Genomic DNA, 67,678 nt, shown 5'->3' with positions numbered 1-67,678 from the left:
TTTCATCAGTTTATTTCAGATTACTACATGTAGGCTATTGATTGTACAAAATGAGAGTTTGTTTATTTTTTTACAGTTTGGCTAAAACGTAAAGACTAAAATGTAAGGACTTTTTATCTACTAAAACCAGACTAAAATGTTTTCAGCGTTTTCATCAGCTAAAACTAAAACTGTTTTTTGTCTAAAGACTAAAACTAGGACTAACTCTAAAACAGCTGCCATTATTAACACTGGTTTTAACACAGGTATCTGCTGTCATTAGAGGGTCCAGGTGTTAACATTAATATGATAATGCCTATCCCAGTGATAGCTGGGATAGGCACACAGTGGTGACCCAGCTATCACTGGGATATAACAGAGATGTGAGCCAGAAAACTGACTTTGTCTCTTCTCTGACACAGAGCCAGGCCGCTGCACTGATACAGGTCACCATGAGGTCAAGGGAAAGGCTAATGGCATGAGTGCTCTCCTCTATTAAGGTTGTAAGTATTTTTCAAAATTTGAGAGGATCCTAAACTAACAGCCTCATTTTTCATGATTTTGAAGTTTAATTTTATAACTTGGAGATGTTTTATCTGACTGAAATTTGACCTGGAGGTTCATAACACAGCAGCCTGTCACACAACAAACCTAAACACAGATTCATATTAACTTTAATGGAACTGGTACCTAACCCTTATACCCTCCTTGGCCATTTTTGGCAATTTATTTATTTTTTTCAATTTGTGATCATATTGTCTTTTTTTTACAGCTTGTGGCATGAATTTTTACAGGAACATTTCTTTCTAGTTAAATTTTTGAAATCCAACATGTTTAACTCTTACATGTCATTCATACTCTCTCAATGAATTTTGTACTCTCTTTAAACCTTCGAGGCAAAAATGTACACATACAGAAAAACTGCTATTAAATCAGCATACATCAATTTTTTATTTCAATTATTTTTTTCTACTTTTTTTCATATGGGTGGGTCATAAATTAGCAACAAAGTTGATTTGATTTTATTTGTATTTTTAATGTAGTGCCAGCTTTAACATGAGGGCACCCTCTGGACAACTTTGAGGCAAAAATGTACATGTTAAAAAAATACTGCCATTAAATCAGCATATATCATTTTTTTCTTTCTTTTTTTTTTCATAAATCTCTTTAACAATTTCAGACCTGCTCAAAACTACCAAATATTCAATCACTTTCAAGATTTTAACCCCTTAACTGCCAGTTTGATTATTTGAAATGTTTCAGTTTTACTGCAAAAAACAAAAAGAGTGGATTATTTTCCATAAAATAAAAGGTAGAAAGATGGGGCTTTGGGGGTGATAAGAGTCTCGGATGGGTCAAAGATTAGCAACAAAATTGATTTGATGGCATAAGTATTTTTACGTAGTGTCAGATATACTCTCAGGACATCTTCAAGGCAAAAATGCCCCCACTGACTTCCATTAAAACCACGTTTTTTAATCTCACTGTCATTGCAGTAAAAATCATGCATTCTCTAATGTATTTTAATGTGAAGAAATCTAGTGAAATTTCACACTTTTACTGTAACCCTAATTTTATGGAAAATAATTCATTTTCTGTGTTTTTGGTAGTTAAAATGAAACATTTCAAATGATGAAACTGGAATTTAAAGGGTTAAAACTCTGAGAATTATTGAATGTTTGCTAGTTTTGAGCAGGTCTGAAGTTGTTAAAGAGATTTATGAAAAAAAAGGTAGAAAAAAATATTGATGTATGCTGATTTAATAGCAGTTTTTCTGTAGGTGTACATTTTTGCCTCGAAGATGTCCGGGGGGAGGAAATTTGAGGAGGGCACAAGGGCTAATTAACCCCTAAAATTTAGTTTATTTTGAGTTCAAAGTTCCAGAACAGAAACAGCTCTTCAGCATACATTTAAAGGATAGTGTAAAATAATCTAAGAGAAAATAGGACTACATTTTGTCTCTAGTGCTTTAACTGACGTGTTTAACATCAAAGCAATCAAACCATCAAGGCAATGCCAGCTACAGATCAGAAATCAATTCTATTTCATGAATTCAACATAAAAGAAAATGAATTTCACAGCAACAAACAGAAAAAGAGCCACTAGATGGTAGCAGGCACCCAGGCTTGAGTTCAACCTGGAATTCACCTGGTGGCTTTCCCAGGTGAGCAAAACTCACCTGTGGGACTTTTGACATGAACCCTACTGCCACCTTGTGGTCATTCTTTATATCACAAATGTGAACACTTCATCCACTGAACAGCAGAAAAGGAGACTGTGAATGGAGAGGGAATTATTTATGTTATTTTTTTATTTTCTGTTCTTTTTGAACAGCCAAGAGATCATCCGTACTAAAACCTAAGAAAACACAAAAGGTCTTTTTGTCTCCATGTCAACACAAGCATTGATGAAGAAACAAGGTGATTGTGAGTCATAGCTGTTTTATTTTCATATAATTTTGCACGAGGACAGGCTTATTTATCTTGTTGAAACATCATTATTTCAATGTTACTTTGAATTTCTTTGTAGTTTTTTCATACAACTGAGATAAAAGACAACATCCATGTTATGTTCACACTGGAAAATGCACAGTTTTAGAATTTTCCTCTCATAGCAGAACGACAGTAAGAATTCAAACATTTGTGACATTATCTCTGAAAAACAGTAAAATAATATAACAGGCTCTTCATTCAAACAAAAGGTCAGTAGAGAATAAATCATCTGGACATTTATCAGCTCAAATTTTAAATAACTCACCAGTTTTCTTAATTAATGTGAATGCCTGTTGAATTAAAGGACATCACATTCTTAATTTATGGAATATTTGCAACATTTTTGATCCATTTCATGTAGTCAGAATTGCAGACATTAATGGATGCAGCTCCGGAAGTGCAGGCTATATTAAAACCAAAGGCAATGACCCCGTAAATCTTGCCATCGTGCACCACTCCTCCACCAGAGTCACCCTGTGAAAAAGATATCATTTATTCAAATTTAAAACTCAAATTCAAATGGCAAAACATTTAGGAAACATAAAATTAGAGGCCATTCAAACTCACTGGAGATGTATCTTTTGTACTGGATTTGTAACAGAGCCAGTCTTGATAGTGGTATTTATTATGCATCGTCTGATCTTGATTCTTTTTCAGACAGGTCCGCAAAGATTTACAGAAAACGACTGGGATGTCTGCACACTGGAGTCTATCTGGTTCATCATTTTCTAGACAAGGACGAAAACATAATTTCAGACAGTTTTTTAATGTTGTCATGGATAATACCTTGATTCCAAAACAAACAACCTGCTCAAAAGTTTTTAATTCTTCTCATTCATCATTAGAACAATCCTAACAGAATCATTTATTTTTTCATTATAAAGAGTCTCACTGCCTCTTTTAACTGAGGTTTAAATTTGGTCTGACTTTATAGTAGAGTTGCACATTAGCTCTATGTTTATGTTTTAACTTCTAATGTTAACATCAAAATGTATTTTTTAATGCTGTAACTGTATTTAACACACAATATTTGAAGAACATGATAACCACAGGTAATTATTACTGTAAAAAAAAGATTCTGCTCACTTCTTGTTTTATCATGATCCATCTGCGTGGCTCCATATCCTGCGACCTGCACCTTTAGTCTGAAATGTAATAAAAAAAGAACCATTAAAAGAAGCAGATTTGACCTGTTTGTTTGATTTTGTTTCAAGTTTCTGAAGAGTTGATCTTTGAAATAAAGAAGAGGAGAGATCAAAACTCACAGTACTGTAAGACATTTAGCCCTGCTAGGAAGTTTTACAGGTTGAATGTCAGTAGGTTCAGGCAACTTCAGCAGCATGAGGTCATGGTTCCCCTTACTGTTGCTGTAGATCTTGTATTCTGTGATTTGTTTTCTTTTACTGTCATCCAGATCTAGTTTACCTGGATGCACACCTAGATATACATATATCTCACTACAAATAAAAGGATGACATAATTACTGTTCTGTATTTTATCACTGAATGTTAATATTAGAAAAAAACTAAACACACCAGAAATTCAACAACCTCATCTGGAATTTTTAAAATTATTATTTCTTTTATGTATATTACAAAAAAAACCTCTCTGGCTTACGGTTTCTCACAGTGAGCTGCAGTCAGAATCCATTGATTACTGATCAGAGAGCCTCCACACATGTATTTATCAGTCCCATCAACTCCTTCTACATACACATGGTAGCGACGCTCAGTATCCTTACATGGCTGACCTCCAATGATTCTCTTCTGCAGATCCACAGCTGAGCTCACTGAGACACCTGAAAGACAAAGTCCCACTGTGAGCTGGAGCAAAGTTTGTTGTAGAAAACATCCTAAAACCTGAGACTTTCTCCACCTGTCTGCTCTTTTAGAAAAGGTCATCAATCAGTTTGTTTACTGCTGCCCTCCAGCAGATTCAGTCATTTATTTTCTGATTTCACTTTTTTAATTTAGTCATTTATCTATCCATTTATGTTTAATTTGGTTTATTGGAAACACTTTTGTTTCTATGTAAGAAAACGTTATGAATTGTTCTCAATGACATTTTAAAAAATCAATTTCAATTATTCATTTCCGTGACATTGAAGCACTTCCATTTTTATTGGTAAAGTGTTGAGGTGTAAAGACTCTCTAGGGAATCTGTTTTAATGAAGGAAAACCAGCAGGTGAATCTGTGTCTGTGAGGAAGCTAAGACTCTGTAGTCATGGCCTTCAGGGCACTATAACACTGGAATGAGCAGAAAAATGATGACCGATCCTCAGAAGGTCAAGCTTGACATCTCTTTTGTCGAGACCTTTTCACCCCTGGTCATACGCCTGAAGACTGCTTGGCCTTGGGACATCCACAGCAGGACCAGGGGTCCGTGGAAACCCAACCACCCACCTGGACCTACAGTGTTTAACAAATGTATGAGACCACCTGTCATATTTGTCTCAGAGACCCTCCAGCATCATGAAGTGCTTTAATGTGGACTCTTTCATTTTCAGTGAGCTCTCCATGTTTTACCATTTTGAACAGGAATGAGGGATTTCAAACTGAATTCATCTTTTTATACCCAAATTTGAGCTGGGCTTCTCTGAGAAGTCAGAAATGAATCAAGCAAAACATTCACCCACTAAAACTAATTTTTCTGTTCAGGAATGCAAGTAAATAACTATGATTTGACACATTAATCAAGAAATAATAATGTGCTTTACTATTTTTTCAGTTTTTTTGTAAATCAGTAAATTTGAAAATTAATGGATAACAATAATAATTATATTTTAGCATTAAAAGTATTCGGTCTTCAGACACCGGCCTACTTTTTATACCCAAAACCAAACTCCAAACCTATGGAGACAGAGCCTTCAGTGCTGCAGCCCCCACCCTCTGGAACACTCTTCCTGCAGACATCTGAAGCGCTCCATCTGTGGACATTTTCAAAAAACGTCTCAAGCACCACCTGTTCACCACAGCATACAGTCTTCACTAAACCACCCCTTACACTCATCCTACCGCTCACATAGTTTGTCCATGTCTGTGTTCCTGTAAAGCGTCCTTGGGTGTCTTGAAAGGCGCTATATAAATTCAAGATATTATTATTATTATTATTATTATTATTATTATTATTATTATTATTATTACTATTATTATTATTATTATTATTATCATCATCATTTCGGTTAAAGAGCTTCTACAAATTGGTGTATTAACCATTGCAGAAACATAAAAAATGATTTTTGTAATTACCAATGCTGTTGATTTAGGGCAGCTGTGGCAGAAACCTTACTTTGGGTGGTGGTCTAATACATTGGTTAAGCACTGTATATATCATATATATTATAAACTGTGCTACATAACTGTGTGACAAATAACTGGACCAGAAGTAAAACCATAACTTCATCTTGATGTTTAAAATCAGTCTTTATAAGAACACGTATGAAAGTTGTTGAGGAAAAATCTGTTTTTGGTTATTTTTGTTTGCAAACTTGTTTATTTCTCTGCTTCTCCTCCACAAAGGCATACCAGGCTACATAGCACTGATGATAGATCAGCCTTCAGTTTGTACTCTGCATGCTCCCTGACATCTCACTGTTCAAGTCTCATTAAAATTCCTAGAAATATCAAAAACTTTCTCTGGATCCATCCTCTGACCTATCCCACTTCTACTGTCCCATCAGTGTTCATGTAATTACAGTTGCCATTAGAAAAGCTTTCAAATTTTAAAGATGATGAAAGAAACTTAAGTTATAAAGCTAAAACAACATCTTTCTAAAACAGTTCTTACCAACATTCAGTCAAATACTACCTCAAAGCATGGAGAACAATAAAGTAATCAGCAGAGGTGTTGAAGATGATTGACTACTCATCGGCCCACAGCAGAAGGAGAAGACGTGTCATGTCACCCATCTTTCTGTGACTGCCCTCCTGCTGCCACAGTGGTGCTTTTTAAATGTTTTCACTCTGTCTTGTTGGACCTCCACTCACCAATGGTGTCATGGTAGCTTATCGCTGCAGTCCCATTGGCTACAAGGTCTGCACTTGTGCAAATTTTCTGGTGTCCCTGCATTTTTCCAGCTCTACATGATTCTTCTGCTCAGAAACATCCAACATCTTTGGCTAATGTGTGTTTTAGAAGACTCACAAATAAATATGGTAGTGCGAAAAAGCTCCTTTTTGTCCTGTGACTGCTTGATTCTATTTTATTAACATGCCATTCACACAAAGGGCCCATCCACATGGGTTTGTAGGACATCAGACATGCAGAGGTCAAACGTTTAATAACAAGTCATTACAGAGTTCCCTCTTTGAATTACATCTATATAAATGCATGCACCTGCATAATATTATTATAGTATAGTTACTAGCTGTATTTTCTTTTCTGTAAAGCCCAAAACATTTCCACTACCTTTGACCACAGATTAAACTCAAGAGTTTGATAAGTTTCAGCTGTTTGCTTAGTAAAATATGGCCACTCACTGTTGGACTTTCAGTCGGCTTATCAACACTGAAACACTCAAACGGGGCAGTGAAAGCCTGTAAATTCAAACAGCTAACATTTTTATCAGTCTCTTGGTGTTAGACTACAATAAAAATTTAAATATCAAACTTCATCACGCAACAGCTGCCATTGTCCCTGCTTTTATCGTATCCAAAGTTGTATTTAAATGTCATTATCTCAAAATTACACACAAGGATCCTTTCATTCACTGGGTTTATGGATATTTAACTTACATTAGCCTGAGGATGTGTTTTATTTTAAGTGCAAGGTCCACATACATAGTTCCATTTATTAAGACTGAATATTCCTATTTGATCACACATTACACACATTAAACTGTTGTTTAAAGGGAATTTAAGTTGTTTCACAAACATCTGCAAAACCCAGGTGACGCTTTTAGAATAAATGGCCTCTGAGACATGAAGCTGCCAGGGCAATGCAGAGATGCAGAGGTCAGGGTTCATGGCCTGTTTGAGATGCAAGAGAACAACCTGGGCACAAGTAAGGCATGCCCAGTTTACAGGACCACACAGAGCCTCAACGAGGCTGCATCCTCTCAGCGCTGCTCTGCAGTAAAGGTGCCTGATGGCACGATCCTGACAGAGGAGTCAAGATATTAAGGAATGAGGTTACTGGCTACTTTGAAGAGTTGTATCGAGTCAGCTGTCTAGAAGATTCAACAGACCATGAACTAACTGAAGGCCAGAAAGCACTGAGTGTATGTGGGATTCAGGCTGAGATGCTGAAGGCAGGTGGTGAGACCTCCTCCTGTGGTTGCATGCTCTCATCTGATCAGTATAGAGAACAGGCATCATCCCTACCAACCGTAAGAGGAGCATTGTTTCTATGAGCAAGGGAAAGGTGATGAGCAAGAGTCTAACAACTACAGGGAAATTACACTTTTCATAGCCGAGCAAGGTTTTAGCACTGAACAGGATCCCTGATCCACTGCTCCAACAGGGAACTCAATAGAGGGTTGTTTGCAGCCATGTTGACTTCCAGAAGGTGTTCAACTCTGAGCAGAGATCCCCTTTGGAGGACTATGGAGCTTTGCAGGATCTCACGTTCACTAGTGGGACGTCTGCCTTACAGTATATTCTGGTACAGAGTGCTGTGAAGTGTGGTGGCTCCACCTCTGACTTCTTCCCAGGGGTGCATCTGAGCCCCTATATTCTTCAGTACCTGTATGGACAGGACAATGGGGTGGGTAACAGGGGCAGCGAACTATGGATTGTAATTTAGTGTTTAGATCACTGATCTGGACTTTGCTGATGATGCTGTGATCCTTGCGGAGACTGTAGATTTTCTTGTGGGGGCTCTCCACTTGCTGAGTGAGGAGACTGAAACATTGGCATGTCTTCAAGGTCAAAACAAAGATCCAGGAATTCAGGGAAGCTGTAGAGCAGTTACCTCCCTTGGCAGTGTAACCAATTGATCTGCTGACTGTGAGGCTGAGGTCACCCACAGAAGTGGATTCAAGCATTGGGTGATGGGTTCGCTGAACAAGACAGTGTGGCGTTCCCCATATCTAAAGTCAGAGTCTTTCAGTCCTTGGTCCTCCATGTCTTATTATACTCTAGTGAGGCCTGGATGTTGACTGATGGCCAGAGACGCTGACTGGACTCCTTTGTGACGTCTCTTTGTCACGTTTTTGGGTGTGATTGGCAAGACTGCATTTCTAATGCTCTTGTACTCAGGAGAATGGGGTTGGAAGTGTCAGCTGCTGGATACTGGAGTGGTAGCTGTGCTTCCTGGACATGATCTAGATCACTGCATACTGGGTGCTCAGGACCCAGTGGGTTGGACCAGATGTTGGGGAACACCATGTGCATTACGGAGGACTCAGCTGGGAGGATACCTGGAGAGATGGGACATGGGCCTGGACTATGGTCACCAGAAGGCCAGAGCAGTACAGGGCCAAGGTTGATGCAGAGAAGTATCAAACTGAAATATGCACCCATACCTGACCTGACGTGATGCTTAAATGATTAACTTTTAAATAGCCCTGTGTGACAAGAGTGTTAAATAAAAAAGATTCTTACAGGTATGTGGAAAAAAATTACAATGAGGTGAGTTTAATCAGTGACGTTCTTCTGGGTGCTGATGAGCAAGTCCTGTTGGGGTTTGACTTAACTGTGTTACAGATTTGGGTAAGTCTTGTTGGTCTCTGGCTTTTTACCAGAAAGGAGATGATTTAGGATTTCAATTTCAAATTTTAAAGGTATCCATGTACACGTCTAGTAATGACAATTAGACATGGAGTTAATGGAGCCTGTGACTAATTAATCCCTTAAATTGCCCTGAACCATGATGATAGTAGAGAGTTTATTTTGGGTTCAAAAAGTCCAGAACAGGAACAGCTCTTCAGCATACATTTAAAGGATAATGTCAAATGATCTAAGAGAAATTGGATTACTTTTGTCTCTAGTGCTTTAACTGACATGTATAACGTCAAAGCAGGTGAGCAAAACTCACCTGTGGGACTTTTGACATGTACCCTACTGCCACCTTGTGGTCATTGTTTGAATCACAATGTGAACACTTCATCCACTGAACAGCATGTGACTCTTAGGATGATTTTAACTTTTAACCAGCCAATATGTCAGGCAAAAAAAAAAAAAAAAACAAGGTGACTTGAGTCGGTTTATTATTTCCATTCTAAAAACTTCATAGAAAGAGTCTTGTTGAGTTGCAATCCTTGCAGTGTGGTTTTATACTGATAGAGCTCTTGATTGCGAAGGTTTCTCAAACTTTACTACTGAGGAGTAAACTCCATATAAAACTGCATAACGTGAATCATGGCATGCAGACATGTCAGTACACGACTTTTGTCGTTTTTGAAAAGAAAACTCACTCCTGTTCTTTGTTTTTCTTTTAACAAAGAAATGCCGTCAACTTCTGATACAACTGACACTTTAGCAGCATCCACACTAATCTCTTCCACCATAATTGCACCGGCCTCTTGTTGCTGCTTGCTTACACCACGACTCTGACACAGCAGAAAGTACTGCCCCTTGTTGCTGATTGGTCCTGTCACTTTGTAACTGGACCCAAACGGTTCAGATGGGAGTTTTGCAAAATGGATTCGCCAATGAGAAACACAGAAATGGGCGACTCCATCTGCTTTGCAAGGTTAACATTTATATTCATTCCATACGGGTTTAAAAACACACACATCTGGATGATTATGAATTACCAGAGGCCCCTAGGTAATACTAACCCTGTATGAAATGGCATTAGTCTGTAAAGTAGCTGTGCTCATGTCACAGTTTTTCACTAAATAAAAGTGATATTTCTTTAATCATGACTGCACTTTGAATGTGTTTCCATTGAAGGGATTTTTGGGCATTAGTAATTCTCGTAAAATCTCATCTCACGAGACTCTGCTGCGAGGAAGCTGAACGCTCAAAACCTGTTGCGTGTTGGTACGGTTATGATTACATCTGCAGCGGTTGCCTTGACAATTTTAAACAAAAGACGAAGGCAACGGAAAGTTCAGAGGGAAAGTCTGTGAGTATGGCAAAAGCCACGTTTAAGGGTGTAAGTATGATGTCAAGAAAAGTCTCTGTCTACTCTTCTGTCCACATGTACCACACCATGTCGTCTCAACGTGAACTGGTCATGTGACACGTCACATTCTATGATGTGTAAATGTGGAAAAAGTGTTTCTATTGCACTTTTTTACTATATTTTTATATTGGAACAAATGAAAAAAACACCTCCTGAGAGTGTCAAAACTTTCTAGGGATAGTTAAGAGCTTTTTGGAAATTCAAGGTGTTTTTACCATTACCAGCTTTTTATTAAGCTATTTATTTGTTGCACATTTTCAAGGATAATGGAAATGCAGCCAATGCCTTTCAGTTAAAGTCACATATTAAGTCATTTTCACTTTGAAAGTTTTTGTTTTAGTTGATGAAATTTCCACTTTTAGTCAATAACAATTTCTTCAATTTTTGTTTTCAATTTTAATCAATACATTTTTCTTTGAAGTTATTTAACAAACAAAATTTTAGAAAATTTTAGAACCGTAAAACACTCACATTAATAAATGATTAATACTGAAATTACTTTTAAATGAATTGAAGAACACACTGACATACTTGACATACCTTTGGAAAAACTCCCTTGGTTTGTACAGATTGCCTTTGTTTTGAAAAGCTCCTGGCACGGTTCCACTGTAGCCTGATCAAGGGACTTGTTGGGAGGTAAAACTTAGAACCACAGGGTTTTGACAGCAGGGAGATGCAGCCTGGTATGAAAGCTGTGACTGTGCGTGCTGGAGCCGACACCCAGCAGCTGCAAGGAGCAAAACCCCCTGCCAGTCTGAAAGGGTTGGTACTGCAGGACACTCTTGGAAAAGAGATTTTTAATCTCAATGAGTCTTTTCCTTGTTAAATAAAAGTTAAATGAAAAAATAAACTGCATAGATTCTACGGGCCGAGGAGTGCTGTGGCCAGATGACATCACACTACCAGTGTGGACCAAAACATGGCGGCCAACTGGTGAGTTTATTAGCTCAAATGTCATCAAAATGCTAGTGATTTTTCTTTGTTCAATATACATATGAGAGACACAAATATTTTTCCAATAAGAGGAATTTGTCTGATCGTGCAGGGTTCCTTTAAAAGAGGTAAATACTTAAGAAGGGCTCTTTCTCTGTCCAAAGCAATGAGCAGGTGCCTCAACTCTGTTTTTGTCTGTGTGATTATGTCTCAGGGCTTTTGCATTAACACTCACTGGACTCAGATGATGTCTCTTCATACCAACACTTTCTTTACTTCTCTACTCCACAAATAATTTCCCCATTTTGCTCAACTTATTTTATTTCTCCCACAAGCTTTGACCTGAGAATTCTACAGTTTTTGCTCTTATGAAACGGTATAAAAAAGCCACAAATTAAACAGAATGCTGCAGAAACTGTTGATGATGATGATGAAATGTTTCTCATTTTTCAGAACTTGCTTCAACTTCCCCAGGTCTACAAAAGCACACAGCAAGAATGATTTGGTGAGTTACTTTTATTTTATTTTCATTTCACATCAACTCAGAAAGTGAAATCATCATTTATTAGTGTGTCAGCATTAAACAGAAAAGCAGACTGTTATTCATGTCGGTGTTTTTTCATGCAACGAATAAATAATAACAAGGGTTATCCATTCATTGAGCCTCATTCACCAACTGTTAAGACATTTGTTTTTAAAACCCATTTTTGCAGATTTGAAGATTGTGACATCCCCAAGTTTTCTGTGATTATAAATGTTAATCTAACAGAACACAATAGTGAGCACTCAAACATTTAAGAGCTGATTTAACAGGATAAAATTATTACTTTTGCACTCATCAGCATGACATTATGCTAGATTAAGAAAGACATAAATATGTTGCACTATTAATCAAAGCATGCAGTGTTTGAGCATCAGGCTGCAAAAAACAACACTGATAAAGGGAAGGGGGAGTGACAACTTTCTGAATAGCACTGTAAATTTGAAAACAAGAGAAATAAAGTAACTCAGCCCTGTGTTAATAGTTCACCTGCTTCAAAACCACAAAATCTTTGAAAATCTTGTCATGTCACTGCCCCACACCTGAGATCTTCACCCAAATCCACAACAGCATACAGACTCATGTCAGCGCATTCGGAAGTAGGAGATCAGGTGAGAAAGAGCCACATTTAAAGAGACAGGCTCCAAAACTAAGGGTTCTGATAGAGCTGTTAAGAGCTGGTTTATACAGGGCCAGAAAACTCCTCTGATGCTTGATCCAAACTATGTTTTGACCAGTGTGTAAAACAGATGTTTTATTGAGACCACAGAGAACGCTTTGAATAGGTGGGAAAGAGGTTCTATATGTCACTTTTTTTTAAAGAGGCTGTTTAACTGATGGCTGAGAATTAAATTTTGCAAAATTGATTAAAATTTTCATGTAACTCACCAATTTATTTCTAGTTAATATGGGTGTAGATGTTCCCGAAAAGCCTTTCTTATTTGGTTTTAGTACACCTATACCTACGGTCTCCTCAATATCCCTTCAATCCAGGTCCTGTACATACAGACGTCCATGAAAGCAGCTGGTTCGACAAAAGCAAACCTACCGCCTCCAAAAGAAATGACCCCGTAAATCCTCCCATTGAACACCACTCCACCACCAGAATCACCCTGTAAAAAAAGACATTTGTTACACAATTGAAACGATGAAATATTTTTTTAGGAAAATTTGAGTAATACAGTGATGAACTGAAATGTATGAAAGTTTTCTAATATTAAATGACAGCAGGAAATAGAAGATTAGAGGCTGTTCAGACTCACTGGAGCTGCATCCACTTTTGGTTGTTGGTTTGCTCCAGATTGGCCACAGAAGAAGTAGTGATAGCCATGAGTTAGGTAGAACAGTCGATGGTACGTCTGCATTCGGTTTATAAAGCTCTGACAATTTACAAGCGGGATGTTTTCACAATGGAGCTCAAAAGTCCTGTCATTTTCTATATCAATGGAGAAAGAAAGCATTTCAGAACTATCAAGACAAAACATCATTACTATTTAAAGTTGTACTGATTAAATTTCTATCACAGAAAATAAGCAAAATCATACTGTCCTTTAACTATTGCAATCAGATTAAATCTTCGTATTCATGTTTAATATTCATGTTTTAAAACTGAGTGTGATCAACTGAGATTTTTGACAAAGTTTTCCATTTCAATTCAAAAACTGTGTTCCCAGAATCTCCTGATTTTTCCTAGTTGAGTCATAAATGTAGGCTGACAGATTTTGTTTGACAGAGTATCAATGAGCACCAAACAAACAAATAAACATTGATATAGGCGTTAATAAACAAATAAATGAATTAAAATGCATATTAACAGAGAAAATGTAGCAAGACTGATCTCACCTTTTTCACCATTAGGACGCAACAGTGTTCCTGCATGACCAGCCATCTGAACCATATCACCACTGAAAGACAAATTAAATACCAGATGTTAATGCTGTTTTCTTAAAAAAAAAAAACTGAAGGGATTTAATGCAGTTAAAAAAAAAAAAAAAGTCCTTCTATGAGTATCTCATGACAACCATTTTAGCATGTGTGTGCTGTATGACAGCTACAGTGTGTGTCAGCTCCAGCTTGGTAAATGCATCCTCTGTGTTGGCTGCCCTTCTGCTGTCACAGCTGTTTTCAGTAAATCTACTTAAAAGTGACTAAAATGAATAAAAAGCAACATTTCAGCTAGTAGCATTCTTCTACCTAGCAGAGAGAGTTGTGAATAGAGGAGCCCTCTTTTCTTTAGAGTATTGGTGTGTGTGGTGCAGCACTCATGCAGGCAGTCTGACTGAAGGCTGTTAGAAAATTCCCTTGACAGTTGAGCTTCTATTACAGGTGAAATAAAACTTACACATTTGGCCGGTTTCTACAGGCCTATACATCAGGAAGTGGTACAGGTGGGATGAAAGTTTGGGTTGGTAGCTTCAGCAGCATGATGTCATGAACATTATTGCTGCTGTCTGCATAAATCTCAGGTTTTGCTGTTATTAAGTGTTCTTCTCTTGGACCAGGACCATGATCGCCGACAACTGCTCTCATGCCCCTACAAAGAGGAATATGGAAAAGAGGAGCCCCATTTAATTACTGTAAACCAAGAGCATTCCTTATTAATTAGAGAATTCAATCAGCCTTTATCATGGCTAAAAAAAATCTTAGTGGATCTGCCCTTCAAGTGTTGAAACTAAGAAGAACGAAACAATTTAACACAAGCTTATGTTGTTTGCTTTCTGGCATTTCTGACCAACAGCAGACAACATAAGCGTGTGACCACTGGCTGTAGTCTGGACATCTGCTATAAATACATGTTAATATACCAGAAATGTATGCAAATATTTAAAAGCAATGATTATCATGTAGGTAATGTTCCATAATATTTAAGAATTTAAAACAACATTTACAAATGTAAAGGAAAATATACGTAAAAAAAATTAGAAGTGTAGAGTGAAGCTGTTATCACCCACAATCCCCAGCAGTGAGCTGCAGTAAGAATCCACTGGTTGCTGATCAGAGAGCCTCCACAAATGAGTTTGTTATTTTGACCAATAAATTTCACATGGTAATGACGCTCATCGGGTCTACATTGATCACTATTAATGATTCTCTTCTGAGGGTCCACAGCTGTGCTCACTGTCACACCTGAAGAAGAGAGTCATCCACAGGTTACTGTCAGTTAAAACAATGTTTGTGGCTGAAAACTTTTATCTCTAAAGAGAAGTTAAAAAGAACTCCATGGTTAGATTAAATGGGAAGGTGTGGAATTTTCCTTTAAAGTTTTGGATCTCTGTCTCTGTGTTGGTTTGGCCATCAGTATTTACTAATTCCATTCACAAGCATCAATATACATTAATGCAACACAAGTGCTTTGATTAGTCACACATCAAGAAGAACACTATATAACCCAAAGTCCATTTACCATTTAACTGGGTGGATCAACTTTTTGTAGAAGCCTACCAACCAACCCTGCCGTCTCACTGTCTTTATCATCCAGTTTACCTGAAGTCATAGAGAACAGTAAAGTAATCAGCAGAGGTGTTGAAGATGGTTGACTACTCACCGGCCCACAGCAGAAGGAGAAGACGTGTCATGTCACCCATCTTTCCGTGACTGCCCTCCTGCTGCTACAGTGGTGCTTTTTCAATGTTTTCACTCTGTCCTGTTGGACCTCCACTCACCAATGGTGTCATGGTAGTTTATCGCTGCAGTCCCATTGGCTACAAGGTCTGCACTTGTGCAAATTTTACAATGTCTCTGCCCTTTTCTGCTTTGAAACATTGAACATGTTTAACTAACGTGTGTGTCAGAATGCTCAGAATTAAATTTTGAAGTGTAAAATACTTAAATAAATGAATGAATAGCAGCATTTGATAAACTGTGCAAATAAAGTACTCTAAAGCAGCTTATTGGGCTGTCTAACTGTATATTTAAATGTTCTCTATATGCTCTAATTTTTATTCTCAGAAAAGACAAATCTGAAAGCTGAATTTTCATTGAGTACATGGTTGGAAAAAGCTCCTTTTTGTCCCGATACTGATTGATTGTTTTCTTGTTTGATTGATTGATTCTGTTTCATTAACATGCCATGCACACAAATGACCCATCCCCACTAATAGACATCAGACATGCAGTTAAAACAGTCCAACAGTTCATTAAAGTCACTGCAAAGTTACCTGTTTTCTAGCTTGTTTATAACTGGTATTCTCTTTTTTTCTCAAAGGCTTTGTAGGTAAAATCAACTAAAAGTGGCCTTTTTAAAATCGACAGCAAAAGTGGCCTCTTTGAAACCACAACTCAAGTTTCTCGTGATCATCCAACCAGATGAAATAAAAACTTTAAATGTATGTCCCCTACGTCATTATAAATGGAACAATAAAATACAAGATCTAATGCATTCTTCTGCATGGTTTATGGTTTACATAATTTTTTATCCTTTATTTAAGCAGAGGAAAGTCACTGAGATGGTTTCATTTTAAGAGGAGTCCTGCAGCAGAACAAAAAAACACCACATCTTTAACACAGTTAGAATGATCACACTTCTAAACATTGATTTGTGCAATGCCATGTCCTGGTTAACAGGCCACTTTTAAAACAGTTGAACCATAATCATTGGTTGTTCAGTCACTTCTTCTTTAAATAAGCCATTAGACACCTAAAGGGGGCAGTTAAACTGTCTTTTGGAAATTATTCCACTCAAAATCATAGTTCATGATGCCACATATTTGTGTTTTGTCAATAGAATATTAGATTTTTTTAATAATTCAGTTTTTGAGAAATGGTTGCTACCACTGTTTTTTTTACTTTTCTATGAAGCCTGAAGTGTTCTCACTGATGCACTAATGATTAAACAGAAGAGTTTGATCAGGTTTGGGTGTATGTTTAGTGAAATACATCCACTCACTGTTGCACTTACAGTTGGTTTATCAGCACAGAGAAGCTCAGGTGAGGCAGTAAAAGTCTATACATTCAAACAGCCTGAGTTCATATCAGTCTCTTGATGTTACAGTACATTATAACTTCATACATGAAACTTCACACGACATCCATTGTCCCTGCATTTATTGTATCCAAAGGTGGATAAAGATTTCATTATCTATTTAAAATTACACACAAGGATCCTTTCATTCACTGGCTTTATAGTAGCAGAAACAGTGAAGGTCTGTTTTGTATCTGAGGGATATTTAACTTACATTAGCACAGGGGATGTGTTTTATTTCTCCACATGTTTTATTTATAGGTTGAGTATTCCTGTTTGATCACAAACTATACAGGTTACAGATCAAACTGTTGTACTTAAAATAAATTTCAGGTGTTTCACAAACATCTTCAAAACCAAAATGACAAAAACATCCACATCCATCCAACTGTACTCTTGTGAGACCTGGACACTGACTGATGGTACTCCTTTGTGACTGGACTCCTTCATGAGGGCTTCTCTTTGGTGCATTTTTGGGTATTGCTGGTAAGACTGTGTGTCTCATGCTGACATAGAGAAAAGGGGATGGGAAGGGTCAGCTGCCGTGCCTCCTGGGCCTGATTTAGTTCATCATATACTGGGTGCTCACTTTAGTCAATAACAAGTCCTTACATTTTTGTCTTCAAGTTGAATCAATGCATTTTTCTTTGAAATTATTTGATGAACAAATTCAAACACTCACATTAATAAGTAAAACACTCACATTAATAAACTATCAATACTGAAATTACTTTAAAATGAAGAACACACTGGCATACTTTACATACCTTTGGAAAAACTCCCTTGGTTTGTACAGATTACCTTTATTTTCAAAAGCTCCTGGCACGGTTCTGCTGTAGCCTGATCAAGGCACTTGTTGGGAGGTAAAACTTAGAACCACAGGGTTTTGACAGCAGGGAGATGCAGCCTGGTATGAAAGCTGTGACTGTGCGTGCTGGAGCCGACACACCCAGCAGCTGCAAGGAGCAAAACCCCCTGCCAGTCTGAAAGGGTCGGTACTGCAGGACACTCTTGGAAAAGAGATTTTTAATCTCAATGAGTCTTTTCCTTGTTAAATAAAAGTTAAATGAAAAAATAAACTGCATAGATTCTACGGGCCGAGGAGTGCTGTGGCCAGATGACATCACACTACCAGTGTGGACCAAAACATGGCGGCCAACTGGTGAGTTTATTAGCTCAAATGTCATCAAAATGCTAGTGATTTTTCTTTGTTCAGTATACATATGAAAGATGCAAATATCCATCCAATAAGAGGAATTTGTCTGATCGTGCAGGGTTCCTTTAAAAGAGGTAAATACTTAAGAAGGGCTCTTTCTCTGTCCAAAGCAATGAGTGGGTGCTTCAGCTCTGTTTTTGTCTGTGTGATTATGTCTCAGGGCTTTTGCATTAACAATCATTGGACTCAGATGATGTCTCTTCATACCAACACTTTCTTTACTTCTCTACTCCACAAATATTTGCCCCATTTTGCACAACTTCTTTTATTTCTCCCACGAGCTTTGACCTGAGAATTCTACAGTCTTAGTTCCTAATTAAACAGTATAAAAAAGCCACAAATTAAGCAGGGTGCTGTAAAAAAAAAAAAACATTGATGATGATGAAGTGTTTCTCATTTTTCAGAACTTGTTTCAACTTCCCCAGGTCTACAAAAGCACACAGCAAGAATGATTTGGTGAGTTACTTTCATTTTATTTTCATTTCACATCAACTCAAAAAGTGAAAACATCATTTATCAGTGTGTCAGCATTAAACAGTAGTGGAAAAGCAGGCTATTATTCATGTCTGTGTTTTTTTTTACCCTGCAGTAGGAGATCAGGTGAGAAAGAGCCACATTTAAAGAGACAGGCCCTAAAACTAAGGGTTCTGGTAGAGCTGTTAAGAGTTGTTTTATACAGGGCCAGAAAACTCCTCTGATGCTTGATCCATGTTATATTTTGACCAGTGTGTAAAACAGATGTTTTATTGAGACCACAGAGAACTCTTTGAATAGGTGGGAAAGAGGTTCTATATGTCACTTTAATATTGTTTTTTCTTTAAAGAGGCTGTTCAACTGATGGCTGAGAATTAAATTTTGTAACATTGATTGAAATTTTCATGTAACTCACCAATTTATTTCTAGTTAATGTTGGCATAGACCCTCCTGAAAAGCCTTTCTTATTCGGTTTAGTACACCTATACCTACGGTCTCCTCAATATCCCTTCAATCCAGTTCATGTATTCACAGACATCCAGGAAAACAGATGGTTGGACAAAGGCAGTCCTCCCATCACCCATGAAAGAATTGACCCCGTAAATCATGCCATTGAACACCACTCCACCACCAGAATCACCCTGTAAAAAAGACATTTGTTACAGAATTTAAATGATGAAATATATACTTTCATGGCCATTTTGAGTAATACAGTGATGAACTGGAATGTATTAAAGTTTTCTAACATTTAATGACAGCAGGAAATATAAGATTAGAGGCTGTTCAGACTCACTCCAGCTATATCCACTCTTGGTTGTTGGTTTGCTCCAGATTGGCCACAGAGCCAGTGCTGATAGCCATGATTTTGATAGAACATTGGATAGTTGTTCTGCAGATGGTTTCTTAAGTTCTGACAGTCTACAAGCGGGATGTTTCCACACTGGAGCTGAGGAGGTCTGTCATTGCCTATATCAATTAAGAAACAAAGCATTTCAGAACTAGGAAAGCACTGGGAGAGTACAGACCTCCGACAAGGCAGGTCAGCCCCATCTCCCAATAGTAAAGAATCCTTTAAAAAAATATTCCTGGATCCAGACGGTGATCAGGATTACTCCAAAAATCTAAACAGTTCTTCTTTGTGCCATTTCTGACATTTCCTGAAAATGTCATCAAAATACATCCATAACTTTTTGAGTTATGTTGCTAACAAACTAACTAACAAACCTTGCTGATCACATAACCTCCTTGGCGGAGGTAACTATCAAGACAAAACATCATTGCTATTTAAAGTTGTACTGATTAAATTTCTATTACAGAAGTTTAAGCAAAACCATACTGTGTACTTTAACTATTGCAATCAGATTAAATCTTCTTATTCATGTTTGATATTCATGTTTTAATGTGATTTTGACAAAGTTTTCCATTTCAATTCAAAAATTGTGTTCCCAGAATCTCCTGATTTTTCCTAGTTGAGTCATAAATGTAGGCTGACAGATTTTGTTTGATGGAGTATCAATGAGCACCAAACAAACAAATAAACATTGATATAGGCATCAATAAACAAATGAATTAAAATGCATCTTAACTGAGAAAATGTAGCAAGATTGGTCTCACCTCTTACATTATTACGAAGCAACTGTGTTGCTGCGTGACCAGCGTTCTGAACTATATCACCACTGAAAGACAAATTAAATAGGAGATGTTAATGCTGTTTTCTTAAAAAAAAAAAAAAAAACTAAAGGGAACTAAAGGGATTCATTTCAGTTTTGTGAAAAAATAAAGTCACTTCAATGAGTATCTCATGACAACCATTTTAGCATGTGTGTGCTGTGTGACGGCTACAGTGTGTGTCAGCTCCAGCTTGGTAAATGCATCCTGTGTGTTGCTGCCCTTCTGCTGTCACAGCTGTATGTTTTAGTAAATCTCCCTAAAAGTGACTAAACTGAATAACAAAGCAAAACAGTTAAGTATGGATCTTTATTTAGAATTTTTCTGTCTATCTTGGCAGAGAGGTGTGTGAATAGGGGAGCCCTCTTTTCTTTAGAGTATTGGTGTGTGTGATGCAGCACTCATGCAGGCAGTCTGACTGTCCTGGCTTGTTTCCATACAAGCCAAGATGAAAACCAAGCCATTACCCAGCCACCAGTCTGAAAAGGTTGTTAGAAATTCCCTTGACAGTTGAGCTTCTATGGTGAAATAAAACTTACACATTTGGCCGGTTTCTACAGCCCTGTGCTCGAGGAAGTGGTATAGGTTGGATATTAGTCGGGGTTGGTAGCTTCAGCAGCATGATGTCATGAAAACGTCTGTTGTTGTCTGCATATATCTCAGGTGCTGCTGTGATTAAGTCTTCTCGTCTTGGACCAGGACCATGCACGCCTACAACTGCTCTCATGCCCCTACAAAGAGAATATGGAAAGAGGAACACTATTTAGTTGTTGTAAATCAAGACCATTCCTTATTAATTACAGAATTCAAACAGCCTTTATCAAGTGTTGAGACAGAGAAGAACAATAAAATTTAACACAAGCTTATGTTGTTTGCTGTCAGACATTTCTGACCTACAGCAAACAACATAAGCGTGTGACCAGTGGCTGTAGTCTGGACATCTGCTAAGAATAAAGATGTTAATATACCAGAAATTTATGCAAATTTATAATAGCAATGATTATCATGTAGGTAATGTTCCATAATATTTGAGAATTTTAAAACTACATTTACAAATGTAAAAAGAAAACATGTATAAAAAAGGAATATACAGTGAAGCTGTTATCACTCACAATGTCCAGCAGTGAGCTGCAGTAAGAATCCACTGGTTGCTGATCAGAGAGCCTCCACAAATGAGATCATCACCCTGATCAATAAATTTCACATGGTAATGACGCTCATTGGCTCCACATGGACGACCATTAATGATTCTCTTCTGAGGGTCCACAGCTGTGCTCACTGTCACACCTGAAGAAGAGAGTCATCCACAGGTTACTGTCAGTTAAAACAATGTTTGTGTCTGAAAACCTTTATCTCTAAACAGAAGTTAAAAAGAACTCCATGGTTAAATTAAACGTGAAAGTGCAGTATTTTCCTTCAAAGTTTTGTAACTCTGTCTCTATAGTGATTTGGCCATCAGTATTTACTAATCCCGTAAGCATCCATACACATTCATGCATCACAAGAGCATTGATTATCTAGAAAAACACAATATAACCTTAAGTCCATTTACCATTTAACTGGATAGATCAGCTCTATTAAGAGGTCAACCAGCCAACCCTGCTGTCTCACTGTCTTACATTATCCAGTCTACCTGAAGTCAAAGAGAACAATAAAGTAATCAGCAGAGGTGTTGAAGATGGTTGACTACTCACCGGCCCACAGCAGAAGGAGAAGACGTGTCATGTCACCCATCTTTCCGTGACTGCCCTCCTGCTGCTACAGTGGTGCTTTTTAAATGTTTTCACTCTGTCCTGTTGGACCTCCACTCACCAATGGTGTCAGAACAGTTTATCGCTGCAGTCCTATTGGCTACAAGGTCCGCATTTGTGCAAATTTTACCATGTCTCTGCCCTTTTCCTGCTTTGAGACATTCAACATGTTTAGCTAACATGTGTTTCAGAATGCTCAGAATTAAATATTGAAGTGTGAAACTATTTAATGAATAAATAGCAGTATTTGATAAACTGTGCAAATAACATGAAAGCAACTTATTGGGCTGTCTAACTGTATATTTAAATGTTCTCTATATGCTCTAATTTTTATTCTCAGAAAAGACAAATCTGAAAACTGAATTTTCATTGAGTACATGGTTGGAAAAAGCTCCTTTTTGTCCCGTGACTGATTGATTGTTTTCTTGTTTGATTGATTCTGTTTTATTAACATGCCATTTACACAAATGGCCCAGCCCTATTGGAATAATAGACATCAGACATGCAGTTAAAATAGTCCAACAGTTCATTAAAGTCACTGCAAAGTTACCTGTTTTCTAGCTTGCTTATAATTGGTATTCTGTTTTCTCTCTCCAAGGCTTTGCAGGTAAAATCGACAGCAAAAGTGGCCTCTTTGAAACCACAACTCAAGTTTCTCGTGATCTTCCGACCAGATGAAATAAATACTTTAAATGTATGTCCCCAGTGTTATTATACATGGAACAGTGAAATACAAGATGCAAAACATTCTTCGGCATGGTTTATGGATTAAATATACTTTTTATCCTTTATTTTAGCAGAGGAAAGTCACTGAGATGGTTTTATTTTAAGAGGAGCCCTGCAGCAGAACAAAAAAACACCTTTAACACAGTTAAAATAATCTCACTTCTAAATATCCATTTGTGCAATACCATGCCCTGGTTAACAGGCCACTTTTAAAACAGTTGAACCACGTTCAGTGGTTGTTCAGTCACTTCTTTAAAAATGCCATTAGACACCTAAAGGGGGCAGTTAAACTGTCTTTTGGAAATTATTCCACTCAAAATCATAGTTCATGATGACACATATTTGTGTTTTGTCAATAGAATATTAGTTTCTTATAATTTAGTTGTTAAGAAATGGTTGCTAACACTATACTGTCTTTTCTATAAAGCCTGAAGTGTTCTCACTGATGCACTACTGATTAAACAGAAGAGTTTGGTCGAGTTCTGGGTGTTTGTTTAGTGAAATACATCCATTCACAGACTTACAGTTGGTTTATCAGCACAGAGAAGCTCAGGTGAGGCAGTAAAAGTCTATACATTCAAACAGCCTGAGTTCATATCAGTCTCTTGATGTTACAGTACATTATAACTTCATACATGAAACTTCACACGACATCCATTGTCCCTGCGTTTATTTTATCCAAAGATGCATAAAGAGTTCATTATCTATTTAAAATTACACACAAGGATCCTTTCATTCACTGGCTTCATGGTAGCAGAAACAGTGAAGGTCTGTTTTGTATCTGAGGGATATTTAACTAACATTAGCCAGAGGATGTGTTTTATTTCTGCACACGTTTTATTTATAGGTTGAGTATTCCTATTTGATCACACACTACACAGACAACATGTGGTGGTGGTTGGTTGAACTTAAAATAAATTTCAGGTGTTTCACAAACATCTTCTAAACCAAAATGACAAAAACATCCACATCTGTCTTACTGTACTCTTGTGAGGCCTGGACGCTGACTGATGGGCCGAGACCCCGACTGGACTCCTTCATGAGGGCTTCTCTTTGGTGCATTTTTGAGTATTGCTGGTAAGACTGTGTGTCTCATGCTGACATAGAGAAAAGGGGATGGGAAGGGTCAGCTGCCGTGCCTCCTGGGCCTGATTTAGTTCATCATATACTGGGTGCTCAGGACCCGCTGGGCTGGACCAGATATTGGGGGCTGCATGGAGGGGTTTAACTAGGAGAATACCTGCAGAGGTGGGGCATGGGCCTGGAAGATGGTCATCAAGAGGCCAGAGCAGTACAGGAACAAGGTTGAAACTCAAATATAAATAAGAAAATAGGTTTGAAAAAGCTTTAAAATCATAGCCAGAGGATGTGATTTATTAGCAATGCAATGTCCATGCACATATCTCCATTTATTACGGATTGAGTATTCCTATTTGATCACACATTTTTAAGAAATTTCTGGTGTTTCACAAACATCAAAACCCAAATGACAAAAACATCCACACAGCAGAAAGCTTCATTATTCAATCTAACACTCATTCTAAAAGCTGACTCTTTTAGATTACATGAAGCTGTAAGAGCAAAGAGAAGAGAGAAGTGGAGGCAAAGTCCTTTAGCTGATGTCTGCCCTGTATTCAGGTCCAGAGAGTGCTGTGAAGTGATGTAGCTCCACCTCTGACTTCTTCCCAGTTGATTCTGTGGTGAGGCAGGGGTGCATCTGAACCCTTAAACTCTTCAGTACCTGTATGGACTGAAGTATGAGGGTATAACACAGGAACAGGATGATGTGGAGTGTTATTTGGTGATGTCCAGATCAAAGATTCAGGTATTTGGGGGTGCATTAGATGGTGCCATTGAGTCTCTATCTGTGAATGGGGAGAGCGTGGATGTTGTAGAGCAGTTCACCTAACTTAGCAGCATAATCCCTCGGTGCACTAACTGCGAGCTTGAGATCAACTGCAGACTTGCACTTGCACATGGGGTGATGGGTTAGCTTGGCAAGGCAGGGTGGTGCTCACAGTATCTGTGGACTTAAGTCCGAATCTTGATGGGCCGAGACGCTGACTGACTCCTTGGGCAAATTTTGGGGTATCGCTGGTAAGACTGTGTGTCCCATGCTGATGTGGAGAGTGGGGATGGGCCCAATCCAGTTCACCACGTACTGGCTGCTCAGGACCCACTGGGCTGGACCAGATACTGGGGGGGCTGCATGCACCATAAAGGGGTTTAACTAGGAGAATACCTGCAGAGGTGGGGCATGGGCCTGGAGGAGGCCTGGATGATGTCATCGAGAGGCCAGAGCAGCACAGGACCGAGGTTGACGCTCAAATATAAATGAGAAAATGGGTTGGAAAAGCTTTAAAATCCTAAGGACAAGTAGCAGCATGGTTTATGGCAACGTTGTTATCGTTAACTAAAACTAGCTAAATAACTAAAACTAAAAGGTAAAAACCATTTTAGTTAACTGAAACTAAATAAAACCTCAGCTTTATTAGATAAATGAAAACTAACTAAAACTGAATTCTGTGCTGACAAAACTAACTAAAATGACATAAAATCACAGACAAAATCTCCTTAGTTTTAGTCTTTGACAGCAGCAGACTGTCTGACATGAACACCAAGACCCGGAAAGAGTGAAGTGTCATGTTTGATTGCAGAAGACTTCAATGGTTAATTTTAGGTCTTGCGTTGTAAACAAACATAAAAAATGAATAAATTCAATGTAAAGTGAAGAGTCCTTTTGGATCTTGCCCTTAATAAGTGTCCCATTTTGCTAAAAAAAAACTAACACTAAAACTATAAAAAACTAAACTGAAATGAAGCTTTTTTTTCCTCAAAATCAAAACTAAACTAAACTATGAAACCAGCAGGAAAACCTGATAAAACTACTGAAATCTGAAACAAAAGGTGAAAACTAAATAAAAATAAAAACTAATGAATCCAAAACTATTATAACCTTGGTTTACAGTTTAAAATATATTTTTTATCCTTTATTTTAGCAGGGAAAAGCCACTGAGATGGTTTCATTTCAAGTGGTGCCCTGCAGCAAAACAAAAAAACCCTCTTCAACACAGTTAGAATGATTACTAATGCATTCATAAACACATGCTTTCTGGCACAAATCATGCCCTGGTTAAGTCTTCTCTTGCCATTAAAATAAAAATAAAAATTAATTTTTAAAAAAGGAAATGAAAAAAAAGAAACTGAATAAAACAAAATAAATAAATGAAAGAAAAATAATATTGAAAAAACACCAGAGATACCAGAGGAGACAGCTTAGCTGTCATTTGGATATTCTTCCACTTACTGTACAGATACAGCAGTAAGTTCAGCATCATCATTTACATCATAAATTCAGTGTTGTTGGTTGTATCAGTGAAATATTGCTGCTGAGAACAAATACTGTGATTATTCATATGTCAATTTTGTATTTTAAGACATAGTTACGCTATGTTTTACACTTCTGTGAAGCCTTAAGTGTTCAGTGATGCACTAATGATTACACAGAGGAGTTTGATCAAGCTGTTGCTGTTTGTTAAGTAAAATATGTCCACTCACAGTTGGACTGACAGTTGGCTTATCAGCACAGAGAAGCTCAGGTGAGGCAGTAAAAGACTGTATATTCAAACAGCACATTAAAATTCCATTCATGATACTTCACCATACAATGGTTGCCTTTGCACATCTTTACACACATAAAAATGTGTATTTAAATATGATAGTATTAAAATAATCACACACAGACATCCTTTTGTTCACTGACTCTTTTATGATTGATATGTAGCAGAAACATTGAATACACTGTGATCAGTTAAATGATCATAATTTCCCTGGTATTTTTTTGTTTCAGAATAACTTGGAACATTCATTCAAAGACTGTGCTCATGTATATAACTAAGTGAGTTGTAGTGTAGGTTTCCCTGTTCCATTAAACATAACACAGATTACAGATAAAACTGTAATCATTAGGTGTTTCATAAACTATATGCAGACAGACTGAGGTCAGTGGATATGGCTGGAGCTAGAGCATCTCTTCTAGCCTCATAGTCTATCTTTAATGCTATGAAAATAGATCTGCCCCTTTAGTCTTCATCATGTTTACCCAGAGTTTAGTCACTAGGAAGTGTTGTGAAGCAGAGGAAATGTTGCTGACATTAAACTAATGCTGTGTTATCCTACTCCATCCTCCATTTATTGAACCCTAACATGACTTGTTTTTTCCTGCAAGGGCTTCTTCATAATTGTAATCTATCCCGCATTTGTTGCTCTCCATCTGTCTCTGAACACAATGCACAACACTCACATGTGACATGACAAAGATATCACACCAGAGTTCTTGAGTCACTGCTGACGTTTCTGGTGCTAAAAACAGGAGCTGGTGGGCATGTGTCTGTGAATATAGCGACTCATTGTATGACAGTCAGCAGTCAGTAGAAATCCTATAGACATGACAGTTTTAATTGACTTTAATGTATAAAATTTTAAATATTCAATTTAGATTTAAATTTGGCTACTTTTGCATTTCAGATAATTCTCTGTCAGCAGATGAAGTTGAAAGACTATGATCAACATGTACAGGACCTTTATTTTTCATTATAGCAGGGCCAGAGTAGGACTCATTCTCAGCCCTGGTTTTCTGACTCAGACCAGCCCACTTTAGTGAAGTTCTTTTATTTTGGATTGAGTGCATTTATTATAATACTTTTCTACAATTACATACATGAAAAAAAAAATCTAAAAAACATATAACTGTGACTAACCATTGGATTATGGATTTTTTTTAGATGGTTTTAAAGTTACAAGATTTTATTTTTCTACGTTTTTTTTTTTGTTTGTTTTTTGCAAAGTCTGCCCTCAATATTTTTGACAATCTTTAAACCATGTCAGTTTTATTTATATATGACACAGTCTTTGAATTTTTTGTGTATTGATTGTACATTTTATGATAGTAACACAGACTGAATCCTACCTTCCGACTTTCATGGCTGTGCTCAGCAGTGGTGGCACTCCCTCTCTCTCTCACTGTAAGCAGCAAACTTGGTGAGGGGCTGCAGCTGCCATCCATCCATCCATCCATCCATCTATCCATCCATCCATCCATCCATCCATCTATCCATCTATCCATCCATCCATCCATCCATCTATCCATCCATCCATCCATCCATCCAGCTAGCTATCCATCCATCCATCCATCCAGCTAGCTATCCATCCATCCATCCATCCATCCATCCATCTATCCATCCAGCTAGCTATCCATCCATCCATCCATCCAGCTAGCTATCCATCCATCCATCCATCCAGCTAGCTATCCATCCATCCATCCATCCATCCATCTATCCATCCATCCATCTATCCATCCAGCTAGCTATCCATCCATCCATCCATCCATCTATCCATCTATCCATCTATCCATCCATCCATCTATCCATCCATCCATCTATCCATCCAGCTAGCTATCCATCCATCCATCCATCCATCCATCCATCTATCCATCTATCCATCCATCCATCTATCCATCCAGCTAGCTATCCATCCATCCATCCAGCTAGCTATCCATCTATCCATCTATCCATCACAGAAACAAAGGTCAGAGGCCAAACTGGGATTAAATTATGTATAGACACGTTTTAAAAGTAGTTATGCAACAATGGTTTGCAAGCGTCATAGAAGATAATATCCCATGGCTTTAGCTACAGCTAATATAGCTACGCTAGCTATGTAGTTAACATTCCTACTAAAGCCAATGTAGCCTCCTTAGCTGTAGCTAAAGCTAACAAAGCTAAAACAGGCCAAGCTTTGTTCAGCTACTTCTAAAATGAGTCTTTGGCAAACATGGCATAAGATAACTTAGCTAATGTAGCTTCCATAGCTTCCCCATAGATATGAAAACATAGATGCCACCTGGGCCACTTCCCTTCATTGGAGATAATGAGTTAAGCAGGCACCATATGTAGAAGGTGTAGTTGCTGCTGATGAATAATGTGAGTCATTAGCTGCGTTTCTGTTCATTTTTCACAAAATAAAAGCAATATTTCTAAAATTTTGACTAAGTACAATTGGGATTTGAATGTGTTTCCACTGAAGGGAGTTTTGGCCATGAGCCTTGTAATTCTCGTAAAATCTCAACTCGCGAGACTCTGCTGCAAGGAATATTGATGCTCAAAACCTGTGGTGTGTTGGCATCGGATGATAGTTCAGAGGCAAAGTCTGTATGTATGGTAGACCACGTATAAAGGTATAAGTATGATGTCTCCTCTTCTGTCCACGTAACGCACCACGTTGCCTCAAAGTGAACTTGTCACGTGACACCATACGTTACGTCCTGCGACTTCATCTGTGTCAGAAAAACCACCTCATTAGAGCTTAAAAAACTTTTTAGTGATATTTGGGAGGTTTTTCAAAACCTTCATCTACGTATGCATATGGATTTACCTTTAGCTACATTAGCTATAGCTCTATTATTATCTTTTCTGTAAGCAGCTTAATTAAACATTGTATAATAAGGTTTTTGGTCCGGTTTTCTTTTTTATCTTTTGGTATGCCTTTTTTTGTATTATTAATTTATTTTTTAAAGTTTCATCATGCATTTCCGTTCTGACAGGTTTCACACAGTAGGTCAATGGTCTGCAAGAGGACCTGAAGTCTGCGGCCAGACTGTCTTTTCTTAATGTGGCTGAACTTTTTAAATAGGACTTGGACTGCTAGATAAGGTGGTCCTCAGCAGAAAGCATGCAGGGACCTCCATGTGGAGAAAGGTGTGTGTGTGTTTTTGTTGATGTGTGTTTTAGGGGCTGGGGGTGGAGACTAATGACTGTCAGAGCTGTCTGTGTGCAGACTGAGCTCAGCAGCCAGCAGTTCAAACATCAGCCCTATCTCGTGTGGACTCTACTGATGCTGCTCTGAAAATCAACGTAGAAATACTGAGGTGAGTTCAGTTTCTGACCCTTTTTTCGCCTCTGCTGGATCTCCGTTTCCTCTCCTCTTTTCTGAGAGTATTTCTAACACTTCAGTGCAGATAAGACGAGGGCTTGATCAAGTTTCTTTTACTGTTGGCTTATCATGGAAGAGGCGCTCACGTGAGGCAATAAAAGTCTGTAGATTCGCACACCTTCAGCTTTTATTGCATGCCGTGTCGTCTTATTTTAATAAACGCAAATTGTCCACTCTGGCTGCACATGGAGAGTGTTTATCACACTTGTACACCTCTCGTTCTCTGACTGTTAATCGCCTTTCTGTAAGGGACTCTTCCACGTGGTTTTATGACTTTAATTTGCGTCAACTGCGATATTGCACTCACCTCAAATTCCCCCTTACGTTAAATTTTTCCTCGCTCTCTTCAAAAAATAGCAACAACGACGTGAACATTATCCCACACACTGTAGAAATCAATGTTTAAAATCAACTAAAAGGCAAAGTTGTGTTTCAGACTTTTGTTCTATGTGTTATTTTGGTGCTGGCTAATTCCCCAGAGGCGTTCATTGATCAGGCAAATGTATTAAATCATCAAAGCAGGAGCAGGGAAAGAAATACGGTGGCCCCAAAGGACAGCTGCATCTTTGCAAAGTATTTCAGCCTCCGTACAATATTTTGCATTCTGCAAAATATTTCATCTTCTGCAAAATAGCAAAGCTTCCACAAGAAATATGTTACCCTCTGCAAAATCTTCAGCAATATGCAAGAAATATATTTAACATGCTGCAAGATTTTTTTTACATTTGAATATTCAATTTTAACCATCTGCAAATTGTTCAATTTCCTGCAAGTAAAGGTCACCTTTTGCAAAATAGAATAGATATATGCAAAACATTAAAATCTGTGCAAATTTTTTTTTAACCCTTTGAAGCCTGATCAACAAGTTATAGCCAGAAAATGATCTTTTTTTTTTTTTTTTTTTTTTTTTGGGAACTAAAGTGTTTATTTCACTTTCTACTGACATACAAAAAAATCCAAATTCCATAAAATTTAACATATAATTTTTTGGTACATCAATTGATACATTAGGTGTTTTTGGTAACTGATTATCCACTTGAGGGCATTTTTATTGTTTTCAGATTGTATTCAGATTTATTTAGTAGTTGATTGATTATATTGATTAGATAGAGGTATCATAAAAGTATCAAATATGATACAACAGGCCTCAAGGGGTTAAGTGTCTGCAAAATAATTAGCCTAAGTTTTTGCTAGAAACACTTAACACTCTGAAAAGTGTTTAAGCTTGTGCAAAAAGATTTGAGCTACTACAAGATGTATAAGATGTATTTCATCCTTTTCATCATATTAAATCAAGAAGTGCCACAGCTTCAACAAAATATTTATTTAAGCTAGAAATGATTTACATCCTGCAGAATATTTTAGCCTCTGCAAAAAATATTCAAGCTATATATACAAAAAAAGCTGCAAAATATTTCACCTTCTGTCAAAAATATTTAAGCTTCAACTAGATAAAATTCAATTCAGCAAAACATTTAAGCCTCTAAAAAGGTTCCACAAAAATGTAAGTGAACTCCTGTTTGAAATAGTTAACATCCTGCAAAATATCTAAGCTTTTTCAACATGCATTTTACCTTCATCAAAATATTAAAACAAGAAATACTTACAGCTGAAATATTTTTTAAGGTTCTGCAGGAAAGAATGAACATTCTGACAAGTGTTTTACTTTCTGCCACAAATTAAAGCTTCTGCAAGAAATATTTCACCCAGTGTATTTAACATGCAAAACATGTTTGAGTTGAAATGTTTAACTGTAATCATCTGCAAACTATGCAAGAAGCATGCAACCTTCTACAGAACATTAGATCAAGACGTATTACACCTTAAAAAAAGTTTTCAAGCTGTCGGAAAAATGTTTCACCTTTTGTAAAAATACTCATGCTTTCTGCAAAATATTAATTCTGCAAAATATCCAAGCTTTTGTGGGAAATATTTCTGTTATCTATTATTCAGTTTCAGTGAAAAATGTATTAAGGCTTGTGCAGAAATACTTGACTTTATTCTAAACATTTAAAAACATATAAGCCTCTGTAAAAAGTATATCACCTTTTAAAAAAGATTAGATTTAACAAATACATCTGCTGCTGCAAAATACTTGAGTTTCTTTAAGAAATACACCACATGTTGCAAAATCTAAGCTAGTGCATGACATTTTTCACTTTCTGCAAGATATTTCAGCTGCTACAAAATACTTAAGGTTTGGCAGGAGGTTTGCCTTCTGAAAAATAGTATGTCAAGAAATATTAAACCGTTGCATTTAACATTTAAGCTTCTGCAAGAAATAATTCACCTCCTGCAAAAATTTAAACCAAGAATTGTGTACACTTTTGCAACAAACCTTATAAATATTTAAGCTTTTTCAAGAAATGTCACCTTCAGAAAGAAGTATTGTATCCTCAACAAAATATCATACCTTCAAATTCTACCTCTGCAGCCCCCAAAGGGGTAAGTGGTGTAGAGAAAATGAATGGGTGAATGAAATTGTACCTAACATATTTCAGCCACTGCAAAAAAAAAAAATCCTTTTGCAAAAAATACTGTCAGAGCAATATGGAATAGTTAAAATCAGCTCAGTTTTACTAGCTGGACTGAAATATAATTGTATGTTACATATTTTCTGGGTTTGTTCATTCTCCAGAAGTACTAGTTTTCCCTTTAGTACTTTCAGTAAGTATTAACACTTGTAGTTTTGTTCTTTTAATGAAGATCAGCATTTGTTAACTAAAAATGACAAAAATGTTTATTCACAACACTTTTTTTAATGATGAAGACAATACTATGAACAGTTATACTGAGATCTTTAATTATAAAATATGTGGTGAATAGTAAGTTAAATTGTTGTTACAGAGACAAGACTAAATGTTGAATGTTACAATAGCCATAACTCAACAATACATGATTTCTCCACTTAATATTTAATCTTTCTGTGAGAATACAAGCACAGGTGAAAGAGCAGGACATGTGTGTGGGGGTGTGTGGGTGTGTGTGTGAGAAGCAGCTTAGGTAGTTTGAATATGAAGCCTCTCTTTGTATGCCAGGGCTGATAATTGCATCACATAAAAAAATGCCTCTTTGTAAGCAGGCGGCGAAGGTTCAAGTCCAGTAGTGCCCCACTCCCTCGTCCCTGTTTCCCACTCTGTGTTCATTCTCCTCTCTAAATAAGGTATGAAAAACTCCAAAAACAAATAATTAAAGAAGAAATAAGAAAAGCACCTTTGAATGGTCAGGAAAAAAAACCTACATCTGTTCCAGCTGCTGGTGCTGTGCAGTCATCCTGACCATTCTGGCTCACAGAAGCTGAGGTAAGCTTCATTATTCTGATTATTTCCCCAGAGGGAATAGATGGTATGATTGTTGATAAAAAAAGGTCCTTTATCAGGTGTGAATATTGGCTGTTTGAACAATTTGGTGACATTTTAGGCTGGACCAACAGACCTACATCTTTGTTCACCATTATTCCTTACACTTTAAACTGGGTGTTTTAACTTAAATTTGTTTATTTTTCCTCAAACTTTAAATTATTTTTTAAGTACCAAAGTTTTAGGTCTGAACTACATTTAAACATCAATATCAGCTTGTCAAAATTAATTTTTAATTATCATTATATCAGATATCTGCAAAAATCCAAGCTCATGCACCCCTACTGGGCCTGGGCTCTACTCCCCCTGGAAACAGGATGGGGGCTAGAGCTGCACGATTAATTGCAAAAATGCGAAATTTTATTGCAAAATGATTGTGGCCTTCCACAGAAACACAACTGTTGGCAATTATTTACATTTAAATTATTGATCTGCCTGTATAAAACTGTTTTGGTCATCTATAATATCTAAAAATACATTATCCTATGTAACCTCCTAATTCCCAGCATCCTCATATGAGGACATGTCATTTTGGGTTCTCTGACCATTGCTCTAAAATCTGCTGAACTTCGACCTACGCCTTGTCTGCCATCTTGTGGTTTCAACAGCACATTACAGTGATTGGTGCCCTATCAAGTTTGCTGTCTTTGTAACCAAAAGGCTCTACAACAGGGGTCATCAACTACATTTGATCAAGGGCCAGTGTGTTCCCAGACAGGCACTCTGGGGGCCGAACCTCCAGATCAACTTAAGAAATTTTTTAAAATGGTCTAATTAGTATATTTTTGTGTATGCATTTTTATTTATTTTCAAAGGTATGCAATTTTTAGGCTCCAACAGTGAGATCAGTCCCTATATCACAGCCAGCCACAAGGGGGCGACTGAGCTATCTAAGCTACGTATTTCTGCTGTATTTTAGATTTTACCTGAATAATAACCACTTGTATCAAAGAAACAAATAACATTTTAATTCATTTGTTTAGTAAGTAGCCCTCTTAAAAATGTAAATCATTTTGTTAAAAACAGAATTAAAATACGTTAAAATAGCTAAAGTTGCAAAAAAAAAAAAATGTTGGGAAGGGTGGTGAAATTTAATTCTAAAAGTAGCAGAAATAGGTTAGAAGTACCACAAATTTGATAAAAAATAGGAAAAAATAACCCAGAGAAAAGGCAATATAGGTTAAAGTGGCAAAAAGTGGCAAAAAGTGGCAAAAAGTGGCTGAAGTGGCGTTAAACTGGCAAAAATAGGTGGAAATTTTGTGAATTTTGTTTCAATCTTTGTTGTTTTTGGAGTTCTTTTAATATCTATAGGAAGGTAATTTTAAATTAAGAAAGAATAAAAATAAATTTAAAAATTCCCCAAAAACCAAAACATTTTCTCTGCACGTATTTTGAATTTGATTATGTTCTGGGGCCGGATAGGGAGATATGGGGGGCCTGATGTGGCCCCCGGGCCACCAGCTGATGATCACTGCTCTACAGCAACACAAAGCTGGTCAAGGTGCAAAAACTATCCAGATTTTATGATTGGAACTTGTGTACTTAGGCTTTGGAATGACAATTTGATATGTTTCATCAACAGTAACAGGAAGTACTCGTATGAGGACACTGGGACTTTATACTGGTGTAAAAATAAGGAAATGTAGGTGGGGCAGATTTTGGAAGGAAGCCAAGGGTTTACATGTGAAAGTTAGTAAATGCTTATTGCATGTGGTACAAATAAGTCTGCATTTATTGTTATTAGTCTAGGACACATTTCCACAGCAGATTTATCTACAACAACAGAAAGATTGTAGAAAACAATAGAAGGATAGGTATGTCATGATTATGTATATACCTGTTTTAAAAGTAGTTATGCAATAGTGGCTTACTAAAAGTATAAAAAAAATTTAATAAGCCTTAGCAAGTATCCAAAAAAAAGGGAAAAAAATAAATTTATTGAGCTGGCAGTATGCACCCAAAATAGTAATTTTTTTTTTTACACAGCCATGTTCAAAAACATGGTCCTGCAGACAAAAAAGGACATTAAGGAGATGCTGGAGAAGCTGATGGCCCCTCTCCTCTGTCTGCAGGATATGGTGTCCCTGGTTCCCAAAGAGAATTTCAAATTTTGATTTGTCTGACCACAGAACAGTGTTCCATTCTGCTTGTGTTCATTTTAAATGAGCTGTGATCCAGAGAAGACGGCGATGTTTCTGGATCCTGTTCACATATGTCTTCTTCTCTGCCTGCTATAGCTTTTACTTGCATTTGTTGATAGCGTGGTAAACTGTGCCGACACCGGAAGTGTTTCCAGTACAGAATCATGCCTGTTTTTGATGCAGCGCCACCTGATGGTCTTGTCCCTTGTGCAGAGCTTTCTCCAGATTCTTTGAATCTTTTGATGATGATGAGAGATTGGCCAAAGAAGACTGGGCTGTGATTCCTCAGGAGAATTGTCGGAAACTACGACTGTAGGCTGTTGTCCAGCAAAAGGAGACACAATTACTATTAGCATTAGGGGGGGCTAATAATTTAGACCCTGGTAGTTTTAGTGAAATAATTTTGTGTCCATGTGCAAAGTAAAAATAATGTAGAGTGCAAAAATGAAAATAGGATGTTTGCAAAGGCTGTGTTATAAGTTCTGCCCTCGTCCGTAATCCTGAAAAGGTCTATTCTGCAGAATAAATACTTGCGTCTTTAGACACCTTCACACTAAAAATACTTTTACTGCTGAAAAATTTAATCATGCAACTTTTGTTATTTAAGATTTTTTTTAATATGTTGAATCAGAATGCAGCTTTCCTCACCACTATCAGATACATGTCTGTTTCAAGAGGTTATGCAGCAGATAAGACGGCCTTTGAAACTGGAAAACATGCAAATAAGAAGGGAAAATGTAAAGAGAGACTGACTAGAAAGAGAGCAGGTAAATAATGGAAGAGAGAACACAAGTGGCAAAACAAGAGGGCAGGAAAATAGGAGCAGCTGGAGATGAAATAAGATGGAAGATGAAAGAAGATGATGTAAGGAAGGAAAAGAGAAAGATCCAGAAAACAGAGGAGAGTAAACAGAGAGGGAAAGGGAGAGCTTATAACACACTGGGCAAACACTGACTCTTTTCAGTTTTCAGCTGCATAGCAGTGAAATTAAAACACACAAAATCAATCTAAACTCCCATGACTCTCCGTTCTCCGTCTGTCTTTGTGTCTGGGGAAAAATAGGAGCTTTTATTTTAATCGCTAAACATCCACTCTAATGCAGCTTTTTAGGCTGTTTATCCTATTCTGCTCATCTGGCCATTTTGCCTGTAATTACAGGCATTTGTCTGGTATACATGTGCTCTGCCTCTGTGTGGGGAGAGTTAATTGCAGATAATGCTAGACTCAGAGGAACTGGGATATGACGGCGCATGAAAACATAACAGAAACATGCTCAAATATACACAAACATGTTTTACCTTTCCAGAAATCCACTTAATATTCCCCACGCATGCTGCAGAGCCTTCAGTCAGTGTGTTCAGTCAGTCTCAGCTCCAATTGATGTTTAAGACAGCTTATAAAAGAGCAGAACTAGACAGCATGTTATTTCTCATAGACCCAGCACAGTAGATGCCTAGATGGCATAAACAGTGGCAGCTACCATCGACTACTGTGTAGTGCTATGGCACCGCTCATTTTATTCTCCATCACTTCAAAATGATGCACGTTAACATCAGCTGACTACAGAAAAATGGAGATATGTATTTAAATTGTGAGTTTTAATTACAATTTCAATTCCAAAAAAGTTGGGGCAGTTTGTAAAATGTTATTTCAAACAGAATGCAATGATTTGCAAATCTCATAAATCCATATTTTATTCACAATAGAATGGAACTCGGACATTTTACCATTTCATAAAAGATATTAGCTCTTCTATGAAAAACAGTCTGGAAACATCTGACAAATGAGGAAAACCAGTTACTGAAGTTTTGGGAGAGGAATGTTGTCCCATTCTTGTCTGATGTAGGACTCTAGCTACTCAACAGTCCTGAGTCTTCTTTGCCAGATTTTTCATTTATGATGCACCAGTTGTTTTCTGTTGGTGAAAGGTTTGGATGGGGGACAGGCAATTATTCGAAATTCAGACTAAATCGTGATTTGTCCGAGTGCAATTTTCAAATCTCAGAATGAGCAATATTAGCCTTGCAAAGCAGATGGATTTGCCCATTTCCACGTTTCTCACTGGCGAATCCATCTTTCAAAGCTTTGTGGTGGAAAAGATTAGTGTGGATGCTGCTAAAACGCCAGTTTTATCAGAACTCAACGACATTTCTCCGTTAAAAGAAGAACAAAGAAGAGCAGTGAGTTGTTTTCTTTGTGGAAACGATGTTTTTGCCCTTCTCCCAACCAGATTCAGCGAAATTCTAATCGTCACGTGTTTTTATGCTCTGATTGGTCCGTAAAGATGTGATAGACAGAACACTCCTCCAATCACCCTCTGAGTTTTTTTTTTTTCAAAGCCTCTGCCCTTTCCCAAACACTTTCTATGGGAGGTTTTCCAGGTGGATGTGTGAAACAAATCCATCCGGTGTGTCAGGTTAGAGCAATATTTCTTCTACCTGTGGCCCCACCATACGATATTATTGACATTTTAAACATAATACTATATATTGCGATATATTGCGATCTATACCAGTTTTTCAACTGTTTAGCTGATTAAGCATTAGCCTTGCTCTCATGTTTGTCGTATTTATGCAGTTTTTTATTTTTATGTAGCACTTCTTGCAAACCTCATGTGTCATGTCCATGTTATTCGTGCCCTGCTTGCATTCCTAATGTCCTTCCCTTGGTGCTGCCGTGTTTGTTGTCCTAACTTTCTCCTGCTCTTCGACCGTCACCTCTGTCGACCTCACTGGACAAACAATTGTCCAAAAAACTGATTTTATTTTCCCATTATCATAGACGTCAGTTCATATTAAATTTGAATAAAAACGTATTCTTGGTGGACGAGACGATACGATATATCACCAGACAAAATATCACGATACTATTTGGAATCGATTTTTTTTTAAATGTGTTTCAAAATAACAGTTTAATACATTTTTTTGCAGCAGAGATGTTTTGCTCTACACAGCAAACTTAGTGTTATTCTTTTCTAGAATAGTTTGCAGAAAATCCTACTTTTCTTGTTTTTGTGTTGTGTTGTTAAAAAATGTAAGACATATAATCATCATTCCCTTCAATATCACAATTCAAATGAGGAGTCAAAACAAGCAAATTAGATCATTTTTAAGAATTGCTTAGCCTTAGTTTTATCTATCAAATGTAGTATTTGCTTTTTTGCTGGGAAATCCAGAAGATGAGTAATTTTAAAAATAAAAAAAATCAAATACTAATATTATTTTATTTTTCCAAATTGTTCAGCCCTGTACTTTTCTACTGTGAAGCCATGCTGTTGTGTTCGATGTGGTATGGGGTTTAACATTGTCTTGCTGATATAGTCAAGGCCTTCCCTGAAAGAGATTGGAGATGTCTGGATGGATGTGTTGTTCTAAAACCTCTAGAGATGCAGACTTTAGAACTGATAAAAAGCTGGAATGTCCCGCTCCTCTTCAGTCCACAGGACACGGCATCCGTGTTTTTCAAAATGAATTTCAAATTTTGTGCAATCTGACCACAGAACAGTTTTCTCATTTTGCCTCAGTCCATTTTAAATAAGCTTTGCCTCAGAGAAGATGTTGACTTTACTGATCCTGTTCATATATGGCTTCTTCTTTGCATGATACAGCTCTTACTTTGATTGGTGGATGGCACGGATAACTGTGTCGATAGATCATGATTTCTGGAAGTGTTCCTTAGCCCATGTAGTGATTTCCAGTACAGGATTATGCCTAGTTTTAATGTGGCACTGCCTGCGAGCTTAAAGATCTGCAGCATCCAATACTGACCTACAGTCTCGTCCCTTTCACACAGAGAATTCTTTAGATTCTCTGAATCTTTTGATGATATTATGAACTGTAGATACTGGAACATTTAGAGTCGTTGCATTAATACACTAAGGAATTGTTTTCTGAAATTGTTCCAACAATTTTGACACAGTTATTCCCAGAATGATGAACCTTTTAACATCTTTACTTCTGGGAAACTCTGCCTCTCTAAAATTTTATGCCCAGTCATGTTACATCCTGTTGCCAATTAACCTAATTAGAAGTAAAATGCTCCTCCAGCTGTTTTTATAGTCTTACTTTTCAAGCCTTTTGCCCCAAATATCTTTATGGAATGGGAAAATGTCTCAGTTTAAACATCTAATATCTAGTTTATCTTTTATTGTGCATAAAATATTGGTTTATGTGATTTACAAATCATTTCAGTTTTTTTTGACAACTTTTTTGGAATTGGGGTTGTATTTTGGACCCTTGTGCAGCACCCGGGACACTATTTAGATCACTAAAAGGTAAAAGGTAAGAGCCAGAACTTTGCTTCAGTGGTTTTTCTTTTACAGACGGGTATATTTACAGTACAGGAGAATCTGAAACACAGGATGAATGTCTACCAAAGCACTGACAGTTTCAATTACTTTTGATGTGTTGGGGTCAGTAATGGTGCTCTTTGGGAAATGAAGAGCAAGATATTCTTAGTTTAAGTGTAGGAGGGTGCTCATTATCTAACATTAGCCAGTTATTGTTAGCCAGCTATATTATGTTAGCTGTCAGTCAGTGTTCTGGCGTTGGTAAAAGACAGTCAGATAAAGATCAGGTTAACACAATATGTTTAGGGCTAGATGGCTGCTGAGTGTTACTGCCAGATTTAACCTACAAAGACAGCGGGGGTCTAACGGCCTGCAGGGCCTGCTTCAGTTGGTGATTTTAGTGCTGGCAGTGCTCATTTTCAATACAAAGATAGTGTAGTCCAGCATTCTCAGTCACCTGAACGGAAAAAACGCCCTTAGCAACGGCTGTTTTTGTTGCTGCTTTTGCAGCGCTTTCAGCTGAACCATCCGACATGTAATAGCACCTCGCTCATTAATGTCAGTTCTCCCTCACCAGCCAATCAAAATCATGAAGAGGTGGGGCTTCTGATAATGGAAGAAATCTAATTTCCTTTTATTGTTTTCATGCACTTTGCAATTCATAACAAGTTTGTCTTTTCTGCAGTTAAGCTCATATTCTGACTGTTGATCCACTAGAAGATCCTTATTTTTCAAATAAAAGCAGAATTTGATCAGGACAGCTTCAGAAAGCACAACAAAGATAATAAAAGTAGTAAACAACGCATTTTTATAAAAATCCCTTAGCTTGATTGGGAACCTTTACTGGGTCAATTACAAAGAGAAAGCAGCCAAACATGAACTCCTAAAAAGTGTAAATCCATTGAAGTTTAATGAGTCATTTTGTACATGCGCTCCTGCATATAAAATTTTAAAGCACAACAGTTACTTGTAACTTCAGTTGATTAAAAATCCAAAAACTTGCAAGAATTACTTCACGTTTTTAAGAAGAAAGAGTTTTTTTTTTAATATCTAAATAACTGAATTTTAAACACTGGATTAAAACTGATTAATCACAGTTATCTATAGGAAAGAAGCAGTTAATCACAAATTTAAAAATCTAAGATTTGACAGCACTCATGTTTGCACTTCTGCTGCAAACCACATTCAGTACTGTCCTTGGTAGGCCTCTGTTTACTCGTATGCATGAGCATGACTAGCTGATAAGGGTATTGATCATCTCATGGCTAATCTGTGAGCTCTTGCCAGTCGTAATGAAAAGTGTGGCGGCATTGTCGGGGTGAGGATGTAGACCTGATCCACCCCTGCTAAATCTGGTAATTGAACAGCTGCTCAGGGAGTGAACTCCCAGGGGGAATAAGGCTGATGGATCGTCAATTAGCTGATGGTGTATCGCTCTGCCAATTACGCCCTCTTGTTTTAAAGTGGAGTCATTGGAAAAAGAACAAATAAACCAAAGACTAACATTGTCCGATATCCGACAGCTAAGTGACTTGAAGATGCATGTAATTAGAACAGTGTAACAGTGAAAGGGCCTCTGCTCCATGACAGAAACACTAAGTGCTTCTCACAGGGTTTTTTTTTTTTTTTTTTGTCTTTTTAAGTAGATTTGGGCTAAAACCGTAGACTGTATAAAGTGTTGGATAAGTCTGAGTGACTTCAGCCATCTGGTTTTGGAGCTGCGTTTTGAAGCTGGTTTATGTTGGTCCCCATACTGTTTCAAACTGGATTTCAGGCCATGTCTCTTAAATGCACAGTCCTCAGTCAAAGTAGTTTCTGACCTGCCATCTTAAGGACCAGCCCAAGGCTCTTAAACTGCTTGGAGAACAGAGGATCAAGGACAGAGAAGTGAAATCTTTGCCCTAAAAATCTTTTAACCGAGTTTGATTAGGGTGCAAGCACAGTCCTTAGAGCAAGGACTCTATTGAAATTGGGCATTACAGTTATTTGTGCTAGAAAACTGCTAAATTGGGGGCTTTAACATGCCCCGAAGTGCATTAGATTTTGCCCAAAATTGTCCCCCAGTGGCACTTTTTCATTTTGGTGGAATTCTAAAAGTCCTACTCACAGGGCCCCCTCAGGGACTCCGGAAATCAGAGACCCTAGAATCAATCAAGGGGCTAGGAAAGAGCTATAACATGACATTTTTTACATATGTATGAGGTCTGGATGGGAAAAAAACATCTCTTAGGACGTCCTCTAAAATGTATAAAAAGTGCAGTACAAACAATTAAAGGTCAAATTTTCATGTTTGCATTGATGGGTAGGTTGCACTTTTGAACAAACTCGTCCAAGGTGTTTTATCTGATTGACTCCAAAATTTTTTTGGTGATTATGGACAAGATGGATATCAAAATTTGTGAAAATCTGAAGTTTGAACCATAAGGTGGGGCCATAATCAGGGCCCAAAGTTAGACTACTTTTTTTGCAGTGAGCCAACACAAATGATGCCTTATGACTTTATAATGCTGTTGATCATCACCAAACAACTCAGGGACGATTACACAGTGATCCTGATTACATCCATGCATCAGTGTTATCACTTTGTCACAGCGCCCCCTTCTGCCAGTTGAACATTTCCTCCTCTAAATTTACTTTTTTTTCCCTCAAAAACAAGTCGAAACATTTGGCCCCTTCAGACCATCAACCCAGGGTTATGATTTTGGGTCTGCATATGGGTCAGCATCAGGCCTACAAAAAAGCCACTTGGACCCATTTCCAGATCTCAACAGGAAGTCTATTAGCTTCATATTAATTTCAAAATAAGGCTTTATGATGATTTCAAATGACTTAAACCTCCTGTAACTTTTAAATGCATTCTTCTGTGTCATTCTACAGTTTCTGGCAAAACAACAGTATCACACTGATCACGCCCACATGCAAACATCTCGTTATAGTGCCCCCTATTGGCAACAGGAAGTGGCACAACTGTGTCATTTGTTTATTTTTCTGAACCTTTCAAGCTCAAATTTGGAAATAAAGTCCTACTTTTGGTCTGTATCACTGACTTGTTTCATCAAAGAATACCTCACTGGTGGTGTTGAGCATTTTTGTCTTGCCATTTGACAGGAAGTTGGTAAAATTCTCATATAAATCATCTGATTGGCTTCAGAGTTCACATGTATGATTAGGGTCTGCTCCTCTACACATTAACATGTTAATGTCCCAGTTTTGCTTTAGCACCACCTACTATAAGAAGCCAGTAGCAGCTCTAACACATCATGTCCAACAAAATAAGAGGGACCACCTTTGTCCACAGGGTCTGCAAAAGCCAACACAAAAGGAAATGTACTCTCAGTACATTTAATAAACTCACAGCTGATCATAAATTCACTTTTTCCTAAAACAAACCACTTTAATAAAGTGCAATATAACTCATTCTCTTTATCAAAAAGGGTCACTGAAAGGGAGCAAATTTTAATGTTGACCACGGAAAGAGCAAAATGAAAATGCACTGAATTATGAGCAATTACTGGCTTTAAGCAATTAGCATGAATTAATTTGCATGATTAAATATCAACCAGAGAGACATTTTTTTATATAACTGCTACCTTTTTTTTTCTTTCCCACTAGGTTTGCAAAAAGCTCAAAAATTGAGGTTATTATGCAGGAATTTAAATTTATTTACTTTCTTGTGGAGGAAGCAAATTTTTTTCCCTGCAGTATAAGCCATGCAATCATGTAAAGGTTGCTCATTCAGAAATCAGAATGATGACAGTTTGAAACTCCAATCAGGGTGCAACATGTAGAATTTTTACACTGAAATGTCTCAGCTGATTACGAATGATTGCTCTTGTGTTATGTGTAGTTTAAAGCTAAGCACTTAAATTCGAATATTTCTTCAAGTGTTCAAAGCAGGAGAATTCCTTTAATTTTTACTCTTACTGGACGCGACAGTGCACTGGACATGCAAGCAATAAACAAATACACACAACATCCAAACAGTCACACAATAGTCTACAAATGTCACTGCTGCCATTGAATGTAAATGAAAAGAGTGCTGCCTCTTCAATCAGCATTCATTCTCACTCCCTTGTTTGTCTTTCATTTTCTCTGTGCAGGGCCTTTTGGGCCTTGTCGTGACCTTACATCACCATGGCAACATGCCCGGTGACATGTCCATAGGCAACATGGAGGACAAAAGAGGTGATGCCTTCTGTGAAGACTGATTGTCAGTCTGCTCTTATTGTGTTGGTCAGAGATTAGAATGGTACGGGTTCACAACCTGGATGTCAGGAGCAACCTGGGATGGGTTTTAATGAGTTTTTGTCTAGAATTGTTTAAACCCTCTGATGTGCTCAACATTTGGCTCCAAATGTGAAATAATTTGCATTAAATCCCCTTCAATGCACCTGTTATTCCATGCGATCAGAAAATAGGATTAATATGTTTCAATCTCAGGCTCCATCTGTTGCCTCTGCAGCCACAGAGTTGATATTTTACCTCTTAATTAAACTTAATTGGCTCCCTTTCTGGTGACTGAGCTATTTCTTTAGCATCTACATATAGAACGTTTATTGTTTGCATGCTATGCAATAAGATTGTTGTCTCGCATTTTGTATTTATTGTTTCAAGGGCATTTATAATTTGTAGCATATGGATTTTCCATAAGTTTTATGGGAAGGACTTTTTTTCCAATATTGAGATAAGAATCCTTAAGCGTCTTAGAATTTGATTCAATTCTGATTCTGGGGATTGCATTTTGATTCAAAGTCAATTTTCAATTCAGACCAATCCCTGAAACACAACTCTTACAAAGAGGTGATAATTTTATCATCTGCTCCAACCTGCTGTGCACTTAGAAACTTTATACCATAGTCTTGGTGAATACTTGATTTTTTTTTTTGGTTGTGGAAATTCCATTGGTGTCCATTAACTTCTGATATATGGACACCATTGGAACTTCCAAGTAGTTCCAGTCAAAAAATCATTATACTGTTCCAAATTAATGCGCAGCAGCCGTTAGTCGTTACTCCGCTAGGAGTAACTATAGCAACCTGAGATGGTCGTATTTTCTGAGCAGGGAGTCCAGCGCTGCCAGCCTAAGGAGCCTGAGGACTGACATCTACCATCACTTAACTAATATAAATAAAATGATAGACTCCAGGTTTAAAACCAGTAATGTAAGATGGTCTTATCTTCTATATCCAACGTTCGTCTTGTTTCCAGGCTCACCTTAACATCGAGAGGTGAGTGTTAAACTCACTTCCCTCCTGTTCTAACTGCTGTAAACTTTTGTCAGAAGATTTAAATAACATAAACAAAAGAAAAGTAGCAATTATTTTTTTGTAGTGTCAAAGGAAATGCTTCTGATAAACCAGCATGACTATTTCTGATAAATATTGACGTGTCTGACGGAGAATCAACACCTGCAGGGCGTGGAGAGCTCCGTTTCACGTCTGTGACCTCGAAGTGCAGAAGGGGAATTATTCTGTTTATTCAAACAGCTGGTCTGTTAAAACTAAGCTTTCCATCAGATGACTGTTCATGTTAACTTACAGGTTTATAGTCTGATCACAGATGTCTCTCAGTCTCACTCGTCTTCATGTCTTTCTTCGATAAATCTGTTCAGAAAGTGCGCTGAGCGGACTCATTTTTTTTCCATTGTGACTTTGCATCTATGGCCCGTCCTATTTACTGGAGTACTGAATAACGTTTACATTCCCTAAGAAAATTATGGGATTGGAATGGCTATTCCAGTTATTAGTCAAGCCCTCAGGCATTGCTCGGGGAAAGAAATTGTTGTTTTAGTAAAACTTTCTATTTTGATCTCAGAACGTATGAAATTATAAATAAGTAGTTTTATTAATTATTTTCGTTGCCAAGTGACCATGGTATAAGTGGGTTAATGCCCTTCGAGGTTTCCAGTGGACTTCGTGGAGGTTCACGCCTCCACGTCGTCCACTAATCCCTGATAATTGGACACCTCGTCGGGCATTAACCCTTACTTAATGGAAGTATTTAACCACCAGGCTGTAGTTATTCATTCTGCAGTACTAAAGCCTAAACAACAGGTTAAACTATACACAATTTATAATATCAAATGTCTGCTGTTGTTGATGTAGTGTTTTTCTTACCCATTATTGTCCATAGCCTGTTCCACTTTAGATTATTCCTTTTCTATCTCCTGTGTCTCTCCCCTTCCTGCCATTCTCCTATCTACATTAATGCACTTAAGTCAAGGTTGTGGAGGACATGCTTCTGTTATTTTCCCTCCATAGGTCAGGGCACTGTGTTCCCACAGAGCAACATTTATTAGCCGTCGCTGTAGGGGATGAGGGTGTGCCTGCATGCAGCATGGTGGTCATTAAGAAGCCATTATGGCCTCATAAACAAGCCTGGCACTAATAAAACTAAATATGTTGTGTTTGTGTTCCACTGCAGGCTTGTTGTTGTTGTGGCGGAAGGATGGTTGTTAAGATGATTAATGGTTTAGTATTCTACAACAGCTTCTATGAAATGCACCAAAGTTTTCAAACTTTAACTTTTGTACACACCAGCAGTAACAGCCATGTAAATGGAATGCATGTTTTGATAGTAAAGCTGGTATTGTGGATCAACAGTAATTTATGTATTTCAATATTTCCTTCTCTGTAAAGAAATAACTAAATCAAAGTCAAATCCACATGGGTAAAGTTCCACATGTGACTAAGGCACAATCAACAGCCAGTTACACAATGTGAACATGTACAGTGGATATTGAAAGTGTTCATCTTGCACTGAGTGTGTGGATAGGTCTCAATCAGGCTTGCACATCTCGCCATTTTCATGGCAGTTTCACTCCATTCTTCTTTGCAAAACTGCTCGAGCTCTGTCAGGTTGCACAGGGATCCAGCACGAACAGCCCTTTTTTTAAATCCAGCCACAAATTATCTTTTGGATTGAGGTCTGGACTTTGGCTTGGCCACTCCAGAACATTCACATCATCACTATATCAACATTACGCCTCATCCTGCAGTGAGAGCAAAGGGTCACTGAGAGGTCAGTGGGTCACAGAGCTACAACGGCGCCATTGACGAGGAAAAGTTAACTTTTTGGGATATTTAGCCAAAGAATTGTACATAAAACCACAGATCCTTTAAGCAAACATTAACCTTTTAACTTACTAATGTACTCACTCAATGACAGAAGCAATAATATCATGGACTTATACCGGAAAGGATGATAAATTAACCCCAAAAGGTAAAATAGTCCAATGTTGACATACTATTCCTGCGTGAACTCACAGTTCTCCCGTGATCTCTTCCTGCTGATCAGGGCTGAGGGCTGCATTCCGTGGCACTGCACTCTAGACTCGCTTCCGCTTGCCTTTGGTTGGATCAAACGCGCAGCACTTCGGTGCGCGGCGCAGTCGTCCTATGTGGAAATCGTGGGTTACCCTCTTTTGGTTTTCCTTAGTTCGTGGTGTGTTAATAAACTTTTCCCCCCTCAGTAAATTTTCACCCAAATTTTCACTTTAGCGTAACCTCTGACAGCGAGTGGAAAATACACATCGTTCAGTATTTCATTCTGGTTCCAGTGTAGGTACCAGATGTGTCTGCCAGATCTGTCCAGGGGCCTGCGCCTGCTGATGATGTGGCACATTGTGATTGGCTGTGATGATGTAGCGCATTTTTATTGGCTGGAAACTCACACTATCTGATAGCGAACTTATAAGCTTTCTGCGACGCTAACGTTGAAAGCTAACTTCAGTGTTGTAATGTTTTTTATACTTAGACGTTCTCTTTACCTTTGAATTACTCTGCATGTACTCTGTATGTTTGGCGGTGATGCTAAGGTCCCCACGGTTGAGGTCGCCCCATCATACAGGGTCCATAGCCACATCCTCTTGAAAGCTTTGGCAACAGTTTTTGTATTCAGAGTTTCTCCCATCTCTGTTTCTGAAGCTTGTAACTCCTTCAGAGTAGCCATAGGTGTCTTGGTGGCCTCTCTCACTAGTCTCTTTCTAGCATGGTCACTCAGTTTGTGAGGACACCACTCCAACAGACAAAGTAGGCAAGGAAAAGGAGGGGCAGCAAGGCCTCCTCCTGCCTGACGTGTTTTATATCTTGGGTCAACCTGTGGACATTTTTTCCTCTCCCATCTCAGTTAATGAACCTACATAGCATCATGTCTGGACATTAATTATCATGATATTAAAGCGCAGTTTGCATTAACGGTTGTCATGATAATTAAATTATGAACGCTATGATAACTTGGTCTGAGGAGGCTTGATCACTGCTGCATCTTTATCACTGCTACATTTGTATGGTAGAGTCAGAATTTGGCCTACAAGACCAACAACAACCAAAGTTACTTAAACCTCCCTTTCTGCCCTTTCTGATGCTCAGTTTGAACCTCAGCAGATGATCTTGTCTGCTTTCCCAAAAGCATTGGCTGCAGCCAGCTGATTGGCTGATGAAGAGAAGTTGAATAGGTAGACTCTAATAAAGGTCTTTGAGTGAATTTATATAACAGATGAATATTTACTGATACCTCTGTATCTAATAGTGTACTGTTTATACTGGCCTTGTTTTATATGTCATCAATATTTAAAGGTCTATGGGGAGTGTATAAATTATGCATTCACTGCAGTAATTATTCCTTCTATTGTTGTGCCTGGGGAATGCCACTCCACGAGCCCCTGGTGGTTTTTTAGGCAGTTCTCCCTCATATTCTCATCTAATCTTGTTCCTGTTTTTTGTTTAATCTGCAAATGGCATAAACGAATGTGTATAGTTTACTCTCCAAGAAAAGCCTTTAGATTGCTTTTCTGCATGAACCTCCTGAGACCTTAATTTTTGTTTGGATTGCATTTTTAGTTTCTTCCTCTCATTTGGGATAAGTGGAACCTGATCATTTTAAAGCTCAGTCTTGTCTTTGAATATGAATTAGTAAAGATGATGTCTTCATATGAAGACAGAAGGCTTTTCTTACTGTGCAAGACAAAATAAAAATGTTCAGTTACTTGTAGGAAAAAAAATTAACAAAGAATATGTTTTTAAAGTTCCAAAGATGGCTGCGCCTAGAAAAACTTGTAAACAGCCCAACACATCTCCCGAAGACCCTGGTTCTGTGGAAAACAAAGTCATTGCTGAGGTTTATTAACAAACATTTTGGCTGTGTGTGTGTGTGTGTGCCAGCTGATAGGGTGCCATTAAGTTAGTAGGAAATGCCAGTCATGAAGAGATGTTTTCATTTTTCTCATAATGCACCTCAAGATCTTGTTAAAGCCAAGTATGAACTAAATACCCACCAAAGTTCTTAAGGTTTTGACAAATTTCCTTTAAAACTATTAAAGATTTTGGGCGCAGACGGTCTAGTGGTTAGGTCGAGCCCCATGTATGTGTGTGGTATGGGTTCAAGTCCAGCATGTCCCTCTTTGACAACATGCAATTCCCCACTCTTTCATCCCTGATTGTAGCTCTGTCCTCTCTCTCTTTCTTTATAACAAAGGAAAATAGCCCTGGAAATAAATCTTAAGAAAACGAAGTTTCAAAATTATAACAATCCTCACAAATACCTCAACATTTACAAGATCTTGCCAAAAAAAATCTGTGAAAACTAAGTTAAAATTTTTAGTCAAAGTCTGCCTTAAATATCCTCAAATAATCCCAACAAATTTCAGTGATTTTTTTTCTTTAAAAAAATAAATAATTTCTTGTCAAAAAGCTTGAAAATTTCCTGAAACTGTTCAAGAAATTTTGGAGATAGTTCTATCCAGATTTCAATTTGAAATCCACAAAACCTACCAGAAATTCCCCCAAATTTGACAAAAAATTTCAAAACAAATTCCCTTACATTTTCCTGAAAATTCATGCTATTTCAAAGTAATTCCAACTCAAATTTCAAATCAAATCCCTAAAAAAAATTACAAATAAATTCCCCATTTTCCCATGACAGTACCAAAAACTTCCAAGAAAATTATCCCCCAAAACCCAACAACAAAATACAGACCTCTAAAACTTTAAATGAAAATTCCAGAAAATGTCAAAGCACATTCCTTCCACCATTCCAAGAAAATTACTTAAACTTCTAAATATTAACCCTTTTAAGACCCAAAGTAGCGCTGGCACTCCAAATGCATTTCTATCTTTAACTTTGGGTGGAATTAGGGCCAAACGAGATAGAGCAAGAATTCTTTTTGCATATAAAACCGGAGGAGTAACACTAACATATAACACCTTCAGTGAGTCCCAGAGTACTGTTTTCTTCCAGAAATATCCTTCTTCTTTTGCAGAAATGTAGTATTAAGTGCACTCATCAAAAACAGTATAATATAATCCGGACCATTGCCTTTCACAGCACTTCCTACTTTATGTGTACGTGATGGTGTATGATGACGTTCTGACATGAAACCTATCACAAGTCGCACTTGTTTTTGTTTCAACATGGTCTTCTGCAAACACATGTATGCTCAAAACTATCTGGCACACTTCGAGACTTGATTGCACTACTGTGAATAGTTTATTTTTATAAACATGCAGTCTTTTTGCAAATTGAGCACAATTTCATTTTATCTCTGTTTTTGCCTTCTGTGGTAGGTCATAAAGGGTTAAGGACAATTATCTTTAAAAAATGTAATAGCAGGATTTATTGTTACATTGTAGGAAAGCCTAAATGTACTGCCCTTATTTGTATATGAAGGGTCTTAGGTGGTCAAATAACCAGCTTGTCTTTGTCTTCTAGGACAGCCGACCAGTCACTGATGGGACCGTATCCACACCCACTACCTCGTATTCCTAAGTGTCTCCATGGAGCTCATCCAGGCCACCCAGCTTTCCTTGTTGCCTCAGGATGCCCATACAGCTGCCTGGAGCAACTACTCCAATCCCCCATCCTCCTATTTCCTGCTCCTTTCCACTCCATCTGATCTGTTCCAGGACGTCAGTGACAGAGGCAGCTCCCTTTTCTTTAACAACACCTGCCAGAACTGCACCAAACGACAGCCAGAGTCCCTTCCTGGCTGGGCTGGGATCTTCATTCCTCTCATCTATGGGATAGTTTGTGTAGTTGGCCTTGTTGGCAACACTCTGGTCATCCATGTGATTGTAAATTACACCAAGAACGAGTCAGTCACCAATATCTACATCCTGAACTTAGCCATTGCAGACGAGCTCTTCATGCTGGGCCTGCCCTTCCTGGCGGTGCAGAACGCTCTCCTCTCTTGGCCCTTTGGCTCTCTAATGTGCCGCGTGGTCATGACAGTGGACGCAATCAACCAGTTCACCAGTATCTTCTGTCTGACTGTGATGTCAGTTGACCGCTACCTGGCTGTCGTGCACCCAATCCGCTCTTTCTGGTGGCGGCGGCCCCGAGTGGCCAAGGCCATCAGTGCCACTGTGTGGGCTGGGTCCTTCGTGGTGGTGCTGCCGGTGGTGGTGTTTGCTGACGTGCTGAAGGATGATGGAAACTGTAGTATTGTGTGGCCTGAGCCCGCAGAAGTATGGAAGACGTCTTTTATTGTGTACACATGCACCATGGGCTTCTTCTGCCCACTGCTGGTCATCTGCTTGTGTTACCTGTTGATCGTCATTAAGGTACAGCACAGACACGACAGAAACACAATTTATAGAAACCCATTTGTCGGTTATCTAGTCAAAATACCTTATTTCTGTGAGCCATTTTCCACTGACAAGTCCAGACAAACTTCCTTTTTCAGGATATAAAATACAAAAATAATGCCTGAATTACAAATCCCCAATTGCAGAAAAAAAGCTGGAATATTGTGTAAAATGTGAATCCCAACTAAATTTGCTAATCATTTCAGCCTATGTTCAATTGAATACAGCACAATAACAAGATATCTAATGTTCGAACTGGCAAACTGCATTGTTTCATATGAAATTTACACACATTTTAAACTGGGTGTATGCAACACATTTCAAAAAAGGTGGGATGGGGGAAAGAAGGTAGATTAGTTGGTAACAGGTGATCGTACCATGATTGGCTATTAAAGGAGCTAAGAGAAACTCCACTGGGTGAGCCACTGCGCAAGCAAATAGTCCAAGAGTTCATGAATAATGTTCCTAAACATCCTATCTACAGTCTATATTATCATCAAAATGTTCAGAAAATTAAGAGAAATTGCCCGAGTACCTGGATGCAGCCGAGGACCTCCACTTCACACCAGAAGTCGGAAAATCGCAGCCATATCTCGTCTTCTAATGCCGGAAGTCACTTGAAATGAACGTCTTCTTCGCTGTTTTCTCCTTGTGTCACCGCCATATTAATAGCAGCACAGCGATTACATTACATTCATTTTTATAAATTGATTTATGATCCAAATTCATGTATCACTGAGCACAGACATAATATGCGACGGGAGATTGGCTGGCTCGCTGGACGCATAAAGGCAGGATCTGCTTTCTTGTATTTTCTCAGTTAAATAAAAAGACATACCCCATGATTTAATAGATTTTTTTTTTTTTTACATATAATACAGTTTTATATATGTGTATATATTTTATTTTGAATTCATTTATTTATATATATATATATAAATCTGATTGTTTGAGCTTTTTTATTCTGAAAACTTGCACAATCCTTGTCTACTCTATTGAAGGACATAGCAGACTTGCCTCTGGCAACATGGTGGCGACATCGATGTCCAGCCAGCCAGCCAATCTCCCATCACATATTATGTCTGTACTCAGTGATACCTGAATTTGGATCATAAATCAATTTATTAATGTTATTTATTAATTTATTAATGTTATGTAACCTCTGTGCTTGTTAGTCTGAAAACTCGTGCATTTTTCGTCTAGTTGTATTTCTTTGTGTGGCGGACCTGCCTCTATTAATGTGGCAGCCATGCACGAAGACAACATCAAAGAAGATGCTCAATTCAAGTGACTTCCAGTATTAGAAGACGAGATATGGTGGCGCGTCCGACATCCAGTGTGAAGTGGAGGTCCTCGGCTGCATCCAGGTCCCTCTTGAAATTGCTGTGCCCAAGGGGCAAGGTTGAAAACCAACACTGAATGGCCAGAATCTTTGACCCCTCAGGCAGCACTTCATTAAAAACCATTAACATTCTGTGTAGGATATTACAACTTTTACATAAGACGACCTCAGAAAACCATTCTCACTTAACATGCAATGATGCTGCATCTACAACATGGAAAAGAGGCCATAGATCATATACTAGCAGCATCTAGAAGTTCTTCTGACTTCTAAGGGCCCAAGCTCATCTAAGATGGTCTGACCTAATGTGGGAAAGTGTGCTGTAGTCTGATGAGTCCACATTTCACTGCCAAGCAACTTAAGATGTTCATCAAGCAAGAACAGGAAAGAACTTCACTTTTAACTCTTCAAGAGTTAGTGTTTATTTAGTCTCCAAACAGAGAGCGCCCATGGAGGAAAATGTGTTGTAACACAGTGATAAACATGTTCCTGTCCCAACTTTTTGGGAGCATGTTCCAGGCAATGCATTTAAAATCTATGTGTATTTTACAGAGACACAATGAAGTTGATCAGTTTGAACATGACAAATATTTCTTTTGTGGTATGTTTAATGAGATATAGGTTGAGAAGGATTTGGAAATCACTGTATTCTGTTGTCATTCACATTGTAGAAATGTCCCAACTTTTTTGGAATGGATATTTGTTCATAAAAATCTCTAGGGCAAGTGCAATTTACTAATCGATGTCTTTAAGTGAGATGTATTCCTAGTGATGTTGAATCGTTTGCTACTTTGTAGTTTTGTAAGCAGGCCTGGAGCATTTAAAAAGATAACTGGCTTTGTACAGTCAGACTTTTAGACTCACTGTACTAACGGTAACCGATTTTATCACAGGAATTATATAAGGGTCTGATACCAAGATCCCACGTAAAGAGTACTAAATTGCATGTGCATTGAGCGATATTACACCTTTAGCTGGTGTGTGATTTGTGGGTGATTAGCCAAGAACAATGGCCTTCACCATAATAGGCGTAAAAACTGTGGAGGTGAGGATATTTAAATCAAGAGTGTTATGTGTTTTACTGCTGTATTTCACAGTGAGTTTGGATTGAAAACATTATGACCACAGACTCAAAACTGAATTCAGTCCCACTGAATAAAAGGCATCAGTGGTAGAGGCAAATAAACAGTAAGCTAATGAGTCCACCAGGAAAGTGTCATGTTCCTGCACACAAAATTACTTTTATATAATGCTGCAAAGCAGAGCTGGCTTGTAATGTGATAACAACTCGCACAAATACATTGACATGCACTAATATCCTTTATAATTGGACTATTCCCTGTCGTTATCTCTAATGATGTTGGTTGGTTCTTGTAATGAAGCAATTTCTGCACAGATATAATGAAGCATACTGTGCCAGTTATTGTATAATTCTGTGAAAAACAGAAAATATCCACCCACAAGAATATGTCAACTCTGGTCTGCATTCCTTTCATTTCTGTATCATTATACTCACTTTATCACCACATAAATTAGCATTTAAGCAGCTAACAATGTTGGGGAAAGTCTCACTCTTATTTTATAAATATTTAGGGTCTAATTCAGTAGCCAAATTGTCAACTGATTTTTCTTTTCATAACCACTATGATGGCTGGCCATAGATGGTGTTATCTGTATCTGTGGTTCTCTATAGCCTCAGGACCCTCATCCATAACGTCCAATCACTCCTCTCTTGGCCAGAAGTAGCCATTACCTTATATACAGCGTGGTGAAAAAGTATTCACCCCCTTCTAATTTTAATTTTTTGCATATTTTTTACACTTAAATGTTTCAGATCGTAAAAATAAGTTTAATATTAGACAAAGATAACCTGAGTGAATATAAAATACAGTTTTTAAGGGATAAGAAGCTATCCAAACCTACGCAGCCTTGTGTGAAAAAGTGATTCCCCCCATTATTAAATCATGAGTTAACTGTGATTAACCTCATTTTTTGGAAAGCTGAGTTCAGTTTCACTAGGCACACCCAGGCTTGATTACAACTGGACCTGCTGAATCCAGAAACCCCTTAAATAGAACCTGTCTGACAAAGGGAAGAAGGCTAAGAGATCTCAAAAACCAACATGCCGCCGTCTAAAAAAATTCAAGAGCAGATGAGAAACAAAGTCATTGCATGAATCAGTCTGGAGAGGGTTATGAAGCCATTTGTAAAGCTTTAGGAGTCCAGCATACTATGGTAAGAGACCTTATCCACAAATGGAGAAAAATTAGAACAGTGTTGAACCTTCCCAGGTTTCGCTGGCCTACCAAATTACTCCAAGAGCACAAAAGGAGGTCACAGAAGAACCCAGAAGAACATAATACCCATAGAAAACATGCATGGTATCTTATGATGTCCTGTGATGTCTTTGTTTAATGCATTCACATGACGTCTTGGTCTTGCAGTCTTTTGATGCTTTTCTGTTATAATCTTGATCACTGTTTAGGTTCTTGAACTGTTTGGATTCTGTGGATATTGTTGGTGCCATTGTTCTGTTTTCTTTGTCTTTTGTTGGGTTTTGTTGCTTTGTTCCCCTGTCTGCCTCTGCACATGTCAGAGCACTTTGGAAACCTTTGCTTTTAAAAATGCTATACAGATGAAGTTATCATTACTGTTATTATCAACATCTAAAGACCTGCAGGCCTCACTTGACTCAGTTAAGGTCAGAGTTCACGATTCAACAATAACAAAGAGACTGGGCAAAAATGGCATCATAGGAGAGTTCCAAGATCAAAACCACTGCTGACAGAAAAGAACACAAAGCCTCTTCTCACATTTTCAAAAAAAAAACCTTCTTGGTGATCCCCAAGACTTTTAGGAAAATATTCTATTGACTGACCAGACAAATTTAAACTTTTTGGAAAGTGTAGGCCCCGTTCCATCTGGAGTAAACCTGACACAGTATTTTATCAAAAGAACATCATACCAACAGCCAAACATGGTGGTGGTATTGTGATGGTCTGGGGCAGCTTTGCTGCTTCAGGATCTGGGCCACTTGCTGTATTTGACGGAACCATGAATTCTGCCTTCTATCAGAAAATCCTGGTGGAGAATGTCGGACCATGAGTTTGTGACCTCTCGGGTCGTTGTTTATAGGGTAAGGAGGTCAGAGAGGTTCTGAGGGGCATGGAGGGATTTGTAAGTAAAAAGGAGGATTTTGTGTTTGATTCAGAACTTAACTGGGAGCCAATAAATGTGAATGAGGGTAGGACTGGTGTGCTGCCCAAGCCTAGTACAGTTAAGAACACTGGGAGTGGAGTCTTGGATGTACTGGAGCCTGTCCAGCACTTTGTTGGCTACCCTAGACGGGACTCAGTTGCAGTTATCCAGATGGGAGATGAATGCATGGATGAGAGTTCCAGCCACAGAGTCTGAGAGTGATGATCTGAGTCTGGAGATGTTTTTTAGGCAGAAATCGGCAGTTTTGGTCATAGATTTGATATGGGACTAGAATGATAGGGTGGACTCCAGGATGATGCCCAGGTTTTGGACCTTGGAGGACAGGTAGATAGAGCTACTGTCCACATTGAGCAGGAGATCTCCAACCTCTCTAAACAGTGGTTTGGGGGCCACAACCATGAGCTCTGTTTTGTTGCTGTTCAGTTTGAGTTTGTTGGTTTACATCCTGGTTTTGATTTTTGATGACAGTTCACCAGGAAGTGGGAGGATGGGGGCTGAGCAAATGTTGTGATGGGAAGTTAAAGCTATGTGTCATTGGCGTAGGAATGAAAGCTGTCTTCCGATGATGCAATCACCAAAGAACATGTAAACGATAAAAAGAAGCGCTCCAAGAATAGAACCTTGAGGCACACCCTGGTTTACTGGGGCTGAAGGGAGAGTGATCAACAAGCTGTTTCTATTAGAGAGGGAGGACTGAAACCAGGAGAGCACTGTTCCAGAAATGCCTAGTGGTTGGATAGGCGGTCCTTAAACAGGCAGTTTATACTGGAAAACCATCCAATATGGCTGTATCAACACAGTTCTGCCAAGAAGAGTGTACCAGAATTCCTCCACTGTGATGTGAAAGACACATTCCTAGTTGTTGCAAACATTTGCTTGCAGTTTTTGCCTTCAAGGGTGGAAAAACCAGTTATTAGATTTAGGACCAATTACTTTTTCACAGAAGGCCAGGCAGGCAGGCTTGGATGGCTTTACCTTTAATAAATAAAACCTGCATTTAATATTTACACAGGTAAAATTTGATGATCTGAAACAAGTGACAAATATGCCAAAAATTAAAAGATCGAGAAGGGGGCAGGAACTTTTTCACACTCCATTAGAAAAAAGTAATTTTGAATGTGCTGCTAAACATTTGTTGTGTTTCCTTTCAAAGGTACGAAGTGTTGGAAAACGAGCACAGGCCACGTCCTCCCGCCGCAGGAAGTCCGAGCGTAAAATCACCAGGATGGTCGTAGTCGTTGTGGCTGTTTTTGTCCTTTGCTGGCTACCATTTTACGCTCTGAACATAGTCAACCTCCTGGTGGTCCTGCCTGGGGACTTGAGGGGGGTCTACTTTTTTGTTGTTGTGCTCTCTTACGCCAACAGCTGCGCCAACCCGATTCTGTATGGATTTCTGTCCGACAACTTCAAGCGAGGCTTCAAGAAAGCCCTGTGCGGCGCCTCACGTCAGATAAAGAACAACGACAGGGCCGGCACTGAGGTGCAGAGACCAACAGAGGAGTGGGCCGGCATCGCTCTCCAAGTACAGCAAAATGAAGGAGTCATAGGCGCACATAGAAAAGATGGTGATGAAAAGATAGACGAGGGAGACATCAGTGGAACAGGAGGGGCCGTGCAGATGAGCGATGTTTGTAAAACGTCACAAAATGGGAAAAGCAGTGTAGTGACTGAGGGGTCAAAGACACAGGCTGTGCAAAGGGGGAAGCCTGAGCCTGAAAACTCCAGTCAGTGTGCCAAACATGGAGAAACAACCGGTGAAGGCCCAGACTTTGAACCTGCAGAGGCAGTGTCCTCTTTTGCAAGCAAGAGTGGAAACAGCAGGTCACAGAACGAAGGATTCCTGGACAAAAACTCAGTTTTGGAAATAAGTTATCTGTAACAGATGGTGACACATTTTCATTTTATTTTGTTAGATGTCATTTGAAGTGTATTGTGTGAAGAGATTTTGCTATAAAGCCCACCATGGTGGGTTGATTATTAGATTATGAGTGGTTTAACATTTTACAATGAGTGCATTTACATCAGTGGTTCTCAACTGTTCCCACCACTACCTCCGTAATGAGAAATCGTGGCCCAAATGTCCAAAGAAATTTAACCACTCAGATATTAGTTTAGTTTATTAGACAGGTGCCATGCACAACACAGAGAATACTCAGCCTTACCAAGGATCTGATGGTTACAAGAAGAATTCAAATCTCTGTTTCACACCACTAATCTTAGAACAGCAGGACATGAATCCTGCCGAAAATCTGTGGAATCAGGAAGAAGTTGAACAGAGGAAGTGTCCATTTAATCTGGTAGATTCTGAGCGTTAAACGTGTCTCATTTATTAACACCATAAAAATTAGGCATTTGAACAGGGCTTCTGTACATGATTGTGCCACATTTTTATAAGGACACATTTGCAACCCACTAAAAATGGCACCACGTCCCACAGTTGAGAATGACTGGTTCATGTGGACTTGAGTTTCCCAGTTTCAATCATACTATGAAAGCGACATTAATATGCACACTAACAAACCTGGTTATTGTTTATGAGAAACTCTAGTATCCTGGTTACTCATTACTGTGACTAATATGCACAAGCGCCCGTGATGTTTATTTTTACACAAGACGTGTCAATTTCTATATCGGAGAAAAATGAGGCAACTGTGACTTAATGTAGGCTTGTCACTATTAAACGCCAACATTACACTGGATGCACTGCTGTACATCCACTTCATTTCAAGCAATGTGAAAAGAGAATAACAGCACACATTAAGCATCCTCACCTCTGACTGATGTCAGCCTGTCACTGATACCCTCGGGTCTGGCTCCAGGGGTACACCCCGGTTTCCCTTTTCTGGGGGAGGTGACTTGCTTGCCATTTTGCCAAGATTGTGGATTCCCTGTCTCACATTCTGTTTATGATTTTCATGGACAAGATCTCAAGGGAAGTTCAAGGAGCTCGGAATTTTATCACTGCTGTTTGCAGATGATGTGATTCTGTTGACTTCTTTGGCAGACATTGGGAGGTTTGCAGCTGAGTGTGAAGATTAAGCACCTCCGAGTCAGAGACCACGGTCCTCTGTCGGAAAACGGTGGATTGCTCCCTCAGGTGGGTAGTTAGTCTTTGAAGGGGTTCACGTATCTCGGGGGCTTGTTCACAAGTGAGGGAAGAACAGAGCATGAGATTGACAGGTAGATTGGTGCAGAATCAGCAGCTTTGCAGGTCCTGTACCATACCGTTGAGCTGAGCCAGAAGGCAGGGCTTTTGATTTACCGGTCGATCTTCTTGTCAACCCTTACCTATGGTCATGAGGTCTGGGTAAAGACCAAAATAAAGAGATTGTGGATACAAGTGGTCAAATGAGATTCCTCAGGAGGGTGACAGTCGCTGAGCCTTAGAGATAGTGGGAGGAGCTTGGACATTCAGAGGGATCTCCAAGTAGCGCTGCAGCTCCTTTCACATTGAAAAGAGCCAGGTGAGGTGGTCTGTTTTGGATGCCTCCTGGTCGCCTCCCTGTTGAGGTCTTCTGGGTGTGTCCAACTGAGAGGAAACCTTGGTGAAAACACAGAACTTGCTGGAGAGATTATATATCCCATCTGGCCTGGAAGTGCCTCAGAATCCCTCAGGAAGAACTGGAAATTTGTTGGTGGGGAGAGACGTCTGGGTTGATTTACTGACTTACTACCATGACCCAACCTCGGATGGATGGGTGGATGGATGGATGGATGGATGGATTATTGTTAAAAGACAAGACTAAGTTTCCTAAGCTTCCCCAGTTCCTAAAATTGGGACATGATGATTACGTACATGAATACAACACAGGATACTTAAAAAAGTGCTTTTGAAACTGGGATTCTCAAGTCCATAAAAATACACTCAATGTACACACCTTTAACTCAGATATTCTACCTAATGTTTTAATGCTAATTTGCATCATCAAACATCAGATTGTATTTGCTATGGTTTCAGAACACAAGATTGGGGTAACTGTCACAAAATATTGAAGCTGACTCATCATGGTATTCATGTTAAAGCCAAATGGAGAACAAATTTAAACAGAGAAAAACACAGCCTTTAAAATGCCTGCAAGTGTAATATTAGTCCAAGACATGTAGAGACACTAGAATATTGTTGTTTTGATTTTTTTCCCTCAATTTTATTATTTTGAACTAACCTTTAGCCAGCTTGGAAAGCTAAGGAGTCTTGGAGCAGACAAAGACCAGGCAGATCATCAATTAAATTTTTGTTATTCTACTCTGTCAAAGATATTTTCTTAATAATTATTTATGGTAATGCTGAAGAGGACTCTTCTGTATTTCAGAACAATCTGTGTTTCCTGAATGAAGCATATTTCCTTGGGAAACAACACGTCAAACAGCACAATGAAGACTGTCAGACTGTTCGTCCTTTTTCCTGCTTTGCCTTTGAGAACGGCCCACAGAGGGTCACATTTGATTTGTCTGTTTATAGCTGTTGTTGGGCCTGTTTTTGTCATCCATATTGTGTCGAGACCAATTTAAGTATCATCAACATGGGTGATTTTCTTTTCTTGAGAAATTTGCATAAGCTGTATTCCAAACATTAAAGTGCAGATAGCTGTATAATATGTACATTAATTTTTTCTTCAAGAGGCAGTCTGATTCCTGTGATGGAACCCATGAGCTAAAAATCGACTTATCTTGACTTTATTATATTAATGAAATACAGAAGAGACAATATTGTCACATAAGAAAATGTGATTTTGTAATATATATTTATTAAGTTATAGATATGGGATATGGGGCTTAAAAGATTCCAGAAGAGTGAAATGTCCACAACCGTGCCATCCGGTTCTTCTTAGGCCTGCATAAGTACGCCCCAGTTCTGGCAGGGAATGGAGATATGGGGTGGTACTCATGAAATAAGGTGGAAAGTTAGCATGGTATGTCTGTGGAATAGGCTTGTGAAGCTACCAGCCAATAGGGTGGCCAGTAGAGTTTTTCTCTGGGATATGTCTGTCAATGGTGAGTGGGTATCTAAATTACTGGATTTACTTAAAGAGTGTGGATACGAGGAAAAGTATTTAAGTATGACCAATGTGAATTTAGATGAATTTAGGTCAGAAATAAGGGGTAAGTGGACCAAATCATGGGCGAATCAAATCCTGCTGAAGTCAAAATCACAAACTTATTGCTTGTTTAAGAAGAATTATGAATGTGAAAAATATGTTGAATATAACTTGCCAAAAAGCCGCAGATCCCTTTTTGCACAGCTAAGGTGTGGTATATTGCCACTAAACATCAAAACTGGTAGATATAGAGGGGTGGGCAAGGATGAAAGAATCTGTGAATACTGCAAACTAAATGAAGTGGAAAATGAAATTCATTTTATTCTGTATTGTCCATTGTATTATGATCTACGGGAAACTTTGTTTAGTAAAGTCCAGGATCCTAGTCTTGATTTAATTTATATGGATGACAGTACTTTGATGAAATATCGTTTTGATAATGTCTTTGCTTTGTCTGACTATCTCTTTAAAGCATGGGAAAGGAGAAGAAGAGTTACTTACAACAGATAAATGTATCAGACTGTTAAGAGGCTTATACATTTCTTTTGAATATATATTTTATTTTGTTTGGAACTATGCTACTTTGTTTAGGGGGGCTGTGTTGGTTTATAGTTGTGGATTATAGTATTTCTGGCCTGATTCTGGAATATTTACTGTTTTGTCAGTTAATGTGTCTGAATAATTCCATATACAATGGGTCATGTAAATGACCAGACACGTAAATAAAATATTCATTCATTTATTCAATCATTCATATAGATTATTGATTATTTGCCCCTGATATAATTTTTGTTAAAAAAAAGGAGTTGTGTTTTTTTTTCTATGCAGTACACTGTAAAAAATCCTACTTGATTAACAGATTTTATTGAGTTTCTTGAACTATGTAACATCTATTTCAGGTGAGCGCATACAGTTAACATTTTCTGAGGGCTCAACTTAAATATTTGGCACAAATATTTATTTCAGTTTCATTGAAAAAAAAATTTCTACAAATGCAACTTTTTAAACAGTGAGCATGTTACATCAACTTTTTTACATTGTACTCCCAAATTCGTTTTTACAGTGTGTATTTCGAAGTCTTTGGGCCTCATTCACCAGTACCTTAAGGTTGTTTTAATTCTCCCCCTTTAAAATTTTATAAGAGAAACCTGTGCCATATTCATGATGCGTTCTTGAAGTGCTGAATTGTTCTGACCTGGGTTCTTAAATTGATGATTGCCATGCACCTAATTAGCATCCTAATTAGCACATGAATCACAGTTTTTGACAATATAAGGGCATGAAACTGCGGGGCTGTGTGCACACAAGTGTAAGATGAGAGCTAGATGTCAGTGATGTCCAAATTCAAATAAACCGTTGAAAATGTTTCATGACAAAATTCCTCCTTACATGAAATAGTTCATAATCATAATTTAATAGATTGCTGTTAAAATCAAACACTGCATGATTTAATTAAAACTGACTGTAGTTAAGTCTGGTATTAGTGCATATTATTTTATCTCTTACTCTGACATGCCAGTTATGCTGTCACCTGCTGTCAGTAATGCCTTATGCTTAACATTGATGATGCCTCATTATTGGATCTTACAACAAAGAGATTCTTTCTTTTAAGCACATGAACACTCGGTGTCTAAGATCTGCTGTTTGTAATTGAAAGTTCTGATCTTTTTCTCATCATTTCGACTTTAATCTCGAATGAATTTCAATTTTATTCTTGCAATTTCAACTTTAGGTGTCCCTAATCCTCTTCTGCCTAAGCCTACTAATCACTTGGTTGGTCAAACAATTTGAAAAAAAAAAAAAAAGATTGACCTAGTGGTTATGTCAGGCCTTATGTTCACTGTGGCTGCAAGGAGATGGTGCAGAGGCTTATGAGGGACAATCAATCATGTGATTAATGCCATTTAAAAGATGAATGCAATCATTTTGGACCTCAATTACAATTAATGCTTACAGCCCTAAGTGATACATTGATACACAAAATAATTATAAATCATCATTCGGTTACAATCTGTTGCATATATGATTTCTGGTTAATGCAAAATTAATAATATTACCCTCACATCAGCTCTCAAATGTTTGTAAAAGTGCTCTGGGGTGTTGTTCGAGTTTGTTCTAATCCTAGAACACATCATGGTTAGAAAACTATGGAGAATGTTCTCACTGTCAGTGGGTTTTAGGATCTTAGAACAGTCGGTGAATGAGGCCTTGTGTTTACTGTAGAAGACTCAGTGTATTTGTCAAGCCAGGCTTGCCACGTTGAAACCTATATTTGTTGTTTTTATTTGTGATCATGAGTAGTGTTTGTATTTTGATGTTGTATTACTAACAGTGTTGTCATTGCTCTGGTAAGGCAGTAAAAGTGCATTATGGTGAGGTGGTGAAAATATGTGTTTACAGCTGAAAATGTTATTTAAATGTGAATAAAACTTTGTATTATGTAGTCATTTCAGCTACGATGTTCATGATATGGTTGTCACTATTGTTAGATTTGTTATCACCTTGACTTCACTGTTGTTCTTTTGTTCACCAACAAAAGTAAAAACAATGCAAAACAATCCACTTTATTGCAAAATGCTTCTTTTACAAAACATGTGGAACATTTTAGTGGCAGGTTCAAAAAGTCAGAAGTGTTGCCATTTATTTTTTCACCAAGCCAAGGCTGCCCTCTAGAGGCAAATATACCAGAATGCAGAATATTCCTGGTGTCTAATATCCGAATGCATGTAGTTTAATCAGTTCAGAAACGTATTTACTCACATGATGGACACTTTTTAAATTTAGTGAAAACAAAGATTTGGTTCCTTGAGGGTGTTTTAATATTGTAAGTGCCTTTTAAAGGAAAACAGTCATTAACATTTCAATATGTTCAACCTGCTCATTAATTAATCAATCCTCTCATTCATCTTTGTGTCTTTATTCAGGGACAATGTCTCCGATCCACCTCAGGTAGGGCGGGTTGCCCTGGTCAATAGGCAGGCTAATGACCTCGGCCACCTCGTACGGATGGTTCGAGCTGCAGAGGACAAAGAGCTTTTATGAGCAACGAGACGAGAGCACAGAACATCCAGGCAGCAGTAATTAAAGCCATCTTTCAATGCATGACTCACGCCACTTAAGGGAGAGAGTGATCAGCACAGGCTGACAGAGATTAGGTCAGAGTGAGATTTTTTTTGCTGCTATTTGGTTATAAACAAACTTACCGAACATATTCTGCAAGAGCAGGCACCTTGGAACTCCTCGTTTTAATCATCTAAACAGGAGACGAAAGGGTTAGACTGAAAATTTGTTAGACAATGAGACATTACAGATGTAGATTCTGACTGATGACTGCACACTGGAAAAAAATGTACTAAAAATGAAACAACATAAGGAAACAAGCTGATAGAATTCTAGTGAAAAAGAAATATCAGGAACTCAGAAATAACATGAGTGTTGAAAGTATTTGAACTAATAGTATAGGTGCCACTGGTTTACTCCAAAAAAAATGAGTCCATGCATTAGGAATCAAACTTTGGAAAGCCTACAAGGTTTCAGTACTTAGTCAACACTCACCAGCAGCACTTCACTGTCCTCTTCAATCTTACCCTGCCATTCATATCTGATGGAATAAGATGTAAAACATTTGCTTACAAACCACAATACTGTCAACATTTAAAAAAGGACCATGAAACAGCTGACTGAAAACTTACACAGATGTGATTGCTGGAACGATGTTGACGCAAGCAGCCAGCTTCTTTTCCACAATACCCCTGTGAAGTTAAACAAGGTATACAGAAGCAGGTAAAAACTACTGTACACGGCTAATCTTACAGGATGACAAAGTATGATATGAGCTTACTCTACTTTACAGTTACAACAAGGACAAGAATCAATATCAGTTTTATCTTTATTTTTGGGTATAAATTAAATAAGGACTTTTTATGCGTTTGTTACCTGGCCAGCTCTTTGGCCACTGTGTCGTTGGGGCAGGTGACGAAGGCGGCAGAGTGTGTGCCCGACGTGTAAGTCTCAGATGCCATGGAAAAGGCCCTCAGTCCAACTGTCCGCAGCAGCTGGAACATAAACACACTCAGGAGCACAGTCTGTAAGAGGAACATAAAAACAATGAGGAGAATGAAAACAACAATCAGGAAAATTTGTGTCTAAAATCACAGTTATGCACTTGAAGCTGAGGGTGATATTTTTAATTATAATATCATAACCTCCTAAGACCCTGCATGTGCATATAAGAACATTAGCTTTTCTACAATATGGTAATATTTTTTCACTTAAAAAAATTTTGAGATAATTGTCCAGAATGCCCTTCGAAGTTAAAGGAATTTGCTTGACGTGTTGGGAGGATCTGCTTTAAAATTTTCAGGAATGTTAATAGAAATTTTAGGAAAATTGTTTTTCCGTTTTTGGGGATTTAGTAAGAAATTTACAAGTATCTTCATGAAAATCTTGGGGATATGTTTTCAGTTTCACTGAAAAATTTGGGGAAATTTGCTTTGTATGTTTGGGGGAGTTTGTCAGGAAATTATCAGGCATTTTCATGGATATTTGGAGAAATTTGTTACAAAATTTTCAGGCCTCTTCATAGGAATTCCAGAAATACACCTGTATTTTTGGTAACTTGATTTAATTTTCGGGGGAATTTACGTTAAAATATTTAGGTATTTTCATAGAAGTTTGGTTGGGAATTTAAAATTTTTCAAACTTTTTATGAAACGCCATAGAATTTGTTGTCTTTGGAGGGAATTTGATAAGTGATTTTTGGGGGGAATTAGCTCTGAAATTGAAGAAGTTAACATGAAAATTTTGGGGATGTATTATCTAAATGTATAGGCTATAAAATTAATTTTCACTGAAATATTTTGGGAATATTTCAAGGAATTTTGTCCTTAGCAAATCTTAAAAGTCAACCATCAAAATAAAGAAATGGCTCCACCATCCCTCTCAATGTCTGACATTATTTCTGACTGACTGAAGACCAACTGGCTGACACAGCCTAAACATCCATTCATCCATTTTCTAAACTGCTTATCCTGATCAGGGTCGAGGGGGGCTGGAGCCTATCCCAGTAGTCATTGGGAAAGAGGTGGGGGTCCACCCTGGACTGGTTTGCCAGACAATCACAGGGCTGACATACAGAAACAAACAACCAGGCACTCTCACATTCTCATCTATGGCCACTTTAGCATCATCAATAAACTTGATGAGCATGTCATTGATGTTTGTAGTACCCAGAGAGAACCCGTGCATGCATGGGGAGAACATACAAACTCTGCAGAGAAAGGCTCTGACCTGGAAGAGAACCAGAAACCTTCCTGATGTGAGGCAACAGGGCTAACCCCTGCACCACTGTTCAGTCACTACAGCCAAAGCTGTTAAATAATCCTGGCCAGTGAATGAAAATTTAGTTTCAAAATACCAGTTTAATATATTTTGTTCTAAGGCACACACTCATATTAACAAGAGAGCCAGCCACTGCCACTGTGTGATTATTGACTTTACCTAGTGTCAGTTAAAAAAAAAAGCAAACAAGTAAATCCTGATTTCTCATGTGTTTGATTTGTAGCCAATGATAGAGCTGCTGAACATTGATCAAACTGTATAAAATTATTCAAACGTGGTGTGTCACAAAAAGTTGCGTGCAGTATAATGCAAAAAGCAAACACACTCACCACAACTAAAGCTTTCAAGGATCCACCTTGCAGTGTGTCAGCACTGGGCAGTCCAATGCGCATGCCTGAGCACATAAGAGAAAGCCTGTTGTTAATCAAAATACTCAGCCCTTTATGGGTGGACAAAATCATACTAAATAACACAGAAAGCTGGAATATTTCTTCCCATTTTCATTCCAGTTTACATTTCCAGTGAGAGATGAAACAGGACAGGAGACGTAAACATGCCTGACAGAACTGCTGGTGTTTCGGTTTAACAAGTGACCGTGTTATGTGACGACTTTCATCCAAGTTCTCAGTAAATTGTGGAAACTTCAGCCTCAACCAAAGCCATTTCGTTTGGTTTTTCTCACTAAATATTAATTAAATTACATTACCTTTAATGAGCAGCAATGGTTACGGCATTTGAGGGGATCCAAAAGGCTGTCAATTTCAGCTGTAACTACGGCAACCACGGATCCTTTCGCCAGTTAACACGGTCACTACTTTCACCGTTACATCTCTGATTTCATCCATATGTATAGGTTCGCTCCATTTCTATACCGTCATGCGCTCATTTTGCATAAAGATAATGCAAATGTAATTTTTCAGAGAGCTTGTTTAAGCTTTGCAATTGTTATTTACGTGTTTATTTCATTATTACCGACATGAAGGAGGTGTGTTCGGCTAGCCGTAGCTACGGTTAGCATGCTATCAGAAACTTCAGCTGTTGTTAGAAATAGGAAAACTAATGGCGGCTGTGTGGACGGACAGCGCGATAAGACAAATGTCAATTATCAGAAAATACGGTTCAACGGGAATGTACCTGTGATATGTTGAGTTACCTTCTAGCAGAGTCCAGGCTCTGGCTCTTATAAAAGCGTGCGACACAATCAATCGTAAAGCGTGACGGCTGTATGTTTGGAAAACTGTCGCAAATCAGCAGTGAAAAACAGCAGCCTTAAAAACGAGGGGTTTACCTTAGAGGTTTGTTTCTAGAAAAAAAAGCAATACAAAAGGGATTTATTTATTAAAACAAGCTTTTATTTGAAAAATATTTCATATATTTTGATAAAAGGATCATAAAAGTGAACGTATGGTTTCTTTTGTCTTATTTTGTCTTGTAAAGGGGTTGAAAGTGTTCGGAACATTGAACCCAAATAAAAGTACATGTACTGTGGTTACAATTTACTTAAGTAGAAGTAAAATTAATTTTCTAAATCCAGCCTATTCAAATACAAGTAAAAAGTAATTCGATTACA

The 67,678-nt window shown here is 38.1% G+C and overlaps 2 protein-coding genes across 3 annotated transcripts; one reads left to right on the top strand and one right to left on the bottom strand.

Annotated features, from left to right (window-relative positions):
• The first annotated feature begins 29,694 nt into the window (after positions 1-29,694).
• Positions 29,695-57,794, top strand: LOC121508624 (somatostatin receptor type 5). Its single transcript, XM_041785604.1, has 3 exons — positions 29,695-29,736; positions 50,297-51,147; positions 56,886-57,794. The coding sequence occupies exons 2-3, from the start codon at positions 50,362-50,364 to the stop codon at positions 57,609-57,611; spliced, it is 1,512 nt and encodes a 503-aa protein (XP_041641538.1). The 5' UTR covers positions 29,695-29,736; positions 50,297-50,361; the 3' UTR covers positions 57,612-57,794.
• A 5,522-nt stretch (positions 57,795-63,316) lies between these two features.
• On the bottom strand, positions 63,317-67,333 carry LOC121508611 (protein CutA homolog). 2 transcript variants are annotated; one of them, XM_041785568.1, is made up of 7 exons: positions 67,262-67,333; positions 66,438-66,502; positions 64,705-64,853; positions 64,461-64,520; positions 64,324-64,369; positions 63,972-64,021; positions 63,317-63,784 (listed from the first exon to the last, which is right to left on the bottom strand). In XM_041785568.1, the coding sequence occupies exons 2-7, from the start codon at positions 66,498-66,500 to the stop codon at positions 63,685-63,687; spliced, it is 468 nt and encodes a 155-aa protein (XP_041641502.1). In that variant the 5' UTR covers positions 66,501-66,502; positions 67,262-67,333; the 3' UTR covers positions 63,317-63,684. The 2 variants fall into 2 exon arrangements, with proteins under 2 accessions (XP_041641502.1, XP_041641503.1); XM_041785569.1 differs by having other exon boundaries at positions 67,243-67,332.
• Between the last annotated feature and the right edge of the window lie 345 nt (positions 67,334-67,678).

This window comes from Cheilinus undulatus, linkage group 4, assembly GCF_018320785.1.
Source record: "Cheilinus undulatus linkage group 4, ASM1832078v1, whole genome shotgun sequence".
Taxonomy (NCBI): domain Eukaryota; kingdom Metazoa; phylum Chordata; class Actinopteri; order Labriformes; family Labridae; genus Cheilinus; species Cheilinus undulatus.
This window is presented reverse-complemented; position numbering and strand designations above follow the sequence as displayed.

What these genes read in the sequence shown, in the direction of transcription:
- LOC121508611 (XM_041785568.1), bottom strand. Translation starts at nt 66,500, where the DNA reads ATGCGCATTGGACTGCCCAGTGCTGACACACTGCAAGGTGGATCCTTG. An exon ending in AGGACAGTGAAGTGCTGCTG is followed by an intron (nt 64,022 to 64,323) that starts GTGAGTGTTGAC and finishes TCTCCTGTTTAG; the next exon opens with ATGATTAAAACGAGGAGTTC. An exon ending in GCTCTTGCAGAATATGTTCG is followed by an intron (nt 63,785 to 63,971) that starts GTAAGTTTGTTT and finishes TGTCCTCTGCAG; the next exon opens with CTCGAACCATCCGTACGAGG.
- LOC121508624 (XM_041785604.1), top strand. Translation starts at nt 50,362, where the DNA reads ATGGAGCTCATCCAGGCCACCCAGCTTTCCTTGTTGCCTCAGGATGCC. An exon ending in ACCTGTTGATCGTCATTAAG is followed by an intron (nt 51,148 to 56,885) that starts GTACAGCACAGA and finishes TTCCTTTCAAAG; the next exon opens with GTACGAAGTGTTGGAAAACG.